The sequence below is a fragment of the Amblyomma mixtum genome, chromosome 1, assembly GCF_055824585.1.
Source record: "Amblyomma mixtum isolate Tamu chromosome 1, ASM5582458v1, whole genome shotgun sequence".
In the NCBI taxonomy this organism is placed as follows: Eukaryota; Metazoa; Arthropoda; class Arachnida; order Ixodida; family Ixodidae; genus Amblyomma; species Amblyomma mixtum.
In genome coordinates, this window is record NC_143012.1 from 98,619,558 (window position 1) to 98,691,646 (window position 72,089).

The 72,089-nt window shown below is 46.6% G+C and overlaps 1 protein-coding gene and 2 pseudogenes across 1 annotated transcript; all 3 read left to right on the top strand.

Annotated features, from left to right (window-relative positions):
- Positions 1-8,541: 8,541 nt before the first annotated feature.
- LOC149367299 (uncharacterized) lies at positions 8,542-51,060 on the top strand. The gene is made up of 12 exons (XM_089554967.1): positions 8,542-8,885; positions 13,433-14,169; positions 16,046-16,234; positions 18,902-18,963; positions 19,214-19,267; positions 20,694-20,792; positions 24,244-24,309; positions 25,671-25,740; positions 32,025-32,143; positions 37,581-37,676; positions 48,847-48,957; positions 50,888-51,060. The coding sequence occupies exons 2-12, from the start codon at positions 13,884-13,886 to the stop codon at positions 50,933-50,935; spliced, it is 1,200 nt and encodes a 399-aa protein (XP_089411093.1). The 5' UTR covers positions 8,542-8,885; positions 13,433-13,883; the 3' UTR covers positions 50,936-51,060.
- Positions 51,061-59,856: 8,796 nt separating this feature from the next.
- Positions 59,857-61,039, top strand: LOC149367300 (uncharacterized; annotated as a pseudogene).
- Positions 61,040-71,001: 9,962 nt separating this feature from the next.
- The window catches only part of LOC149367301 (uncharacterized), a 3,606-nt pseudogene continuing 2,518 nt past the window's right edge, over positions 71,002-72,089 (top strand).

The following is a 72,089-nucleotide window of genomic DNA, read 5'->3' on the forward strand; positions in this document are numbered from 1 at the left end:
ATCTGTCTCTCATATCTCGGTGGACACCTAAACCTCGCCGTAACGGGAAGGGAGGAAGATGGGAGTGAACGAAGACACCGTATCCACTAGACGCACCTTTGTTCATTCTAAACCATCGACTGGCATATGGCGGAGTGGTAGCGTGCTCGACTCGCACTCCGGAGACCGTGGTTCGATTCCCAAGCTCGGCCAATTTCTTACTCGGTTTTATTTATTTATCTGGTCTGACTAGAAAGGTTAATTAGGCTAATTGGGTAATTAAGCAATGAACTAAACTCATTCCCACTTACTTGGAGCATCACTATATACGATCCCTTTAATTGGTTGCATGGTTAGTAGCCGAAGTACAATTGGCCCCGTTTGAAATTCGCGCACTGTGACGTCACGACCGTTTCGAACAATTGAAAAGCGGGACATTTCTGTCGACAGCTCCTGCTTACAACGATGAGGCATTAAAGGCTTCCGCCTTAAAAATCAAAAGCGAAAGACTGGTGCCCCGGTTATGGCCAGTGAACGCGCTGAAAAAGGCACTAACAACGACGAATCCAGTCCGAAGCGAGGTGTCCTTCTTCAAAGGGTGCCGCCGCGGGTATGCGACTTCCTACTCGCCGTCCGATGAGAATCGGCGGAATTTTTTCCGCCGGCAGAAATAGGTCCTGGACGAATCGGGCTTTATTGTTACTCTCCTATGGGGCAAAAATGTGGAGGCTAACGAAAAGGGTCCAGCTTGAGTTAAAGGGCAACTGACCAGGGTCAGGACATTTTAGAAAAACAAGCCCACTGCATAGATGAGGCATCGAAGACAACCTCTGCAAAATACTAGAGCCATGCGCACCCCGAAAAGCTGTAAAAATTGAAGTCAAAGCCCGTTCCTTCCACAAGCAAACGTCCTTGTCCTCTACTCTGGATCGTTTGACCTAATAGGGAACGCTTTCGCTAAGGCATTCCATTGGTGCGTATTTCTGACTGACGGGCGAAGGGTGGGCGTAGCCGGGGCGTCGCGTCGTCTGCTCGTCAGTGCCTTCCGTTTTGGCACACGCCTACAAGCCCGCATGAAGGGGGAAAAAAACTGAGGAGCGAGCGTCCGGCGACAGCCTTGAACCCTGGATCATAAAAAGGAAAAAAATAGTAAAACGGAGAGAGTGCTCACCAAGTATTTTCTTAAATCGCATTCTACTACAGTACATTTGCGAATTAACAACACTGCACCGATATGCATCATGTCAGCAGGGCACAGGACATTACATGCTGCTTTCTTCGAGGCCCAACTATAAGGGCAAAGAGCATATGAGACGACAGGTGCAGCGCCTAGCTGTCTTGTCATTTCTTATGGGTTCTCCCTTAGTTCGCTGCAGTGCAGGCCGTGAATAAATCATTAACGACAACTTTTGGGACGCGCACCACAACCGTATGGCCGTTGCTATATTCGGTATTCGGGAAACAGCATATCCACAAACGGGAGCAACACTAAGGAAAGCCGGGAGGCCATTTTGACTTTCACTTCTACGGCTGGCTGCAAATGCGATGACAACAGGCACTCCGGAACAGGGTTCCAGCAAAGGTGGTCACCCTCCCCGTAGAGTTAAAGGGGCTCTGAATGGACTCCCAATAAAGTTGCGGTATGCCTAGAATGTTAAAGGACGCCGCTTCACAAATATCCTCCAGCACGAATTTTGTTAATGCGTTTTGTGGAAGCTGAGTTATCTGCCGTCAAAATTTGAATTTACGCGTCGTCGCGCCTGTCTCTCTCCTCTCGTCATTTTTTCCACGCTGACATGTCGGCGCCTCCGCCGGCGTCACTCACTCGGTTCCTCCGCCGTGCGAGAGGGGGGGGGGGGGGGGGTGAGGGGGCGGAGCTTGCGGCCGCGGCCATGGGAGCTGCGCACGTCAGAAAGAGGCGTCACGGCGAACCAATGGCAGGCTTTCGCTACTGACGTAACGAGCGGGTCATGACGCGTTGCGCGCGGATTCAGGCGAAAGCTCGGCACTGTAGGTCGCTGTGAGGCGCAGTAGCGCGAATTTTAAAAATTATATTGTACATGATCGGTTCGCTTTTGAGGCCCAGTACGCGGCATGTTACACTCGGTGGCCTGTACTCTGCATAATGCAAGCGAATAAACATAAAGGTTATGCGAAATGTATTCACCTATTTTTATTGCCACAAAACTCGACGCACATTCGGAAGGTCGGCGCGGCGCGGAAGCAAACTCGCCAGTGCGCGCCGTACAGAATCCCAGAACAGTGGGGAAAGAAACCCAGGAAGGCGCCTATAATATAGCCCTGTGTGTGTAGCTGCCCTCTCCCCTTCGCTCGCCGACGCGGCGCCAAAGGAACATGTCCGCGCACGCCGTCGAACAATCGAGAAGGTTGGAGTAAGCGCGTAGCCTTGAACGTGTGATGCCCTCTCCAAGTGGAGAGGGCATCCCACCTCGTCACACCTCGTCTTTGAGAACCAGGCATTGGTGCAGCAAGTCGAGCCTATATACATCTATTTCTCCAACCACGACGCTTCCTTCATGACAATCAAGAACTGTTAGCGGAGTGTTTCTTGAGGAAGGAATATGTGTGAAAAATAAGTTCTCTGTAATGCATGTCTTGCTCGAATTCTTTGCCTCAATCTATCGAAAAGCTGAAACAGCTGATGAGCTGCGCTCAGATTTCGCATTAGGAAGTAACGTAATCGTCGGCAATTTTATGTGTGAGGACATAATTGCAAACTTCGTGTAGCATGAAGGCGTTGCATTGCGCGCGTTGTAACAATGATATCGGGAAATCCTTCGCAACGAATGCACGTCAGCTCGTGAAGGCTCGTAACATTTGTGTATTATATTCATTTTTGTCGTCTTTCACTGTTTAACAAAGCAGTGCAAAATATTTTCGGTTTCCTGAGCACCGTTAACTGGCTCTAAACAAATGCGTACGATACGCACGTGCACGTTTTAGAGCGGTGTCTGCATGCATGTACTCAACACGTGAACAAACTGCGCTGCCGCAGAAGCTCTAAACCTTGCCGTTTTAGATAACAATAAAAAAACATTCAGCAAAGCCTTTAACGGAAGCAAAGACAAGTATTCAGGCGATCTATATATATTCGTTGGTTCGAAGAGGCGGCGCTCAGCGTTTCTCCACAACATGAAGCCCGATCACGTTTTCACGCCTCAAGTGGTTAAATTAGGGTTCTCAGAGTTCCTTTGAAGCTTTCATCAAACCCTATCGACTTCCCATTCCTTTACAACCGTATCAGCCGAAACACTGGCTGTCGGAACCGAACCATCAAGGCTGGTTCACATGCAAAGGACAGAGCGATTGAGCGGCGCGCCGCAGCGAAAATTTCCAACTTGTTGGAACCTCGCCTCTCGCCGCCGCGACGACTCAAAACAGGCTTTCGTGCCGCGGCGGCAGGATTCGCTAGCGTTTTCGCTGCCATGTGAAACAGGCTTCAGACGTAGCAGCCGTCGAGGCAGGAGCCGAGCAGCCAGGAGGCGTTCAATGGCGGCGTGATCACGTGATCAAAAAATTACCGACGATTACGTTACTTCCTAATGCAAAATTTGAGCGCAGCAAATAAGCTGTTTCACCTTTTCGATAGATTGAGGCAAAGAAATCGAGCAACACATGTATGCGCTATCACAGAGTTTTTTTTTTTATTTTTCACACGTATTCCTTTAACAAAGATTCCACTAACAGTTCTTGACAGTCATGAAGGAAGCTTTGTGGTCGGAGAAATAGACTGATATATGTTCGACTTGGTACACCAATGCTTGATTCTCAAAACGAGATCTATACAAGTGCCTCGCGAGGTTGTCACAGCCGTGGGACGCGTTACGAGCGAGAGGAACGGGATGTTCTCCCGCATAAGTGTTAGGAAATTGCTGTTTGTCTTTATGTCAACATTAAAGTCCCCCACTACTAACATCGGTGGGGATCGATGGACGGTTAATGCGAGTTGCAGGAAGTGCACGACGTCTTTCGTGAGTGCGGTAGGGGCGAAGTAGGCAGCTACTACCAGCAAGCCGTTGGGCAACTTCACTTTGGCGACTAAAGTGGTGCAAGGCGAAAGCCTTAGTACAGCATTCTGTCACGAATGTGGTTGTGAATGATGAATCAAGTGCTGCCAGCGAATGACGCGTCCATTGGCTGTCTGCGTGTGTTACTGATGTGTGGTTAACATGTTAAGCTTCGCCTGTAAGAGTGGAACGCGACAGCGTCTTGCAACGCTGCCAGGGAGTCCACAGAACGCCATCGTCAATAGACCTCTCCTCGGGTACGTCACGCGAGAGCGAGTGACGTCACAGCGATGACGTTTCCGGCTAACGCCGGGAACCCGATGGGCAAAACAGCCCTCCGTTTGCGTGCGATCCCGTATAGTTTTGCTGGGCGAGCAAGGAAGCTATCGCAGTGCGGGCGCCGGAACCCGTGCCTCGACCCTGTCTCGTGATGCCTGCGAGCTGCTGTGCCGTGGGATGCACTAACCGTGCCAAGAAAGGCGTCCGCTTTTTTCGTTTTCCGCGGGACGAGAATCTCCCGAAGGTGCACGCAATGCGTCGAGATAAATGGAAGCCAAGACCGGCAGATAGGATATGCGGAGCGCACTTCATCTCTGGTGGGAAGCATTCCTTTCTTTCACTTGCTGATTTTGAAGAGCTAGCGAGGTGAATGGCACTGTGACCTTTTTTTCTGGTCTTATCCGCCAACGCAGGCGCCCCGTCCTCGTTACCGGACCACCCGGACCGGGTGCCCAGCGTTTTCTCATTCAAGAGAAATCCCAGCGCAGATATGAAGAAGTGTGGTCGTTTGAGCGGACAATGAAGCATAAACGCCGTTCAAGTACAAAAGTCCTTCATTACGAAGGCTCTCCGTCGTTGCTTGTGCACGCGTGTTTATAATACAGGCGCTAGTTGGATGCGTTTACGCTTGCGCTTGTGGCCCGTGCAGAGCACCGTGTTGTATTTATGGTAATTTTGTCCACATAAAGTAAGCAAATGACATTTGATGTACCAGTATGCGCTGCGTCCTTAACAGAAGTGGATTTATTTGTCACTCACGGAGGATGCGGTGTGGCTGGCGGTCATGCTCGCACCACGGATGCAATAAGCTTTCTGCCAAAAAATTAAGGGCTAGTATGATTTTCCCTATAAATTTCCCTATAAAGTCGGCTGCCAAAACTTGGCGCACGTGCCTTTCCGCTGCAAGAACGTACGCCTTCAGCGAACGGTACCACTTCATGCTCTCAGTAGTGTAAGGGCCGGGCGTCTGAACGAGACAAACGTATATGTCGCCAAAACGCACGTTTGGCCACAATTTCGGGTCGTTTCTCCAGTCCTTCGAAACGAAGGGGTCAGGGTACTGTTTCCCGTCGACTTTCAACTTTTCAACATATCGCTGCCGGGCGATTTCAGGCAGTGATTTCGCGTACTCTGACAGCTCCATCGCTTCCTAGGCACGTACGAGAGCGTTGGATGCCAGCCGAAGAGGGAGCGTTTTGCCCATCGCCGCTAGGAAGGAGAGCGCTGCAGTCGCTGCACGTGCGTTCCGTGACGTCACGTTGTTTACTCGAGGGAGAGGTCTATTCGGCTGTACGCCTTGCTGGACGGTAAATTTATTTTTTGAGGAAAGGAAATGTATCTCTCTCGCATATCTGGGTGGACACCTGCACCTCGCCGTAACGGAAAGGGGGAAGATGGGAGTGAACGAAGACGCCGTATTAGCTAGACGCGCCTTTGTTCATTCGAAACCATTCAGCTGGCATTACGGAGTGGCTAGCGTGCTCGTATCGCACTCCGGAGACCCTGGTTCGATTCCCCAACTCGACCAATTTCGTTCTCGGTTTTATTGATTTATGCGGTCTAACTAGAAAGGTTAATTAGGCTATTTCATATTTATATTATTGTATTTCTATCCATCGTGTTTTGTCATTAACCTGTCAATTGTTGGAACTGTCTAGGATGTTCGACACAACGTATATGAAACGAGCAACGTCTTACTGAGTGGGGAAGTGCGTGGTGGTGGAGGGACGCGGCTTCGTACTTATCTGTTTTTTTTTCAGCAGCGCGTCCTTCCGCGGACGCTGTTGTCGCTGCGGCGCGCGTCTTTCTTTTCTTTTCTTCTGACCTCTTCATTCTCCTCTATATTAATTAGGCTAATTGATTAATTAAGCAATTAACTAAACTAAGTCCAACTTAGTTGCAACATCACTATACGATCCCTTTGATTGGTTGCATGGTTACTAGCCAAAGTACAATTGGCCCCATTTGAAATTCGCGCACTGTGACGTCACGAGCATTTCGACCAATTGAAAAGCGTGACATTGGGGGCGGAGCTGGTTACGAGGCCGACGCCGACGCGAAACCCAGGAACGGACGCCAAAGAGCTGCGCTCTAAAATGGCAGCCCCATGATGCAGCTTTGTAAATCGTCGGAGGGCGTTGGCCGTTCAAGCTTCAGAGAAGCGCGCCCGCATGACTCCGGGACAACACCATGCACTCTCCCAGCCACGGACCAGCGAGGCAGCGTGTGCCAGCCTAGGACTGTCGCAGTGCCCGGTGAATAAATTTTGTTTTGTTTGTCTCTCTCTTGTGTTAGCACACTTTAGGTGCAATATTTCTCTTGTAGTTTCTCTCGAGTGTTACTTTGCCTGTGTTGCATTGTATTGCATTGTATACATCACTTTGTATGTGCTCGCAAATCCTCTGTATCGTCTCTCTGCTGTATAAAGTTTGTTTTGGTAGTGAACATTTGACTCCTACCCATTGTCTGGCTTGCGACCGGCAAAAGCTGGGCACCAAACGACCAAAAACCTCTTGTCACTTGTTAGCTAGGTCTCTGGCTGATCTCGCCACACTGAGTCGAGGTGTCCGATCGAGTCCGCTGCATCCACGCGCGCTCTGAGGGTGTCTAGGAGTGCACGCATAATTGCGCGAAAAGGTGACATTAACAGATCGTTTTCTGTTCTGCAAATAACTGCAAATACATGACACTATCTAAATCAAATAATAATTTAGTTATAACGTTATCGGACAACATTGAACGCTTGAGAAAAGTCTAAGAACACCCAATCTATCCGACTGATTTCATTAATTGCGTTAGCGATGTAATGAGTAATTTCGGCAAGCTGCGTTACAGTTGCAAGGGCGCTGTCCTGAAACCGTGTTATTTTTCAGAGATAAGGTTATAATTTTATAAATATGAGAGGAATGCTTCAAGTGTAATGTGTTCCATTGCTTTGCAGTTCATGCTTGTTAACGATATTGGTTGACAGTTATTGAATTCAGTTTTAGAACCCGATTTTGGCACAGCGACATTCATCTAGTATTACGAGTGTTGCGACTTTAAAAGGCAGGTGTGCCACCTAGGTCGCGTGGCCTTGCCGCGTCATCACAGCCTGTATGCCCATCGGATAGCGAGCGAACTGCCCACTGTGGCAGTTAAATTAACGTCCCCGGAAAAAAGGCTCTGAAAAAAAGGTCCCCTGAGGAAGCACCGCCTAGGAAAAAATGTCCCCAAGTGAAGAAAAAAAATTTCTTCCGGAACACTGTACAGAAAACTGCCCTCTTTATTAGACTCTTCTTTAGATTTGAGAATAGATATAAGCATGAAGCATTTTGTAGTACCAGACCTCGCCATGGTCATGCAGTCCAGATTATGCAAAGGAAAAGCACTTCTGCAGGTGACTTCGCAGAAGCGCCGAAAGATCCAAAGACGCACTTGCTCTGGACCACTTCCGTTTCGCCGCCATTATTGTTCTTCATGGACGCCCCGTATCTGTTCGTTGTTTAGTCGCTTCCATGCCAATATATGTAATCATTGTAGCTTGCAATGTTACAGCTTGCCAAGAAGAAACGCAGTCCAAGCCTTGATATCGCGGTGGAATGTGACGACAGTAAATGAAACGAGTTGCTGGGTGAAAACCAATACGATATAGATGTATTTAGTTGGTGTATCGAGATGTCCTCATCACGTGTTTTGTTGCAAACCATCCAAGCGTTGAGCGATCAACCACTGCCACACTTGCGTTGCTCTGATCATACCGTTGCGTTTACGGGTCGGTGACTCGTTCCACCGGCAAACAATTCGTGTCCGCCTCATGCGAGCCGTACTAGCATGCGAGTTGCATGCATGTACACATGTGAGGCGGCCGGATGCTCAGATTACGCCGGCTTACGATACTTTTGATGTCACCCATTTGGGGACATTTTTTCCTACTTCACAAATCGGGACGTCTTTTCCGGGAATGTATGCTCCGGGGACATTTTTTCCGGGGACGTATCTTCCGGGGAGGTATCTTCCGGGGACGTTTTTCCTGGGGACATTTTTCCCGGCTCCGCCCAGGAATCTATGAATGTTAAATGAAGAGTGACCTTCTGCATATATGGGAATTACCCCATTAATCATATCCTTAAGGCTGATGTTAAGTGTCCTCTCCAATCTTTCTTTTATTTTCATTTATTTATTATTTCCTTCACTGAGGCTTCACAACGTCTGGGCATATTGTACGATATGTCCACCCGAACGATATAAAGGGTGTGACCATAAAATTCATTCCAGTCCAATCCAGCATGACCGTATTGGAAGTAAATGCGCGCGGAGCAGCGCTGAAAGCACGTTGGGCGCACACTGAAGCCTTGAAGAAGAAGTTCGACGTCAAGCTTCCCCGTCGATTTCCTCGTCGGAATTCAAATCACCCGCTCCAAGTGAAAGCCACCACGTGATCCATGCGCCCGTGCAGCCAGCGGAAACGGCGCGACGGCGGGGTGGTCGTTGCCGTGTTTGGTGTCGCATGTGGTGTTGCAAGCTGATGCAGGTAGCGTTGACAGTACACCTGGAAAGCATTACTGCAGACTGAATGGGAAAAAGGCACCACGCTGCAGGTTGACGAGCACAGAAGCGGTATGTACAGCCAGTCCGGAGCCTTCGGCTTTTGCGGCATTTCTTTGCTTGCGTTTAAACATGCGAGGTTGACTGCTTGTCTCGCAGGTCCCAAAGCATACCCGAGCTTATCATACGACAAAATGGCTTACATGCTTGCATGTTTACGTTGTCGCCTAGCTTAAATTCGCTTGGCTCATCGTGCTGTCGTTAGATGTTTTCGTTCATTCGCACCGACGCGGTTGGCACACATCACGCAACCGACCCGAACTTTCTCACAGGCCTAACGTGTGCAGCGCGAAAACGAAACCAAAACAACGGATGCTGGTGTTTTACGAAATCGCCCGACTAGCGTGATTGGTTGTTTTTTCTTACCCTTAACGTTTTACATGTCCGTAATTACTCCTCAGTATGCTGCCTAGCCTTTTTAATCATTTCAGAAAGGGACGGTTCTTCGCAAGCTTGTTTAAGTGCAAAAGTTCCGATGTTTCATTTCATCACCGCGCTGCGCGCAGTCGCGGCTGAAGATAAATGCAGAGGAAAACATTTGCTGTTTCTTTTCCAGTGTCAAGGATTTTTTCTTTAACCCATAGCACTGAGCCGGACGCCTGCTATATTTTTCTTAGAAACCGAAACCGAAAACGCGTATGGTTGTAAAATGTCTGAATAATTTAGTACGGACAGTCTGTCTGCACGTATATATGTGCTGTTTGCTGAAAAAGTGTCTACTTGTCCACGGCATATGAAAGAAGCTTTTTCACGAAAAATCATTAGAATAATAACAGTCAGTAGGCAGTTATAATACAGCTGTTGAATTTACAAGACGTTAGACGCACAAATGAATGTGTGCTTATAATGCACTGCATGTGAAAGTAGTTGTCGTGGACAAGGAAGTAGATCTTTTTACTCTACGTGAGGGCAGGCTTTTGTTGACAGGGTGCATGAGAATTCTACATGGAGCATAAACAACTTATTCATTGGCACTTAAGGGCGGCTTGATAGTGTCAGTGAGTAATTAGTGCCACTTGCTGGTGATTTTTCTGGAAAACTGATTGAAACGTGTGAAGCATGGCTGAGAATTTGAAAATCTTAAGCCATATCACCAAGAAATGGAATACGTCATGAAGCCTCAAAATGAAATGTGCCATGCTCTGTGTATTCATCATTGGGAAGTGAACCAGTAAACTCTGTTGTCCACTGCAGTGACTTCCATCAAATGTGTGCTACCACGCAATCTCATAGTGTGCTGTAATCCATTGGATAATTTTCAATGACAAACACACATTTCTAGCAACATTTATTGCAAGTGTCGTTTGGAATCTAGTGGAAAAAAAAAATGGCCGTTGATATCAATTGAAGAAGTGGGTTGGAAAACTGCAATAAAAGCATGTACTCTTTCGCACATAACTCAGGGATTTTGAAGTTTACTCTTTAATCAGAACATCAATTGCTGTTCCTGTGTAACTATGCCCATCATACAATTACATGGCATGTTTGAGGCATAGCTGCTTGTTTGCCAACAGAGCATCAAAGACTGGACTGAACGGAGTCATTGGTAAGCGTGTGCCTGTGTGTCCATTCAGTGTAGTCTTTGATGATCCACAGTGAATATGTACCAGTTCGCCCAAATTTCAGCATTACTCAGTGAAAGGTATACCGTGACACATTCAAGTACTGGATGTCAAGAGACTTTGTAGAAACATTTTGTGACGTCACAGGAGTGTGTACTTGCATTTTAGATCTTTTTCCAGAGAACACTTGCATGTGTTAGAACTGTAACATGGCCTTTCCTTATGAAATGGCATATTTGGTCAGCCAGAGCCATATATAAAGGTAATATAAGACTCTGATGTGAACAGAGGGACGTGTAAAAGATATGAACAGTTTATGTACTAAAACAATGGCTGTGCTCTATATGTTAAAACATTTCATATACCTTTTTATCATTCAGCCTAATCTTTAAGTTTTAAATATTTTAAGTTCAATTTTTGCGGTTATAATGTAGATGCTAAAGTTAGTCTCCTCTGTATAGCCCTGGGATCTAGTATGTGATGCTTACGAGCCCGTGAGGGCCATTCAGAATTGCCTTGTGTTTTTTCCAAGTTTCATCACAGTTCCTTTTAAGTGTTTTACTGCTGCAAACACCCTCCCACTGTGTGGGATATTTTTGCACATTTCCAGCATTTTTCACGGTTCATGAAGTTCAGAACGGAAGACATAGGTTTCTTGTCACTTGTATTTATATAGTACTGTTCTTTTCGGTGATATTACAATTTATATGCCAATTTTTTGTGCTAATAATCACCATGACAAACTGGCAATTTGAACCAGGTGTTTTTGTGGCTGGAGGACTTAGCCAGGCTACTTCGAGTTCAGCAACTGATCTGCGTGTACAACTCTGGGCTGTTGCCAGGGCCTTTTTAATTGCACGCTGTGCATTGCTAAAATTGTTGCTTTGCTCAGTGTTTAGCCACCATTTGTGACCTGGCTCAGAACCCACTCGTCTATGTAGGAGTTGGCAGCATTCACCTCTGGATGGCCAGACTGTCATACATAGTACTCGAAATCATTGGTGTTGGCATTTTGAGTTTCCCTTTTTGTGTAAAAATGTTGGTACTCTGAATTCCTTGAAGTACACTCCATACTCCTTGCACCCTCATCTTGTAAGCTCCCTTTAACTGTGGGAGTGTATGAGGAAGAATGGGCTGCTAGAATTTAGGCGTTTATTTTCACGGATTCATTAGTCACTGCGAGAATGTCTATATGAACTTGCAAGCTTCTTCTTGGCCCAGTGTCAGACTAGATTTCCTTTTGCATCGAGCTGTGCACTTTGCAGCCCTCAGGCTTTTGCATTTGTTTTGCTCTTTCATTATGTGTTTTCAAGCAACATTCTTTTTATGCTTGTACTGCAGCACGATGATGTTGGCTCACGGAGAAAGTGCAAACAACTTCTTCACAGACCTATACTGGCACTGTTCACCATTATGAAAGGATAATTGCAAGTTTGAGTGTGCCGAATGATTAGGCAGGCTTTTGTAAACGATACTCGAGAATAGACCATATCACACTATCAGTCAGCTGATAGAGAAATGCGCAGAATATAATCAGCCCCTATATATAGCCTTCATTGATTACGAGAAAGCATTCGACTCGGTGGAAACCTCAGCTGTCATGCAGGCATTGCGGAATCAGGGTGTGGATGAGTGTTATGTGAAAATACTGGAAGATATCTATAACGACTACACAGCTACCATAGTCATTTATAAAGTCAGGTATAAAATTCCAGTAAGGAAGGGTGTCAGGCAGTTAGACATGATCTTGCCAATGCTATTTACCTCTTATTTTAAGGAGGTGTTCCGAGGACTGGATTGGGAGCAGTTGGGGATAAGAGTTAATGGAGAATACGTAACTAATCTGCGATTCGCTGATGACATTCCCTTGCTAAGTCACTCGGGAAATGAGCTGCAGAGCATGATCAATGAGCTAGACAGGCAGAGCAGAATGGTGGGTCTAAAAATTGACGTGCAGAAAACCAAAGTAATGTTCAACAGTCTCGCAAGGGAGCAGCAGTTGACTATTAGTAGCAAGGTGCTGGATGTGGTAAGGGAATATGTCTACTTAGGGCAGGTAGTGACTGCTGATCCGGATAATGAGAGGAAAATAACTAGAAGAATAAGAATGATGTGGACCACATATGGCAGGTTCTCTCAGACCATGAATGGCAGTTTACCAATATCCCTCAAAAGAAAAGTATACAACAGCTGCATCTTACCGGTACTCACCTATGGGGCAGAAACGTGGAGGCTAACAAAGAGGGTTCAGCTTAAGTTAAGAACAACGCAGCGAGCTATGGAAAGAAATATTATAGGTGCAACGTTAAGAGATCAGAAGTTGGCAGAGTGGGTGAGGGAACAAATGTTGATTATTGACATCCTTGCCGAAATCAAGAGGAAGAAATGGTCTTGGGCAGGGCATGTAATGCGAAGGCAAGATAACCGCTGGTCCTGAAGGGTAATGAAGTGCGTTCGAAGATAAGGCAAACATAGCGTGGTGCGGCAGAAAGTTAGGTGGGTAGTTGAGGTTAAGAAGTTTTCGGAGATAGGGTAGCCACAGCTGCCAAAGGACAGGGTTAGTTGGAGAGACATGGGAGAAGCCTTTGCCCTGCAGTGGGCGTAGTCAGGCTGATGACAATGATGACTGTGTGTTGACATGCGTACACTTATTTCTTGTGAGAACCAGAAGCACATTGCCATTTGAGAGGACACTAACATCGGAGCCAGTTGCCTCTACAACATCCTTTGTTTCACATGGTGCTGTCACTTCCTCTGTTCGCAGTGCCTCATGTGAGTTGCCTGCAGGGCAGTTGAGGCATGCAGTTTGGAGGTAAAGTAAAATAGGAACGATAAAGTAAAAACAGAAGTAAAAACGCAAGCCAAAGTGGTCACAAATATGTAATTCGGTGGGGACACTTCTATGCGGCGTTGTTTATCTGCTGACTTGAGTGCTGCACATTGCCGCAGACAGCGTTGCCTAACACTTTGTTCTTCATTGTTTTTTTTTACTTGCAGTGCTTTCGCTGGTGGCACCGACTTGAACTATATCGGCAACGCAGACATCACTAACTGGGGCTTGACTACAAGTGAAAGAGAGATCGATCCGGATTCCACCCAGCGTGTTAATTCTTATCAGGAAGATAAGGGCGTGGATCAGGAGCTCTGGTAGTGAAACCGAGAAAGCCCGCGCTTGGCTTGGAGATTGAAGAACGGACGGCTGTGAGAGCACATTGTCAAACCGCAGTGAAAAGAAACAAAGGGAAAAAAGTAAATAAATCAATAAATCTAAGAGGAGGCATATCATTGTCTTCGCCTGCCCTTGGTTTATTGCTTGATCTGGTTGGTGCATAATACAGGTGCATCACCGGAGAGGAGATAGAGCTGCGATTAGGTGAGAGGGTGCAAGTGTTAGCTGTGTAGCTTGTGTCTGCACCGAGGGCTGCAGAAGTAGCTGGGTTCATCACCCATGCGGTTATTAGGGCGCCTACTAAGACCGCCGCTAGTAGTACAAAGATTAGAGCGGTCGCAGAAGTCATTCCCAGCGCCACTCAGAGCTTATGTTGCGAAAATGGCGGCGGCGTCAGCGGTGCAGCAGGATGCAGGAATCGTGGTGCCCAAGCAGGAGATGGAGGCCTTCATCGTACGCTGCATGTGCAAGGTGGGCACGGACCAGGTTCACGCTGAATCTCTGGCCGAGGTCCTCGTTGCTGGCGACTACCGGGGCCACTTCAGCCACGGACTGAACCGACTGCGTAAGGCACGCTTCACTCCTTCGTTTTGTGTATTAATGCAGGGCCAGGTGTAACGTGTTGTAGGATTGAAGACGATCCAGCATATCTTTGATGGCCGACTACTGAAAGCTGTACAGTTAAACATGGATATAACGAAGTTGAAAGAAGTCAGGGATTTTTCGTTACACCCAGGCTTTCGTTACATGCCGTTTTCGCGAGAAGACTCAAAGGGCAATGCAAAATGGAAACCAAAATAAGAAATAAATGTAGGTGAAATAATCTTGAAGATGTTTACAGAAAACCCCATTATTCGATGTCTGATAGCGCGACTGCTAGAGCAGCCACTGCCTCCTCCGCAGCGGCACGCGAGCAACCGTGGGGCGGCGAAAGCGATAGCAACGGAGATGCGCTGATGGTCGCTCGTTGTGATTGTTGACGCTCCTCTCATGTCAGTTCATGCTTTACTTTTCAGCCAAATTTCGCAACTCAGCACAAGCTAACAGACAGTCTGCCTAGCGAGTTCGTTACGTCAAGGTCAACCGCCGCTAGGTGTTCGTTACATGGAGGTCTCAAATACACGCACTTCCAAGGAGGCGGCATTGGGGAATTGAAAAACTTTGTTATATCGAGGAATTCGCTATATGGTGGTTCGTTACATGCAGGTTTAGCTGTTGTTTGTATGCTTCGAAAATATTGCTTGATATTCAGCAGTATCAAGCAATATTTGAATATCAGCAATTTCCTTACATTTGCAGAACTGAGGGTTTGTGTGTTGCTCAGTGCAGGTGGGTATACACTGTGGGTTAGGTAATGCTACTTTGCTTATTTGCTCAAAATGCTATGGACATTTGGCTTCTTGAGGTTATTTGAGGCTCACCTGTGATAGTTGTACTCCAGAACCCCCATGCGGATATTGATCTGCCAATTGTTACAATCACTGGTGTCGGTGCTGACTGTACGTGTGTGATTGCTCTTTTCTGACCTGCTCATGGCAGAATAATATGCAAATTACTATTAATGAGAACTTCTTTTTAAGGATTCAGCATGTTGGGAATTTATTTCTTGAATGTGAGGGGTGTTAAATGTATTACTCAATTTCTTCCAGTCAAGGATGTACAGAGGGAGGGTGCAAATGGCAATCAGACTGTGTTCATTTGTCACCATGATCAGAGGACAGCATGATTTGGACTGTGATATCCTGTCAGCATCGCTAAGCTTTGGCTACACTCATATAATGCAAGCTACACATTTCGGGCACCCTAGACACAGCCAAAGAATGTAAGCTTACTCCTGCTGCTTGTGATAACTGCTGGTTTGCGGTAAATTGTTTTTTGAGGAAAGGAAATGGTGCAGTATCTGTCTCACATATATCGGCGGACACCTGAACCGCGCCGTAAGGGAAGGGAGGAAGGTGGGAGTGAAAGAAGAAAAAGAGAAAGGGGTTTAACGTGCACTGACATCGCACAACACACGGGGCCTTTTGCATTTCGCCTCCATCGAAATGCGGCCGCCGCGGTTGGGTTCGAACTCGGATATTCCGGCTCGGTAGACCAGCACTTTAACCACTGAGCCACTGCGGCAGGTTGCTAGTTTGCAGTAAATAGGGTCTGTGGTAACTGGCAGTTCTCACTTTGATTAGGCTATAATTAGCACTGGTGGTTTTGCTGGAAATCAGAATGGATTGGCTTATAGTGAAGCTTTGCAAGGAGACCTGAATTTTTTTTTTGTTCCCATGGCTTTTTTTTTTGTTTAGCATATGTTGAATTAGACCTGTTTTTTTTTCATGAATTATCTGGTGTAAAGCAGATAACAGTTTGCAGCCTTACGTTGTCTGCACTGCTGTGTTTTGTTTGTAAAGCACTTCAGTCTGCTGTCTTAATTTTCTCCTTCTCAACAGAAATGTACGTGACAGACATTCAGAAGGGAGTCTGCGAACCGTCTGGTTCGCCCGTGATTGTCAACGAGCTGGCCGCCACCGCCCTGGTTGACGGCCGGAATGTTCTCGGTCCTGTCGTGGGCAAGTTCTGCATGGAGCTGGCCATGCACAAGGCACAGCAAGCAGGCATCGGATGGGTTGTGGCACGAGGTGACGAGCTCTGGTCTTACTTTTCATGCAGTCTGTGGTATTTTTATTTATTTATTTATTTATACATATTGCGGTCTTTGTTCAAGACCTTAGCAGGGTGGGTACATGTACATAATTTCACATACACAAAGGCAAAACAATATCAATACATTGTCTCAGGCACTCTTCAAAAGATTTTAATGATTTCTGCGTGACTGTGTCGTTAGTGAGATTATTCCAATCAGTTATAGTTCATGGGAAGTAAGAGTACTTAAAAGAATGAATTCTTGAGTTTCGGGGCAATATAGTTCTGTCATGTCGTTGTCTTGTTTTATAACCTGTCGAAAAAGTAAAGATAAGATACCAGGGGTGTTAATATTGTAATGTCTTGCTAGTAACTGAAAAAAGAATTTTAACCTACATATGCGATGTCTCTCACTTATTGACGGGAAACCACATTGTCGAACCAATTCAGTGATAGAAACATGACCATATATTTTGTTTCATTTTGTTCCAATTATGTTCCATGGCAGCTTTTACAGTCATGGATTGCGTGCATTCTGGTTATGGACGTATTGCTGAAGTCCGCTTGTGCTAGTGGACAGTTTCATAGAGCAATGTGGAATTTCACTCTCAATCTGTGACAGTTGCATTTCATGACAGGTTCATCGGTCATGGAATTTGCTATGCTTTTGATGGTATCCACAATGTCAGATTGGAATAACACCTACGGGCTTGCAATCTTTTTTATGCTTGGTTCATCACATTGCATGGGAATAACAAGGGTGTGCAGTCTATCCTTTCCAGTGCTTGAGCTTGCCTCTTTGCAAAGTCTGGCCTCCTTGTCTGGACTAAACGTTAGTGTGAAAACATGCAAGACAGGCTAAAACAAAAGAAAAATGCACATCCTAAGTGGAATGGACACGAAAAGTGCGTGAAAAAGAAAAAAAAACATTTGAAATAACTTGGCATTTCAAGAAACATTGCAGGCAGTACCGTTTCGAAACATACTGTGCATTAGGTTTTGGTTGCGTGAATATATTCATACATTTTCGATAATGTCTTCTAGCATCATATTGTCATGTGATGGCGACAACACCTTGGATGGCAGTCGATCAGACTAACGTGGCACTGAAACCAATTCTTTATTCGGTGGTCTCGCACCTACAAAGAACTGAGCAACTTGGCAGTGGCGATAGAAACAAACATGCTTGGTGGCTGGTGAAGAACAAAATTGCTACTACTGTCAGCCATGCTCCATTTAAAGCTGATGAAGAACTTTCGAGATAAGGCACAGTATCAGCCTACAACAATCTTGAGCAGCATAGAACTAATTGTATGCAGCTACAAACAATCCACATAAATCTGATAGCATCTCTCTTTAGAAACAAAGTGATAAAGCTGTGTGCTGGCGGCAGAGCAGAACAGTGGGGCTAAAAATTAACATGAAGAAAACCAAAGCAAACGGTGGTTCTAAGAATTAACATGCAGAAAGCCAAAGCAATGTTCAGCAGCCTAGCAAGGGAACAGCAGTTTACAATTGGTAGCAAGGTGTTGGAAGTGGTAAGGGAATACGTCTACTTAGGGCAGGTAGTGACCGCAGATCCGGATCATGAGAGGGAAATAACTAGAAGAATAAGAATGGGATGGAGCGCATATGGCAGGTTCTCTCAGATCATGAATGGTAGCTTACCAATATCCCTGTAGAGAAAAGTATACAAAGGTGTATCATACCGGTACTATCCAATGTTTAACCCTTTTAGTAGAGTAGCAAGCTGGGCTAGTTGGTGGATGGTCATCTTGAAAATGGAGCTACTGCACTAAAAAACATGGACAACAGAAGCAGGAGATGTGCTTCTGCAGACAGGGGAAGAGGTTGTGCATCCTGTTCATTTCTGCTTCTGTTGTCCATCTTTTCATTGCAGTAACCCCGTTTTCAAGATGACTTTACCCTTTCCCCGCTTTCCTGCTTCTCCGCCCCACTACAAATGTCCTGATGCCTGCCATCCTTGGGTGGAACAGAGTACATGCATCTGTGTCCTGTGAGTGTTCTGTTTTGTGTGCCATGTTCTGATGTCCGACTCTACAGCTCTTAGAAACAAGCTCTAGGTAAACAAAAATAGTGCTGCAGTAAAAGGTGTGAAGCTCTACCGGGGAATATCTTTACAGTTTTATCGTTCGTAAAGCTCTGGACACTGTTATCAGCAGAGAAATAAAAAGAAACAGAACTTAAAAATTTGGTGCTCCTAATCGTTTGTTGTAATTACCTTGCGTACATCACTTTTGTGAGCCCTAGAGTTATGCGTTCATTTTAGGCTTAGCATGGTGTTATCAAGGTTCTCCTCTCTATAACTGGAACTAATTGGACTTAACATGCCGGCACACTGGCCATGGCAGCTGCATTTCTATGACCGAAACAGAGTGAAGAAGCGTCTCTTCTGCTGAGATTTGAGTGCACATCGTAAGGCCCCACATGTTTGAAATAAATCTATAGCTTTCCACTTTGGTGAGCTTCAAGCCCATGCTGAATATAGCTTTGGCACACAAAAAGTCATTCAACATCTATCATTATTGATATTAGCTCTGCCAGTTTTGTATGTTATTTGTTACAGGGTCTGGCCACAGAACAGAGGAATATTGTCCTTTGTTGCGACGTTTTCTTGCAAAAATTCTCTTAAATACCTGCAGGTTCAAATCATTATGGCATTGCTGGCTTCTACAGTATGATGGCAGCTTCAAGAGGCATGTTGGTGAGGAACGTTTCCATCTTTTGTCCTCTTGCTCTGCTTTAGATGACCCTTGCCTCTTGCTTTGATTATTACCTTTTTATTCAAGTTTCTGTTGCAGCAAATGGCAGTCTTTCTTTATTCCTTCCATAGTGATAGTTGGTGTGTGTGAATGATTGCAGCGGTCATCCATGTCATAGTTTCAGTTCCACACAGCTGCCGTGATGTTATGGCCAAGTCGTATGACTCCATCTGCACAATGTCTCTGTTTCAGGGCATGTCTTACACGAATGCATCTCCACTAGTGGCTCCATCTGGTGGAAAAAAGGTTGGATCCTTGGTCATTCATTCAGCATGATGCCTGCCATTTTCTCTTTTTATCGCCGTTTTATTGCCATTTTATTATCTGTTATCTGCATTTGACTCTGGCGGCTGGCTTCACCATTGTATTGATGTGGGTTTATTGCTTTGAGCAGAGCAGGCACCATTATGCTATCTTGGGGGGCAGGGTGGGGTGTATGTCTTATAGTCATTGGTCATTTTTGGTCATTGGTCATTGTTATTTTTGGCCAGCAGGGAGTACGAGTGGGTGGCTGAACACATAGGCGTCAGTATGCAGTTTATATTGTGCATTGTGACCTTTGTAGAGTTTGTGGGGTTTTATAGGGGAGATAAATACGTTCTCCCCGCTTAAGCGCGGCTGACACAGTTCAAAACCGTGTGGACACCACCCCGAGATCGTGTACGCTACCGAGCGCACGCCGACCACAGCGGGTCTTGCTCTGAGGGAACAAAGGAACGACACACTGGCTGACACAAACAGGCATTTATTGTTGCAACAACAATAATGCCAGCTAGCAACAAAATACGCTGAGGAATCGAGGACGTCTGACTCACCAGCACGGTTACGAGCGAACGTTCGCCCACGCTAGGGCAAGGGAAAACTCCAAGGCCGGACGGGATGGGCTTGGCGGGAGCATGTTCCGACCAGGAGGCGCCCGCCGATGAAGAGCGAAGCCGCATGCGACACATCCGTGCGCTTTCCCGATCCCGAGCAGAAGAGAACCAGTCTCTCCCCCGCACGTGCGCAGCAAAACTCCATCCGTGGCGCTGGTGTCGCTGCGACGCGAGCGCCCTCTCCTGTTAGTTAAAGTAAGACAACTAAGGAGGGTGCGTTGCGAGGGAGCTAACCACAGTTGGGGGTGCATTGCAGGAAAGCGAACCACAGGGGACGAGCGCGTCCCCACAAGTTTTTTAGGACGTGTTCGCAAAATATATGTGTAATTTGGTCCCCTTTCTTAAGCCTCAATTTAAAGAAAGTGTGGTAATTGCGTGAGTAATTATGTTTGACGAATGAGCCGAAGCTGTTGTTAATGTGCACAAATTTTTTTGAGGACAGCTGTCATTGCAAGTAAAGGGAATCTTTGTTTACCATCACTAACATGCTGCCTTGATGTCTGAACCTGAAAATATGAAAATATTCATTTGAGAATGTTTAGTTGAATGTGTAAGCTACCAACTATAAAGTAACATACTATGTTAATATGTAAAGGAAAGCACAGAGTGATTGTAAATGAATGAATTTTGAAAACGTTCATATTTTACAAAGTAGGTGCTTTTAAAAACAAAACATTTAGTGCTCAGATGTAGGAGGCAGTCTGGTGGCAGCACCAAAGAAACATTCAGTTCCTTTGTGAATTGTTGGAAGGCATTTGTCACGCAATTGAAGGATTGTGTGCTCCTCCTGTTCGCAGAAATTCCTGGGGACAAACCCAATCAGTGTGGCTGCTCCTGGAAAGGACGGCGACTCGTTTGTCCTTGACATGGCAACATCTGCCGTGGAACTTGGAAAGGCAAGTAAAATGTTCGCTTATATGTGCTATTCAAGCCTGACACGTTGAGTGTATTATTATCAAAACATGAATATGCGTTGAGGAAAAAACTACACAAAGGTGTCCCAGAGAAAAATCTGGGCTGGGATCTCTTGTCAACAGTGTATGAATTGTGGGTACTGAGAAACAAAAGTAGTAGTTGTGAATGTCATATATCTGGCACCTAGTTATTAGATGAGCACATGTTCATTATACGTACAGCCTAGTTAGTGTACAGTAGGTACAGTAGACTCCCTGACGAACTTGAAGGGACTGGCAAATTTGTTTGTCTTATCAGAAGTTCATTTTAACAGAAGTGCCCTTAAAAGAGATATATGAACATGGTAAATGTGTCATATATATATATAGGTAGATAGGTAGATAGCACAAAAAAGAAACTTACTTGGTTGCTAGAGGTAAAATGTGAAATTGAGAAACGCTTCATTTAGGTAAACATCTATTACGAGTCTATGTTTTGGACAGAGCCTTGAAAAAGGATAGGCTCTGTCCAAAACGTTGACTCTCAAGAAATGTTTACCTAAATGAAGCGTTTCTCAATTTTGCATATATATATATATATATATATATATATATATATATATATATATATATATAATTACATGAAAACAATAAATAAAATGGGTTTTCGGAGAGTATGATTGTTAATAAACATTTTGCACTGTGCATGAAGTGAGATGGAGGCTGAGAGCATGAAACAAGCCCACAGTATCCGACTTGAAAAAAGCTTCTGGAGTAAAGAAAGCTGGTTGAGTTGGTTATGAACTGCCATATTGAAAAACGGCGCAAAAGATGATGAACGAGAAAAGGTGAGACGAACACGGCGCTGCGTTTGAAAATAGCATTGGTCTAGTTTCCTCTCTTTTCCCTGTACCCCAAGGTGGCTGCTGTTTGTTCGTGTGTTTTTTCTTGCTTTCCATCCTGCTCCAAGTGCTTCAAAAGTGCCCAGCGGGGTAGCCGTGTTCCTCTCTCTTGTCTGGCGCCTAACTCAACACAGTTGTTACCACCTCTATGAGCAGGTGCTCCACGTCCGTCTGCCGCAGTCAGTGCGTGCCGCACAGCACCGATATCTGGGCATCTCTGCACCGCAGTAACGCATGTCGAGACGCCTCGCGCCAGTTGAAAATGCGGCCACGGAGTTCTGAAAACCGAAGTCAGTGAGCTGGTGCACTTTGCGCACATGCGCCTTTTAGTCTGTGGGAGGTAACGTGTGGCACGTGATGCACTCACAATGCCAAGATGTGGCAACTTTACACACAGACAAGAGAGCTTTCCCACAAAAAGCACGCTCCCGCACCGGCAGTTTTGTGCGAAGCTGCACGGAAGCCATCTTGTGAGGGTTCTCTCTCTCTAGCAGGAGCGTTTTGCGTATTTTTTTCTTTCTTATTGTCGGTGCTGCACGGGCGCCTCATGAGTGCTGTTACGCGGGGTCGCCGTGGTTCGTGGCCGCTGCGAAAGTTCGTCTTAGCAGGACCAACCATATAGTCTCACATTGTTCATCTTATCCAAGAATTTCTCTTAACCAAGTTTATCGTAACGGCAGTTGGCTGTAATTTGTACTTCTGTGAGCCATCATTGTGTTTTTAGGCAATGTATATAAGAACTATGCCATAGCAGAACTGCGTGCAGATTACTGAGCGTACTTCATTTGCTGCAACCATTCTGAGTCCTGATAATAGCATGCATTGTATGGTTTGTTTACCAACATAATTTTCTTTTTTTGCATGGTAGACTTTGTTTGACTGCTGAAAATGGGCTTCAGCTGCGTGAAACTCAATTTTAAGCTCTTTGGGGCTACGATAGGGATCATCGTATCTTCTGTGTGGCACAAAAACTGAAGCACAGTGTCTTGATGTCGAGAAGCTTTTGCACTCCATCTTTTTGTTTTCTTTTCTTAAATCTGGATTGTTTTTCTGGCCTGATTACTATCCTGGGCACACATTGAGAGCCTTAGGGCGTGTTTGCTGTTTGGCCGAGATAGAATAGTGCCTCTCATGGTGGCAAGTTGTGTCCCTGTCGAGGGAAGTTTCCTGACCAGTTGAAAGTTAGTCGGGTACAGCTCACGAACCCGCACGCCAACCACAGGTATCAACCTATTGTCACCCCGCCGCGGTGGCTCAGTGGTTACGGCGCTCGGCTGCTGACCCGAAAGACGCGGGTTCGAACCCGGCCGCAGCGGTCAAATTTCTTTCGAGGCGATCGCCCGTGTGACGTGCGATGTCAGTGCACGTTAAAGAACCCCAGGTGGTTGAAATTTCCGGAGCCCTCCACTACGGCGTCCTATATAGCATGGGTCGCTTTGGGACGTTAAACCCCAATAAACCAAACCAAACCAACCTATTTCCATGATGCTGTGGTTCACCATCTTCCACATGCTAGCAGCTGAGGCAGCTGGTACGAGACATTTGACCGTGACGTCATACAAGTATAGGCTGAAGGGTCATCCTTCGCGATGCATCGGTCGGGAGCCTTATTGTTGAGCTGTGTCTGACTGCATCAACCCAGCAAAACCTTGACAGAGGTGTGAGCAAGGCTATTTGCCGTTCAGTCGGGGTACACGAGCTGCTCTCGGGGCCTGCGAAAGGGCAACACAGGAGTGTTCCAGAGTGATGGAACACGACTAATGTGTACAGGTGCATTTCTGCCGAGCCTCTTTCGAGCTGAGCATGCAGTGCTGGCAGACAAGAGACGAAGGAAGGCCGAGACACACAGGGCGCTGAACTAACAACTTTAATATCAAAGGAGGGTAATCTGCACATTTTTTTACAGTACCCAAGAAGGCAGTGATTGTAGGGCACATTCGCAAATCAAGGCAAGAAGCAATAAAACCAGAAGAAACGGGGGAAGCGTGCAGGCGCATATTGAACCCACACTACAGAGAAGCAGAAAAATGAGACTCCAGTGCCTTATGTTTTTGTGTTTACCTTGTTGTAACACCTGTGTGGAAGGAAGTGCTTTGTAGTGTCTCAAGATTAGCCACACAACGTAGACTTCCACTCGTAGCTTGTAGCTACGAGTGGAAGTAGCTTTGTGACTTTCGCAACTCTTCCATGTTGAGCTATTGCAACTGCTGATGCAATAGTAGGTGAGGGAAGAAACGCGGGTTAATGACATCCTAGTGGAAATCAGTAGGAAGAAATGGGCTTGGGCAGGGCATGCAATGCGTAGGCAAGATAACCACTGGTCCTTGTTAGGGTAATGGAGTGGATTCCAAGAGAAGGCAAGCGTAGCAGGGGACGGCAGGAAGTTGGGTGGACAGACGAGGTTAAGAAGTTTGCGGGGATACGGTGGCCACAACTGGCGAAGGACAGGGTTAATTGGAGAGAGACATGGGAGAGGCCTTTGCCCTGGAGTGGGCATAATCGGGCTGATGATGATGATGATGATGACGAGCTGCTGATGCTTCTTGCTGCAGGTTGAGCTTCAGCACCGGAAGGGGGAGCAGATTCCCTCTGGCTGGGCAATCAACGGTAGTGGGGAGGTGAGTTCATGGTCTAGCCTCAAGCAAAGGCCGACTTTGCTTTGGTAGGAGGTTTAAGTTACTCAGTGAAAATGCAGTCGCTGATCGATATTTCGAGTGACCAAAATTGGGTATCCTTACTGTTTGGACAGTTTTTTGAAACTCTATAATGTCATGAAGTTAGCAGCAGGATTTGCTTTTTAAAAAACTTAATTATCCGAGATTTTTTCTCAGTCCCCTTCAAGTGCGAAAAACTGGTAACCAAAACACAGTTGGTGTAATCTAATTGTTATAGAACATGGAACCTTCAGCCTGCTGGTAAACGAAGTTAAGTATATAGACCACAAGGCTGGCCCTTTGAGCTAAGTGATATTTTTCTGTAGTGTGTATATGTTCAGAAGGATTCTGACTTGCTGAATCCTAAGAGATCATGGAAGCTTTGCTGATCATTTGCATTATCCTTTAAACGAGGTCCAGGAACTGGTTCGTTAAGAGGGGACGGGGGTCTTAAAACTGACCTTTTTATTTGTGGCTAGAATCTCATGAAATTTTGCACACAGATGAATTTTTTCTTCTGATTTCCAAAATGTAGTCATAATTGAGCTGGTGGTCCTAGATCAAAAGTTATCCGAAATTCTAGAGTGTAATTAGGTAATTTCTTATGCAGCTTTAATGAACTTTCTCATTGCATTTTGTTGCTTTCAATTACATGAATTGATAGCCAGAGAATTCCCATACCTGATGACATTCTTACTTTTTTTGTTTAGGCCATGTATAAATAGCAATTTACAATTAACTTAACGAGTTGCAGCGTCAAATACTGCGACCTTTTACTCTCGACGTAGTATATCAGGATGACATGTCTTTAGAGAAAAACGAAGAATGTCACCGGGTATGGGAACTCTCTGGCTATCAATTCATGTAAATAAACACAACAAAATGCAATGAGAAAGTCCATTAAAGCTGTGTAAGAAATTACCTAATTACATTCTGGGCTTTGTAAGATCTAAGACCACCAGCTCAATTATGATTACCTATTTGGAATCAAGATAAAAACACATCTGTGTGCAAAATGTCATGAGATTCCAGCCATAGATAAAAAAGTTAGTTTTAAGACCCTCGTCCCCCCCCTTAACTCTCTTTAGCCTCGCTCATTGTCTGTTCAGGTTCGAGAAGTAAACTTGTTTACCAAATCACAGTGTGTCTCATTGAGAAATATTACAGAAACTTTGAAAATGTGATTGCAGTGAAATATAAGTCAGTTGAAGCTCTTGTCTGGTCTTATCTAGGCTTTTTTCTTGTTAAGCATGGCAGGCAAAACTGTTGAAGGAGGCTGGGGTATTGCTGGAAGGGTGCATCATGCTTTGCTCTTACTCCTGCAGGTGACCAACAAGCCTGAAGAAGTCCTCAGTGATGGTGCCTTACTGCCACTGGGTGGAATGATGGAGACGAGTGAGTTGATGTGTTCACGTGGCCTGGCGATGATGTTCCTAGGGAAAGAGAGGATCGAACAGTGTACTATACTTCTTGCAGTGGCATATTATGTGCAGCTGACTGGAGTAGTGCTGTTGTTTCGCCGTCCTCGGCATCATCCGAATTGATTTCATTGCAGGACAAAGGCCTTAATGACCAATGACCTTAAATTACCACTGTCTTGCAAATTATGTCACTTGTTCATGCAATAGGGTGCTAATGTTGTTGCCAAGTTGAGATATAATAAGTTTACGTTGCCTTGGGGCAGAATTCCACTCAGAGTGCGAGTGAACATCAAATTTTATTTGCTGCCACGGTGGCTCAGTGGCTATGGTGCTCGGCTGCCGGCCCGAAAGACGCGCGGGTTCGATCCCGGCCGCGGCGGCTGAATTTCTTGGGTGGAGAAATTCTAGAGGCCCGTGTGCTGTGCGATGTCAGTGCATGTTAAAGGGGCCCAGAAACACAATCTTAATTAACTGTTTTGCCTGTTGATTGCATACAGTGAGTTATAATGGTGCTATTAGCGTCGGTAATACCGCGTATATTCCGTTTTTTAATATCTTAATGTCCTCCCAAAAACAACTTCATGGCTCTGATGGTGTCCCCACACAGTGGCGGGTTTTTAGCAGCGAATATGACATCACCTGGCGTGAGCTTGATGATCGGACAAACAGTAAATATACTGTAAATTGTGTGAATAAATAGAGGCACATTTTGTCACCTGTCTGCGTTTCGTATTAGATCAACGAACACAACTTGTTCATCTTAGATAAAAGCCCTGAAAAGCAAGTAGAATAAAAATACACCACCAGGGGCTCTGGCATGGAAACAACGCTGCCAGTCTCAGCAAGAACGAGTTACAGAGAGCAGGCAACCATGGAGTGCAAACTTCCGCGACGTGCTCTGGCTGGCTGTTTTGATTGGTAATTGCGCCAGGTGCCGTCATTGGGAGAGCGAAATAGGAGTGGGAAGCCCCGCCAAAATCGAGTTGAGGGCAGCGTTTTGTTTGCTTGTATTTTGAAATTTCTTCACTGAATAACTCCCGTTCCTGTGCATCGATTCCTGTAATTCTTTTTAAGTCAGCATCTGTGTGACATAAAGAACCCACCTGAAGTATAGCCGGTATCCCCCCAAGCAGTGTTTCGCAGCCCCTTTAAGGAACCCCAGGTGGTCGGAATTTCCGGAGCCCTCCACTACGACGTCTCTCATAGCCTTAGTCGCTTTGGGACGTTAAACCCCATAAACCAACCAACCAATCAAATTTTATTTTCCGTGCATACCTCAGCATTGCGAGGTGCAGTAAGTTTTCCCAGCATTTTTTACAGTTGTGAAATGTTTGCCCCCTGCTCTGGTGCAGGCTTTTTAAACAGCAGCTGTAAAGAATCGTTTTGTTTAACCCAACACCCAAAGACTGTAGAGCAGAGTGTTCATTATTACACTGTCGTCTGAACAACAACAACTTGCAGAAATCCCAACACTGTATGAATGAAATTACAGCTTTTGCCGGTGCTTAAATAAAGCAAATGGAAGTGATGCATAGTCGTGGTAAGTTACCAAGGCGATCACTAGAAAACGGTATACTGTAAACTCCAGAGGTGTGGCACATCCTCTGTCGCATGGCTATTTTTTTTTAAATTTATTGTGGACAGATGTTTGAGAATCGTCTCTGAAATTGTTTGGGGCATAAAAAAAAGGTTTCGAAATGAACCTGTGCATGTCAGTTCGACGTAAATGATTCAGCAAGGGCAGGCAGGGCAGCCCCTGTTGCAGTCACGAATGCTATGCCAGAGTAGAGAGTTTCAGTTTTGACCCTTTAGTGGATGTGGAAGGGCAAGAGGGTCCGTGTTCGCATCTTTTCAATTTCGTGTACAACTGAAATTCGGTAATGCTTGTACTACCTTCGAAAAGCCTTGTAGCTTTCAGTGGTACTTCCATCTGCGTGAATACATGTCTCCTTGTTTCGGTTTGTTGTCAGTTAGATCACATAGTTGCAGTGCATATTTCACAAAAAATTTGTTCGACAGGGCCTAAATTGTGAGCACTGTCAGCAAGATTTCAAACTTCCCTAAGTTATGAGAACTTCACTTTACCCGAAGGCAGCAGTGTTGCACAAGACAAGACCCACAGCTGATTGTTGCGTGCTTGTACAGGTGCCATCAAAAGTGAATGGAAGGCAATATTAATGAAAAAAATCATTGCCCCCCCAATTCATGGATCCCTGAATACATAAGTGCAGCCTAATTGTGATTTTGCGAATTGCACTGTGCCCCAACAGACATAGACCATTATGCTTTAGATTTTAAAAAATTAAATTGTTTCGACAAAGTCGCCTTCCATTTACTTTTGACGCCGAGTGTACATATTGCCACGCTGGTTTGTCCATGCATGCAGCCTGGTATTACCTGATATTGCAGATGCTATTACCTTCACTGTCACCATCAGCTGAGCCAGCTGCATAACCTCTCGCAGTGAGCTGCAACAAATTGTTTTCGTCCAGCTGTGACCACCCTGTCCTTGTAGCATTGGCTAAGATACAGGGGTGTTGTGTTGCGATCATGGTTGAAAAGTAAGAACTTGTGTATGGATGTTAGCTTAGTTGTTTGTGATGCCATCCTTAAAGCAAAATTATGAATTGTGGGCTTTAACATCTCGAAGCGACTCATGGGCTATGAGGGACACCAGCTCTGGATTACCACCTAGGATTCGACCACCTGGGATCGTTTAATGTGCACTGACGTTGTGCAGCACATGGGCACTTCTCCATTTGGTCTTCATTGAAATATGCCCACCACGGCCGAGATCAAACCGGCGACAGTGGAACCTGCAGCCGAATGCCAGAGCCACTGATCCACCGCGGCGGGTGACTAATGATAAATGAATGATGATGTTGTCAGTGTTCAGTGAAAGCGTGCACCATCTGCCGTGCTTACAAATTGTACTCTCAAACCTAACTATATCGAACTTGGTTGGATCGAATTATCCTTTATATGAAATAATTTCTGAGCACCGTAAAACTGCAATGTGAATGTATAGGAAAATGTATGTCTGTATAGTACAAAATTTGCCGTATTTACTTGGATCTAGGCTAGCCTCAATTCCAGGCCAACCTCTGAAATTCAGAAGGTCAGAAAATAAAAAAAGCTTACCTCGAATGTGAGGCGAATGAAAAAAGGCATTGACTGGGACTAGAACGTGCATCTTATTACGCTTGCGACGCTCGTCGTAGCACGTCTAATGCTCATTCATCATCGTCTTCATTGACATTGCCATCCTCTTTGTCACTGGCTTCTTCCCAGAGCGCATTGTCCTCGTTTCGTCCAGCACGTTCGAGGTGCCGCACTTTCGAAAGCTCTGCACAATCAGCTCGGGCGCAATTTCTTCCCATGCTGTGGCGGCCCAGTTCTCCATTTGGCTAAGTGAAGCACGCTTGATGCACCCGGTCGGTGTGAGTTGATGGTCTTGCTGCATCAGCTATTTGTTGTAATGCTTCCGCAGCCTGTCCTTAAACGGCTTGTTGATAGCAGCGTTGAGCGATTGCAGCTGGCTCGTCATACCTCTGGTATTACCGCAATGTCCGTGCCGCCTTCCAAAGCACAGACTTCATGGCATCTGTCAAGTGGCCGCGGTAGGAGTCAAGAACCACGAGTGACTCCTTGAACAACAGGGCCCTGGCATGGCATTGCCAAACGGTCTTCACCCAATGTCTGACAAAGGTACCTCTCATCCATCCATTCTCATGAGCGCACACAAAGACGTTTTTAGGGAAAATTTCTGCAGCTGGAAGTGTCTTTCACTTAGAAAAGATGCAAGGCGGCAGTTTTCACCCATCGGCCGTGCAACATAACAAAACGGTAGTATGTTGCTTCTCATGCCCAGCAGTTCTTACTTTCAACTGTTTTGCACCCTTCTCATTGACTGTGTACCTCGGGCATGCTGAAATACACAGGGGCCTGATCGGCGTTCCCAATTTGGCCCAGTCTGTACTCCTTGTCCAGCCGCTTCTTGATAACGAAGCGCTGGAATGTGACCAGCTTCTCCTCAAAGTCAGGGGTTAGGTTTTGGCACACGTAAGTCCGCCTTCGCAGGCTGAGCCCAAAACGCTTCATGGAGAGAGTGACCCAGCCACTGCTGGCCTTAAATTGGGTCCGAGCAATGCCTCTAACATTTACAATCTCCCTCGCTTTCGCCTGTATTATCTTCGTCATCATGAGCATTGCACTTTCCTCTTATTCAAAGTCGGTGACATCCTTCTCCACATCATGGTGTCGCCCACTCTTGGGTACAGTGAAGGTTATTCGCTTTGCAGCGCAGTTGAAAAAGCTTGTTCCGCTGCTTCCACCAGTGGCTCATGTTCTTCTCGTCCATGCCAAAGTCATGCTGAGCTTGTAGGTTTGAAGTTCTCTCCGGCTCCAAAACTACCTTCCGCTTAAAAGCCGTGGTGTAATGACATCACTTGGTGGGCGCCATTGTGCTGCGAACACCGGGCACTTCTCGAGGTCACAAGGTGACGGAACACAAGCAAGCACGGAACGACGAGACCTTTGTTCACAATGTGTTCACAGCAAGTAAAATGGAGCCTGCAAGCTGCAAGTCTGTGGCCGCGAGGTGGCATTACATGTCTAGAGGTTGCGGGCAAACTGCATCCTTGAATCTAAGTCGACCCCCAACTTTCATAAACGCATTTTAAAAAAAAAGTACTGGCCTAGATTCAAGTAAATATGGTAGCCATCACTTCTGATACACTGAACTTTTGGCAACACCAGTTGACTCGAGAAGCTGGCTTTCCATCAGCACATCTCTGGAGGTTATCTTTCCCACTGCTAAGTAGTGCACTCAGAGCAATGGTGATGCTAGTTTTCCATGACGTAGGTGGTGGGCGCGTGCCCATATAGTAACCAGAATAAGCATCTTTAGTGCATTATGCCTGTTGTAACCGCACTGTCACGCAGTTCGCACATCTGGTGTGTTGCGTTGCCATCGGCAACTTTGCATGGTTTTCGTTGCCTCTTTGTGTGTGCAATGGCAGCTGCAAAACGGCAGAACCTCCTGTTTTCCATGAAACTGGAAATTATCAAGCGAGTTGAACAAGGTGAGAAGAAATCGAATAGTTGCATCGTACAACATTTCGAGAAGCACACTGAGCATCATTTTCAAGAACAAGGCTGACTTTCGGGCTAAAACGAAGCAGACACCCAGCAGAAAAAGCAGTTCTGCGTTGCTTGCAGAATGCGCTTTAAGTTCCAGTGACCGACAGGTCCAGTTGAGGGGCGTGGATGACCTGCAAACATTTTGCCGAGGAGCTGAAATCTTGGAACAACAACCTGGAGAGCCAAGATCGCAACATCTGCCTCATTGTAGACAAGGGCTGTGCCCACCACTGCAGGGCTAGTTTCAGCAGCATTGCACTTCATTTCCTGTCGCCAAACACTACATTAATGCTTCAACCATTGGACCTGGGAATAATCCACACGGCGAAGGTTGGCTGTAGTAAACGTCTAATTGTATGGCTCCTGCAGAACCTGAGGATTTGAAGAAACTCAAATATCGACCTCTTAGGCACCCTGTCTGTGCTAAGTGGGTAGGGGAATGATGTCAAAAATGAAACTATGCAGAACTGCTTCTGAAGTTCTGGTCTCCACTTTCCTAGAGAAGAAGGTGCAACTTCTTTGTTGTGTGAGCTCGATGAAGCCGTTGTGGGGCTTGAAGATTTGTGGAACCAGTTGTCTGAATTTCTTGGTGCTATTTGGGATGGGTCAGCCGTGGGTTACTTGGTCTCTGAAGATGACGATGTTGAGACTGCAGGAGAGCTCATGGACAAATACATCATTGCTGACTTCACAGATAATCAGGACAGGATAATCAGGATTCGCATGCAAATTGTGACGAGGACTTGAGAGAATCTGAGCCCACGTGCTTCATGCGCTCAGCATGGTTCGTCGCTTTGTGTATCGATGCAAGGCTGTGGTCTCAACTGTTGCATCGAAAAATGTGTTCTATCTGAGGCAATGAAAATGAAGCATAAAAAATTCATGCCTATTTTGCTCGGTAATCTGTGCGCAATAAGTGGCTATCATAGAAATACATTTTTTTCCATCTCAATGAGTCTGTGTGTTGTTAAATTTACTGTTATTTTGTTAAATAATTACACATTACGTCGAACTCATAGGCGTTTTTTTGCGAGTTCAATATAGGGGGGTTTGAATGTACTAATTTTATTGTCTCATTGGCCATCATCACTTTGTGTTTATTATGACGCGTTACAGGTGGCTACAAGGGCTATGGTCTGGCCATGATGGTTGATCTGTTTTGTGGAGTGCTCAGTGGCGCCCAGTATGGCACCAACATTCGATCCTGGCTGAATGTGACAGACCCAGCAGATCTGGTTGGTATTGATTCTGCATTTTTTTATGAAGGTTCAACTAAAGGTCCTGTGCCACTGGTATGTTCGGATACAACTCGAGAATGAAGCGGCAAATGGCCCTCAAAGAAGCCCCTCCAGCCAATGGCGTCGACCGATTCTCCCCCTTGACCGATCCCTTCGGGCATGCTAACATGTAGTTTCAGGGGGTGGCAGATTAATGGAGAACGACAACGGCTTAATCGGATTAACTGCAGCGCCATGAAAATTGGTCAACGCAGTTGTCTGAAGGGCCTTCTTTGGGGGGCATCTGCTGCTTCGTTCTTTAGTTGTATCTGACTATAGACTTGCGTCAAAATGCTTGAACTGGCCAGATTTTGCAATGAGGTTATTAACGATGCATTATAAATTTGAAATCAGCGTCTGTGCTCCGAGTATAGTGTTAAAGGGAACCAATTTTTCACTCCTGAGGTGCATTGTACAGTGACTAACAGCCATTGTAAGTTGAGAGGGGCATTTGTCTTTTAGCTGAAGACTTCAACAATGCATAACAAAAGAAAAGCAAATTCTCATCCCCACCCTGCATGACCTTGTCGCCATGCAGTCTGATTAATGAGTGTGTTGTAGGTTGCTTTAGTGAGGTTGTGGTTGTAGGGTTGTGGGTCCTGACTGTGTGTCAGATAAGAGGCTTTGAAACTGGACTGATGACTGGTCATGGGCCTTGCCCGAGCTCCTTTAGTAAGGCCTTGGAAATGAGACATTGTGCTACAGTCGGGTACAACTTAAGTCTGCAGTGAAGCTCCGCCCACATTAAGTCTCCACGCACAGAATTCCTCCATGACGAAAAAGTAGTCCGCTGCTTAAACGTTTCTTGTTACGTAAACAAGAAAAGAATTATGAGCTCTGGAATTTTGATACATAGATTGTTTGATATAGTCAAACATTAAAAAGCTGATTTCATTTACAGTTGCGATCGGCCAGCAGAGTAATACAGGACGCCACGGACCATGACCCAGTGTTAGCAACTGCTGTTTCTTTAAGTTGTATCCTACTATAGCCTGTTAACGGCTTGGTTGTGCCAGTTCTGAGACCTTTCTTCTGAGGACCTTTCTGCATACTGTTGTGAGTGTGGCTCACCTCTTGTGCTTCAGAGCTAATGGAGGATAGGCTGTCTTAGTGGGAGAAATAAAGCATTACCTGCCCTCTTTTGTGGCTTGGTTCCATTCATGCTTCAAGGCACAAGACAGGATCCGAGAGTTGTTCAGCCATGCAAAACACAGCAGTGGAAAAAGTCTTCTACCCTCGCTTTATTCCTCAATCTGCTACAGTCATAGAGTTTCTTACTATTACCTAGAGGGAAAGCTGGCGGCGCTGCACTTCAGCCACCATGGACGCCCAAAGCATCATGGGGCGGTGAGCTACTTGTTGCGGCACAGTCGTAGTTTTTTGGGAACATAAAGTGGCACTACTAAGACGTTTCATTCCGAAAACGCTATTCGTGTGTGCGCAGACGACTTTCGCGCGAACGCAGTGGGCAAAACCCATAGTAGTGAAAACGCGACGACACACGACGCCAATAAAAGGTTTCACTTTTCCGAAATGCCATTAAAAAACCTCTTATAGTAATTAAGCAACAGCATCTTTTTTGAAAACATATTTACTTTTAAAAGTGCGCCTGCTATTTACGAAATATTAGTTTTTATAGTGTTCACTACTTGGCCAATAGGAGAGCGAGTCGTCTCTTATTTTGGACAAACTTTGCACTTAAATGCTTTTCTGCTCGTTTGTTGCAATCATTAGACAAGATATTGAATGTTAGGACGTTTGTAGTTATCAAACAGCTTTATTTTTCTATTATTTTTTGGCCAAAAGTTGCAGTTCCGCAACAAGTAGCTCACCGCCCCATGATGCTTTGAGCGCCCATGGTGGCTGAAGTGGTCTCGAGGGGTCGCCATGCAAACTCCCATAGACGGGCTGCCAGCTTTCCCTCTAGGTAATAGTAAGAAACTCTATGGCTACAGTTGAACCCAGATATATACTCATCATCATCAGCCTGATTACGCCCACTGCAGAGCAAAGGCCTCTCCCATGCCTCTCCAATTAACCCTGTCCTTCGCCTCTTGCGGCCACCGTATCCCCACAAACTTCTTAATCTCACCCGCCCACCCAACTTTCTGCCGCTCCCTGCTACGCTTGCCCTTTCTTGGAATCCACTCCGTTACCCTTGAGGACCAGCGGTTATCTTGCCTTCGCATTACATGCCCTGCCCTAACATATTAAGGCGAAAGCCTTTAATGCCTCATACTGTGGTTAGCAGCCATGTCGGCAGCCACGTCAGCAGATGTGTCCACAGCCCTGTCAGCAGCCTCCACAGCTGTGTCCATGTCCATGTCAGTGTTTTGACAGTGTCCACTGAGATATGTGAAACAGTTACTACGTAACTTCCTTTCCTCAAATACAATTTTCAGTTTCTCCATTACAGCCCCTCTTCTTTCATTCCCACTTCCTCCCTTCCTGTACGGTGCGGCTCAGGTGTCCACCGAGATGACAGAGAATTACAGCGCCATTTCCTTTCCTCAAAAAGCGTTGCGTTCAAAGGGCAAGGCATTGCGAACAGGTGGTGGTGTTCCGTACAGCAGCGTACAACAGCGTACAACACGCTGTCACAACATGCTGTCATGTTCCACTCCTAAAGGCGAAGCTTAAGCGTCATCAATTACCAGTCAATTAGTACTTAATTATTAATTAGTAAATTGTCATTCATCATCATTTATGTATGACGTCATCCAGTGGTGATGTCACCAGTGTCACATAGGCAAAGTGGTGCAAAAAACGCTTTCACATCTGTGCACTTTAGACAGTCAAAGTGCCCCCTGAATTTTTTTCTTCCTCTTCACCAGATATATTAAACCCTGATATATCTAATTGTCTAAATTGAAATCACAATGTCTTCTTGAATATAGCATCGAAAAATGCAGCAGTATTGTCTACATTTATGAAACTCTCGTCAAGTGGAACATTCAATATTTCGAACAGGCAATCCATGCCACTGCAAGTGGTGCTCTTTGATCATTTCAAATGCATGGAGAAGAACCAGTTGTGCGGCCTTGGTTACCTGTTAGCTGTGCTGACACTGTGAAATGCATGACGAGGCGTATTTGGGGTGTGCCTGAGGATGGCCTTCGGTTTCTTGTACTTAATTTCCAGGGCACATTGCTGTCATGTGGCAAAGCCAACCTTAACAAAACCTAGCAGCAGTCCTAGCCTGGTGTACTTTGCTCACTTTGCTGCCAAAGGTATTCTGCAAAACAGCTTTACTGTTATTTGTGCACGGTCACCTTTTTGGATGGATAACGCCGTTGCAGCATCTTTGCCACATTTTCTATTGATACGTGTGTATTTTTTCATGGGCATCAAACTTGTTGTGCAGTCTGTGGAGTTGAGATATGCCACATATGAGTCATTCTGGGTTGTGTTCCCAGTGGGACTACGAACTGGAGTTGAGCACTCCTGTATTTTCCTAAGAACTATTCTAATCATTTAGACGTGGCTTTTTCACCGTTTGTTTTTTCTTCTGTGTTCATAGCAAGAACTCCCAGCACACATTTACACTGTTGGAGCAATGTAGTGTGCCATAATCACTCAACTTTGTGAGAGGATGCGGTGCTTTTTTCATCTACCTTGCCAGCAGAGGTGGCAAGTGCATCAGCACTGTTGATGACACCTTTTGAGAATAGTTTGATAAGCATGCTTGTCGCATAGTTCTGGTGTCTTCACTCCTGCTTCTTGATCTAAGAGACCCTTGTTTGACACGTGTCTTCACAGAAAGTGTTTATTTGACTTGTGCAAACTGTTTTGTGGCACATGAAGGCCTAGACGGAAGCACGGTGCAGTATGTGGATACACGTTTCTTTGCCCTGCTTTGCAGATGCTTTGTATCTGCCTTTTGTTGCATTAGCAACACTACGCCAGGTTTTTGCCTCGTCGCGTAGCCGGTGGCCGGTAGGCACGAATGGCCTTGAACAGCCGTTGCCTAGCAACTGTTTGAGCCGAGCTCCGGCAGGTGGCGTTGCCGTCGTTGGCACCGCGCGCATAGTCGCTCGCTTCCGCCAGATGCGTGCTCTCCGCCGAGGTAGAAGGTAAGAAGGTGGCTCTTCGCGGGGGTATATGTGCGCTTCGCCTCGGTGGAATCTTGTCTAAGGAGAAGCAACGGCGACAAGACCAAGCCAGAAAAAGACAACGCGCTCGAGGGACAGCAGAAGAAGGCGCTGCACGACTCGAAACGCGTCGCAGCTGACGCAACTGACCAGGCTTAGCCTGAGCTAAAGCGTGCCTGATTTCTTCACATTTTGTGGCACCCTCTGGGGAGTTGTGGAAATTCTTCTGCTGCGGGTTGAGAACAAACGCACGTGGGAGACGCAGGCACAGTCTGGTTCCGCGAAGGAGCCAGCTGCACGTGTGGAGTAGCAGGTGCGTGCTTGACAGCTGCCGCCACCTGTTGCATGCACCTGTCACTAACATGAGCTGCGCATGCACGGTAGGAGCTGGTGGTTTTTTCTCAACCAGTGTAGCTGGAGGAGAAGAGGCGAGCATGCGCAGAGCAGCCTTGTGAAAAAGGTGGATTAGGCAGGGCAGGCGTTTTGGATTATGAAATACAGTCAAGCCCACTTATAACAATATTCAAGTGCCATGGAAATACCATTGTTATAACCAATAATTGTTATAACAGGGTTGTACCGAAAAAAAGAAAAGACGACATACTTCATAGCATTTATTGACAGTAAATACCTGGAGGGGTTTGATTGTTCTAATGCCTGTAAAAGCTCGTTAATTCAAACTTCAGGGAACCGGAACAATGTTCATTGTTCACCGATGACCAAAGCACCGCCATCACTGCGCCACCGGGAGCTTTGCGCACCTCCATGTCACAGGAATCAAGCCGGCTTTTTGAAGCTACTCTTATGGGAAATTCAAGAAGCATGCAGAACCAAGGGTGCGGTGACAGCTGACAAGAGAAAGGCTGCGCTGGCTGCATGCACGCGCGCTGCACCGACTGATTGGGGATACGCATGGCGTGCATAGCCAATGCAGCAATGCAGCAGCTCTCATGACACGATGACGCCTGCCTCTTTTGCTTTCGTGGCGTTGCTGCGCCAGCTTAGTCCGTTGGTCGGCCCCACACATGCACGCTTTTGTGTTGTAAGCATGGTTTTGCTGGTGTGGTTGTAGCATTTCCTTCTTTCTTTTTCTATAATGGTTGACACTCAATTAGCAGATTTAATTGTTATAACCAATAATGTGCCTTGACAGCATTGCTATAAGCAGTTTATTTTACCATAGAGCACATGGCAAAGCTGATGGTGCCATGACCGACCATTGTTATATCCGATATATTGTTATAACCAGTATTGTTATAAGTGGACTTGACTGTAGTATGCAACAAATTATCCTACTTTTTCAGGGCCAGTGCTTTGTTGCAATCAACCCGGCTGCATTTGCTCCTGGCTTTGAAGACAGAATGCAGGACCTCATGAACATGGCACGATCTCAGGAGCCTGTGAGTGGTGTGGCGTGCAGTTGCAGATTGAAGTAAAAACCATTGAGCTTCAGTAAAGTTAAAAAAAAGCACTTGTACTAAGCTTAGTGGCTTAGAAGCACTTGTACTAAGCTTAGTGGCTTGGCCATTTAGTCCTGCATTTAGCCGTGCAGTGTGCACGTCAGCCATTGCCTCCCACCTGCTCTCTCCCTCTTTTCCTTCTCGCACTTGTCTTCTTCCTCCTCTCCCCTAAACATGGAGAGGTCGATTTCCCCGTCTCCACTCTGCCATCTGCCAACCTGGCACGGATCGCAGGTGGCAGGAATTTAATAAAATAAATTTAACTGAAGTGAAAATTAATGCACACAGTAATTAAAGTCTTACGGGTGGCGCTGTAGATTCTATGATAGAATGCAGGCTAACATGGCTAAACCAAAGCTATAGCAGCTTTCGCTGTAAAGTGGGAGTGGTACTATACAAGGAAATGTGCTTATTAGAAAGAATGCATGAAATTCATTCCTGTTGAACAAATTGGAAGAAAATTTCTCAGCTGTTAGCAGCTCTAAGGAATGAAGAAAGGCAGCCAGTTGTGTGCATTGCAATAGTTGGTAGCAACTGGAGCTTGCCAAAAAGGGAGTCAACTGTTTTGCCTCCTATGTGAATTAACCAATAGAATGTAACCAGCCCCCATATATGGCCTTCATTGATTACGAGAAAGCATTTGACTCATTTGAAACCTCAGCTGTCATGCAGGCATTGCGGAATCCGGAGGGTGTGGAAGAGCGTTATGTGAAATGTAAATGGCCGCACAGCCACCATAGTCATCCCAGTCAGCAAAGAAATTCGAATAAGGATGGGTATCAGGCAGGGAGACACGATCTCGCCAATGCTATTCACCGCCTGTTTACAGGAGGTGTTCCGAGGCCTGGATTAGGATCAATCAGTTAGACAGGCAGAGCTGGTGGGCCTAAAAATGAATATGTAGAAAACCAGAGTAAAGTTCAACACTCTCGGAAGGGAACAACGGTTTACAATCGGTAAGGAGGTGCTGGAAATGGTAAGGGAATTACTTGCACTTAGGGCAGGTAGTGACCGCAGATCCGGATCATGAGGGGGAAATGACTGGAAGAATAAGAATGGGGTGGAGCGCATTGGGCAGGTTATCTGGGATCATGAATGGCAGCTTACCAATATCCCCCAAGGGAAAAGTATACAACAGTTGTATTTTACGGGTATTTACCTGTGGGGCAGAAATGTAATGAAAAGGGTTCAAGTTAAGGGGAATGCAGCGAGCTGTGGAAAGGAAAATGATTGGTGTAACGATAAGATAGAGGAGGAGGGTGGGTCAGGGAACAAATGCGGGTTAATTGAAATCAAGGGGAAGAAGTGGGCTTGGGCAGGGCATGTAATGAGAAGACAAGATAACCGTAACAGAGTGGATTCCAGGAGAAGGCAAGCGTAGCGGGGGGCGGCAGAAAGTTACGTGGGTGGACGAGATTAAGAAGTTTGCAGAGATAGGGTGGCCACAGCTGGAACTGGACAGGGTCAATTGATTAGTTAATTTATTTATTTTTATTTATTTATTTGTACCTCACAGGCCCTGAGGAGCATTGGGTGAGGGGGAATATCAAAAAACAATTATGCAGAAATAATAAACCATAACATATAAGAGATATATTATATATGATACTCTAGCGTGCAACGCGAGATAGAACACCAGAGCAGAGACGAAAAACTGCGGCGGTCTCTCACTGGTCCGAGCGCGCGAGCGAGAGACAGACAACTTCTTCCTCTACTAGTGCATGCACTACTACTGTTTCTTCGAAGGCATGTATCTATATAATATGGAAAAGGCCTTTGTCCTGTAGTGGGTGTAGTCAGGATGATGATGATGATGCCAAAGTGGCCTGCCACTTCATGTGAAAGGACTCTGAATGAACAGAGAGTGGCTGTCATGTTCAGTTTGTGCTTTGAAGTTAAGATAATCTATTACTGTCACTGTTTACTTCTATATCAGAGACAGTAAATGTTGCTCTGCCTATATAATAGCTCTGCCTATATAGTATTTGTATATTAGACTTCCTGCAGGCATTGCTGTCAGATGGCACAGCTTCATCTTGGAGGATGGCAGAATCTTGGATTGCCTGCTTTTTGACACAAACCTTGTGATAGTCCTGTGCACAGTTGTGCACTAGTCTCTTGTACTCTTGTAAGAGGGTGGTGGGGGGGGGGTGACATTCGTGGCAGTACCTCTTAAAGTCTTCTGGATAGTAGCAGGGAACAACAGGGAACAAGATTTGTGCCCCCCCCCCCCCCCTCATGCCATTTGGATGCCTTGCCCCCCTCTGTGCACGCCTATGATCCTGTACATGTTTATCTGGAGTTAGGACCCTAACTGTCGGCCGTGGGAAATTCCTAATCTGCGAGAAGCATGAAAGAAACATGCATGCCTTGATTGCTGCTGAGGTCCATCTTCTAATATTCAAGGTGGCTGTTGTAACTCAGTGTCAAGTAATGTTTCCTGTTATCTTGACTCAAAGAATGCCGCTTATTTGATACAAGGTATCCATAACGACTGCAGTGGAAGAGAGTGTCAGGGTAACTTCTTTCGTTCCAGCCCAGAAAGACATCGAAATCTTCACCTTGTTTGTCTTACTTAGAAAGAAATGGTGCAAGCTCTCTGCCACTGGATTTCAGTTCTCGAGCAGTTTACGGGTACACTTGCCACTGAGCAGCTAGGACTGGTGATTCTGTCCAGCCACACTTGCGAACACCAACCTTTTTTGTCTGGTAGAAACCTTACCTGCAGCGGAGCCTCCATCAGCTGTGGTTGTCCTTAATGGCTTAGGACTTCATTGCAATCACAATAACATCTTTTTTTTTTTCAAATTTTGCTGAGGCCTCGAACTCCTCCTCGTGTTGTATTCATGCAAATATGGTAAATTAGTCATTTTCCCATCATTCTGTCACTCCTACCGGTGTCCGTAATAACAACAGTATCGATAAAATGAGAATCTGGCTGCCAACACAAAATTCCATGAAAAATGCTTAAATGTGTGATTTTTCACGGAATCACGGGACACTAGGGGCCTTAATCTGGAGTAGCCTTCCTGGTAGACTGCTAGGCTAAACTCTTCAGTGTTCATTAAGGAGTACCTCCTCCTGTTTTAGCATCTTGACAGTGAAAGTGCTCAAAAAGACAAGGACGACAGAAAAGGAGAGACATACAAAGTGCTTTGTATGTCTCTCCTTTTCTGTCGTCCTTGTCTTTTTGAGCGCTTTCACTGTCAGAATGGAAAACCAACTCGCCCACTCACTTCCATTTTTCTTTTTTAGCAGCAGGCTAATCATAGTTGCTGGTTTTTCATAATTGCTTTTCAGTGTTAACTGGCTGACTGTATGACAAAAATTAAATGTTCCAACCATTGCCTCTTTTTCCATTAAATCTAATGCATCTCCTGGTTATGCAGTGTCACATAAAACACATGTGTCAAAAACAGTGCTTTTTTAGACAGAATGACTAATGGCTCACTGATCTGTTCACATTCACATTCATTTTTCACATTCATTTATTCCACATTTATCCTGGTACAGAAAAAATGTGAGGGCAAGGACTAAAAGCTGCTAGTTAAGCAGCTTGACTAAGGCCCTTGCCCCCTTTGATGGCAGCGTACAGGGGTTTAAAATCACACAAAAAATTACACACAATGATTAGATTAGTTTCTGCAGAAATTCTTGCACTACAGCACAAAATACGATCAAATAATATTTTACGCGCGTGCACCAGAAAGCATTATACCGAGTCAACACACACACACACACACATATATATATATATATATATATATAACTCTATACACAAAAATTTATACATGTACATACTTCAAAAATGAAATCTGAAATACAGACAAATGTATTTATGCAGAAATGTTTCTCTAATTACAACATGGAAATGCCAGTCCTTAATCTATTGCTTCATGCAGTTAAATTCCTAAAATATTTAACGAGTGCGGGTCTTGACGATGTTCTTATGTCCATGTCTGTGTCTTGAAGTGTGTTTAATAATACTGGCAAGCGATGTTCCAATCTATTAAAACCGTTATTTGTGCGCGAAAAGGGGACTAGCCAAATGTTTCTGTGTCTTATGTTGTAAGGAACATCCAAAGATTGTCTAAGATTGCACAGCGAGAGAAAGCATGTATTGGATTTTGCCAACGAGATTTTATACTTCATACTTAAGTTTAAATTGTACAGATGTACAGCAGGGACTATATTATATGTTGAGAAAAGCTCTGTTGTATGGCCATCATACGGTAAGCCTGCAATGTGACGGATTGCTTTCTTCTGCATTAAAAATAGCCGGTGTATGTTCGCCTTTGATGTCGTTGCCCAAACAAGGCTACAGTAATTGATGTGTGGGGTAAATAAGGCATTATATAACATTAGCTTTATCTTAGGTGGAACAATGTAACGAAGTCTGCACAGAACACCACAGGCCTTGGCCAAGTTGCGAAGCACATTTGTTACATGTGCATCCCAATTTAGATGTTCATTAAATACTACACCTAAGGTTTGCCAGTCTGCGGTGGATCTAGTGATATAAGTCCCCAAAGTGTTGCTTTCCACCTCTTTCAAACTGAGCTGCATTGTTTCGCTCACCTCAGTCAGAGATAAAGCCACTGCAGTGGATCAGTGGTTATGGTCCTAGGCTGCTTACCCAAAAGGCACTGATTCGGTCCTGGCTCCGGTGGTCACATTTCAGTGGAGGTGAAATGCAGAGGCCCGTGTACTGTGCACGTCAAAGATCCCCAGGTGGTTGAAATTCCCGGAGCCCTCCACTACGGCGTCCCTCATAGCCTGAGCTGGTTTGGGACGTTAAATTCCATTAAACTTAAAACTGATCAGCCAGAGATGTCAGTGCTGAGAAAAATAAGACCGATGTACTGTACTTAGGCAGTGACATGAAACTTCATGAGTTCAAAATTTGTGTTTCTTTTGGCGTTGGCCTCGGAGCTGTCTTGGCCTTTTATTGAAACAGTGTACTCGTCACACCTTGAAGCGGACACTGATTGGTGCATACTTTGCTATCTAGTTTAACATTTGCAAAGGGGAAATCTTTGGTGAAACGAAACAAGGAAAACTATGCGTCATGATTTCCAGACAGTCTTGAATTTTATGAGTACAGTGGGCATTTTAGTAATGATACCATCAATGCAGCAATAAAAAAGAAGGGATGTTACTTGATGGTCTTTGTTGTATGTTTCATCACATTTCTGTATTCCAACTCCTCATTTTCGCCTTGCATGGTGGACAAAAGTGGTAATTATGGGTCTGATAGCAGTTGCAAAGCATAACTAGCTTGACTCTAATAGTCAAATTCTATATTAATATGCGTTATAGGTTAAGTATGTACCTTTGTGTACACACAAGCACCCACACATATGTGCATGCAAACGCACATCGTACACACACGTAAGGGCTGCACTTGTTTATGGACCACTTGCCGCAACTTGGCACCCAACAATATATATATATATATATATATATATATATATATATATATATATATATATATATATATATATATATATATATGCTTTTATTAGTCTCCTATTGGTGAAAAATACAAAAAAAAAGAGCATGCCCTATGCTGCTTGGTTTCTTTGGCTGTTGGTTTCGTTCACACACTTATATATATATATATATATTATAAAGAAGCAAAGAGCTGTACATTTTCCTCATGTGACTTTGTGCCACGGGCAGCTACCAACATTACAATAAACTAACCTCACAGTAAAATGAAGGTACGCTTGATTTCCATGGCGTTTTCAGCACGGAAGTGAGCTGAAGAGCAGATGAGGCGAGTGCTGCCATACATACGATGGCAGGCCTTGCATGTGAAGTGCTGTGTAGAGTAAGTGGTCTCTGCCGTAATTCTCATCTGGAATAAGTTAAGGGAGGTGACGTCTGCCAATGAAGGGCTGTACCAGTCTTGTTTCATTGCGGGCAGTTCCTACCGGTCTTATCATCCAGACTTTCAGTGCGTTATTTGTATGAATTATCCACCAGGCCCACGCTAAGTTGTCATAATATTGTAACGCGGCGGCCAGCCGAAGAATGAGGCGTGGTGGACGATGGCTATGAGATGATTTAATGGCCGCTGGCCTAGCGCGGGCGCTCTGTCCCGCGCCACTGCAAGCTTCGTCTTCGTCACACTACCCGGGGCCTCCGAGAGATCGTCCCGATCGGTGACGAACAGACGGCGAAATCGCGATGGTCTTGAGTGAGGGATCGAACAATATGTAGAAGATGATGCAGTGCTGGCCGCCACGATGAGAAAGATGAGAGAATGAGTTCCGGTCCACGAAGCATCCGCGCCGTAGGGTGCCAGGAGCTGACGGCCGGGGTCTCTGGACGCACCGAACGGCGGGGGCAGGGGGGGCGGTGTCTTTACGTTTGGGTCTTGGGTCGGTGGGGTCTTCGATCGGTGGGGTCTTGGGTCGGTGGGGTCTTGGGTCCGTCGGGTCTTGGGTCCGTCGTGTCTTGGGTCCGTCGGGTCTTGGGTCGTCGTCGCATGGGTGGTCGCACGAACGGGACATGCATAACCTGGGTGCCACTTTATTCGGAAGATTTCAGTGGAAAAATGTCACTTTTCTGTAAGCCACATTTTAACAAGATCTCGAAAAGAAAGCATGGCCTGTAAATGAGTGTGCTACTAGTCATTTGTGCATTTCTTATGGGAACTGGGCACAAAATATTCTGCGAGACCATTGAAGGTGGTAGCGCAATGCTGCAATGTCGCATAAGTTATCTGTGTAGATGACATGGTACTGCATTTTTCACTGTTAACCCTTTCAGGCACTTTTTACACAATTGTGTACACAGCAAACTCGCAGCTTTTTCTGAGAGATTGGTGCACCTAGCAGTGATTTCATTGTTCCACTCGAACTGAGCAGCCTTCTTGTCACAAATAAGTTGGTTTTTTGTGCCAGGTAGCAAACGCAGTAAATAATATTTCACTCAACAGTGAGCTAGGTAGCACTTTGTCCACCATTTTTGTGCAGACAGATTTTGTTGCCAGTGAAAACATTGTTTTTGCTCAGTTTCGGGTGTAATATGTCTCTTCGAAATGCAAAATGATTCCACGATTCCTAGGGTGCTTACCTGACACATGAGAACATTTCGATGTTACTATTCCAAACAAATCTGATACAGTCGAACCTCGTTATAACGAACACGGATACAACGAATTATCGGATATAACGAAGTGAAAGAAAAGTTTGGTTGGACATCCTTTATTTCTAAGGGAGTTCTATCTGTATAACGAAACGAAAAATTCAAAATTTGACACTGTATCGGTTATAACGAAGCAGTTTTTGTATTCACGGGGCTCAAAATGCGCAAACAAGAAGGAAAAAATCTCAAAACACGCTAAATTTTGATCTTTTGAAGCGCGCGCACCTAAAATGTGTTTGAATCACCCGCGCTTCCGCACGCGGCGCCATCTAGGGAGAGCGAATGAATCTAGCATCAACGGCTGCCTAGCACGTGACTGGCACGTGATCGAACCGACGCCCGCTCCGCTCCCCCGCTACAGTGAACTAGAATAGGGGTAGTGTGCTCACTGGCCAGGCTGGAGTGAAGCAACCGGTGTCGCAAAACGGCAGCGGCGCCGTGGCGGCGCTGCTGTCGTGTTCACTGTAGGAAGGCCGGGGGGAACAGGTCCAAGCGTATGCGGGATGAAAGGCCGCGTTATTGCCACAAGATCGTGCTTGCACGGAGTAAACTAGCTTGCATCATGTGTTTTGCTCAACATTAGCAGATGAAGGTTTAATGAAATCCTCATCCGCGAGAAGGCAGGGCGGGTCTAGCGCGTGGAGCGCAGCGGCCGCCACTGAGATTCTGAGAGCTAATCGGCTGAAATTGCGAACACGACGCTCAGTGTCGTCCTACCAGCGCGACTTTAAGCAAATGCTTTGAGCACACCAGTTCGGCTACGGCGTGTCGCATTATTCCCAATATTAGAGACAAAGATCGTTTCAGATCATTGCCAATGAATGCTGTGAAATTCTACACATGCTCGCAAATCCAACCCTGGCGTTCCACTACCTTGCAGTTAATTTCGCGACTCGTTCATGCTTTTCGATTTGCCCGTTCCCACCCATTCCTTTGATATAGGTACGAATTGCGTACAAAAGACACACACAGGAAGAAACACGAGGGAGACTGAAAGAGCGCACCTGTGCGAAGGAGACCTGTGTGTGTCTTTTGTGCGCAATTCGTACCTACAACAGTATGCACCGACTCGCCCAACAAGGAGTTCTTAACATTCCTTTGAATTTGCGTGCAGTAACTCCTCTGCCATAGCATCAGCCCGTGGGCTAATTTTCAGCAGATTTGAAATGAAACTACACAAAGCGTCAACTTCAAATTGGGCAAAGACAAATTTATTTACATTGTTTGCGATAAGCACAGAGGGAAAGCAACTGTGGCAGTGCTTCAGCTGCGGCTCAACTTCAAGTGCTTGGCCCGTTCACGTCTGCCAGGCCTCTCAGTATTCACTCCTTTCACAAAAAGTGAAGCCTGGCTACGATGTAAAATTTTACAATTTCCTTCGAAAGATCTTCTGCGTGCGGCAACCGACCTCTTTACACAATCTTGCCCTGACCACGTGCAGCAAATCAAAGATGCTAGTCTGAATGGAGTTGGCTTTGGCTGAAGCATTCGGTAGAAAGGTTCTCAAGCTTCAGCACAAAATCATACAGCTGTGTGAAAGGGTAAATAAGTCCTCCCCTGTCGCATTATCTTGTGTACCTTGCCAGCTGAAAACTGTGATCAGTGGCTGGCATAGTTAGGAGGCTAATGCAGCTTTCACGCTTTGCCTTATTTTCATGCTACATAGCCTGCAATATGAAAGACAGTTGTGAGTCACTCTTGACTATGCGCTGACTATGATTACGGCGCGCTCCTGCCTGATCAACTGACAACTTCACTGTAGTTCTGGCATGCGACGTTCATGTATCTCGGCAGAGTCTTTAGCCCCCACATCAAGCAAGGAGGCAACAGAGAATCTTCACAGTTTCCCTGAGAAATGCATTTCACCAAGCCATAAAATGAAAGGCAGTTTACTATGTTTAAAAACTTACTGCCGGATGATAGTCTTATGTGGCCGCTAAGGTCCTCCAGTGGGTCTTGACATAGCTTAGATGTCATCAAGTACTTATAATTCAGCTTTTCTGTGAGGTAAGACAGCAATTCTAGAGTGCTTGCGTAGCCGGTATTGCAACCCGGCGCGAAGCAATGGTACTGCCGGCGACCGGGCATTTTTTTTCCCTATTCTGAACACTCTCGCGATTTATCCAGGATGCTGTATCCTTGCCTTGCAAGTTCGTGGGACACGAAATAATGTTCTAAGCACGCCAGTGAATCCGCCAAATCAAGCACCAACTGAGCACAGCACACAACGACGACCAAAACAACGCCAAACAGCCAATACGCGAGACCGCGCCTACTTGTGCCGCGCCGACTACAGTGTTCGGAACAGCGGCGGCACCTAGCGGACAAGCGGGAAACTAAAAAATGTCGACACCAGTGGCTTCACCTCGGCCTATGGAGGCGCGGCACAGTGAGCACACTACCCAATATTCTAGTTCACTGTACCCCGGCCACCCCCGTCGTCGCAATTTCCGACCCGCGCCCCGTGCGCGCTATCTCTGCAGTTCAATCTGTAGACGCCGTAGCGGAACGCATCTTAACAAACAGCAGTTTCGCTTGAAACGAAGATAAAGATATTCAGGGCAGTTGACAGCGGGCGCATGGAAAAGTCATTGCCGCGGACTTCGGTGTTGCGCCTAGCACTCTTATCTATCCAGATAAGATGGTTGTCCTGAGCGCAAGGCAGATTTCAAACGCCCACTCTGCAGGCGCTGTGAAGAATGACAGCAAGACAGGAAGTTGAAGATGCCTTGTTTGCATGGTTCAAGGACGTTATAGCACGTAACCTGCCTGTGTCTGGTGCCGTCCTTCAAATGAAGGTGAGAAGTCTCACTTCCCTCTGAGGCCACAATGACTTTCATGCAAGCAGTGGCTGGCTGCAGCGATTTAATGACCGCCATCGGATTGTTTGCCACGTCTTGTCTGGTGAAGAAGCAGCCGTTGGCGCAGAGAACTGCGAGAAGTAGGCAGAAAGCTTCCGCATGCAACTGGGAGGCAAGCGGACAATTTTGGCGAGACGACATGGCGTCAGCTGGCGGTTCCGAACGTTACGTTTGAGGAATTCATCTGTGCAGATGACAACTTGGCTGTGGCGCCCGAACTGACCGACCAAGAAATTGCTGATCAGGTGGTTTCCGCAAATGATGCTAGAAACAGCGATGCATGTGAAGATGGCGAAGTGCGAGCTCTCAGCAGCACCGAGGCCGCTGACATGGCCAGGAAGTTCAGGGGGTACTTCGGGAACCTACCTGTGGCCAAATAAGCTGACATCGGGAAAGCGCTGCTCTGTGTTGATTTCGTCGAGAAATATAACCTGTCAAACAGTGTGAAGTGCCGCCAAACGAAGATTACGTCGTTTTTTAAATAAATTAGTTTTTGCACCTGGCCAGCAGCCCGATTTGTGAGTTTTCCTCTTGCTTTCCAGTACGAAATGCAAGGCGAGGTTTCATATGCTTATACCACGCGTTAAATTCAAAAATAGTGCATTTTTTCAACCCTGTGCTGTCCATCTTAAAGTACTCTTTACCTGGGTTTATTAGCGACCTTTTCTGTGGGAATTTCAGTGCATACTTTTATAACGAATATTGGATATATCGAACGAATTTCCGCGCAAAATGCGACTTCGTTATAACGAGGTTGGACTGTACTTTGTACGGAATTCTGCACATCGTTGTGAAAACTTACGTGCTGGTCTTTCACGCTCAAAAACTAACAAACTCCCTTTCTTGAGGCCTGAATGTACTACTTAGGTGAAAAAAATAACTGATTTCAATGAAACAAAAAATGGCACCTGAAAGGGTTAATATTGAAAAGGAGAAAGAGTACTACCGTGCAGCATAATATTGCACTCTAACTTGTTGCATATGCAGAGTTCTATCCATTTTGTGATGTTGAAATTATTCATGTGTCATAAAGAATTCAGAGGTGGTAATGCTTAAACCCTGTGTGTACTCACGCTCTGTATCCCTGCTTGCAGGCAAGTCCAGGTGTTCCAGTCCAGGTGCCAGGCGATCCAGAGAGGCGGCACATGGCCAGATGTGATGCCGAAGGCGGAATCCGCTATCACTTCAACCAAATGCAGTTTGCGGTATGTGACGCAATGAGCAGCATCCCCGTGGCTGTTTGATATGGCATAATACGGTTGACGTTTCATCTAGTATGCCGTAAATTTAAGGCTGCATTTTGTGGCAGAACTCGCACTTGCAGTAAAGAGGCCTTACAGCTCAAATTAGGCATGTGTGTTCTTTTGGCTGCAAAGAGTGTTGTCGTAGCATTGATATTGTAGCGACAGCTATACTAGGCTAGCACAAGCGCATTTCGTGGTGCCCGGTACAGGCCGCTACTGCTCATGCGCCATTACCATGGCAACTAGTACCATGGCAACCATGACGCCACTCGGGCTGTCAATCATAGAAAAGAAAATTGGGGTCTAGGTGGGAATCGAACCCGGGCCGCCGGCGTGCGAGATGGGGGCGCTGCCAATCTGTCACGACACTTCGACATTTGAACCTGAATAAAGGCGTGTCTAGTGAATGCACAGTTCTTAAAAACATATCTTCGAGATATGTATTAAGGCATACATGAGTAATTAAGAGCATGTTAATTACAGATGTCGCAATCAAGCGAGTACCAAATTTCCTCTGCTTACGGTAAATTTCCTCCGTGCTTGGCGTGTCGTAGAAGCACCATCATGCGGCACCCACTGAAAACCTCTCGCAATGTACAGCGCTGGCTCAGCAGATGGTGCAGGTGGCGGACCGTGGGCAGCTTCCACGCCGCATGAAAACAATCGGAGAAAGGCTAAGTGGGCGGCCGAGGCGCCCGAAGAAAGAGAGGAACGTCTCACAAAGAGACGCCTCCAAGGTGCTGAATGACAACGAAGGCATGTTGTGTCGCTACCGGAATGTCAGTAGACGAAACTGCTTTCGCTACGTATATCCGGGCCTAGCTGAGCTAAGCCGCGGCCAATTTTTGGGGATTTTGGGTATTTGAATTGGTGTGAGAAGCCAGTACACTTGAGAAAATTATTACACACCTGTTATTCCCCTAGATGTTTTGTTTCGATTTCTTGCACTGTGACATCATAGGTCAGTACACAGATCTATTGTGCTCAGAGGAATTACGCTTTCACTGCTCCATCATTCGTTGCAAGTGCGCGGTATACGGAAGATGACAGAACAGTGTAGTCTTTCTCAATGCACGGAAACCGAAACTGCAGGAAAACAGTGTAGTACAATAAATTTTCTAAACCACATTGAGACGTCTTACCCAGTTCAGTTGTTCTTAAGAACTTGTGTTCCATTACTGCTATGACAAAACCAGAAAATTCAATGTCTATGCTTCCTTAATTGTGTGTAGACACCAAATGTCGGGTACATTTTCTTTGCAATGATGTGCAAGGCATCGTTTTACTGGATCACTGCAAGGTATTTGGCTACAACTGCTGAAGTGTTTATAATTAGATTTCTTCTCTCCTCTGTTTTGGCTTCAACAGCCGAGCAATGGCTCTGATGTGTTAGGTAAGGTGAGGCATGAACAAAACTGCAATACAATCACTACCTCTTCGCTTGAGATTTCAGCTCTAGAAGCAGGCTTGCTTTAGCGCTGTAGTGAATTGAAACGACGGAGCAGCAGTTTTTTTGATGCCTCGTGACCTACATGCCTGCACTAACCCTTGATGTCCTAGTCATCGCTCGGCCGTTGAAACCGGAACAGGTGAGAGAAGAAATTCGATTACACATTATTATTGATTGCAGGGAAATGCCACATGGTGATCCGTGTATACTAATGTCTTATGGATCACTGAAAAGAAGAAAATATGTGACCAAATATTTGGTGTTTATACTAGTTTAAAATCTGCTGAGCGTGGGCTAGGAGGGCAGGTTCAAGTACCAACGGTAATACATGACGTCGTTATGGTGACAGTTACTGTATCCTACCTAACATACCCATCAGCTATGCAGTGTACATTTTCCTTCTTTAGCCATGTGGAATTGAAATTTTCTGCTTTCTTCCAGGATGACATTGCCAAAAAGCTTGGCGTCGAACCACCTAAAAGGAAGTGACGATATGAGCCATTTCGGCACCACGAGAAGAATTGTGAATAATGGTATTTTATGGTCTGCAAAAAGTAAAATGAAATAAAAACAAGGAAATGAAATAAATGTCTTGAAGAATTTTGTTTACGTCATTATGTGGTAGGCAGAAAGGCTTGCCTCACTGTTCTTGAGCCTTTAAAAGTAACAGACGCAAATTGAACACAAATAAAACCTAAAGGGGCCGACCAGTGACCAAAATGTGTCGTGAGATAACGATAGAAATGGAAAGGTCACACCTCATGTAAGTATTGAGCACAGTAGTATTGAAGAAACGTGCATTAATAGTTTTAATGTGGCATTGCAAATTGCATCAACAAACTGAAGGGCCACCTTGCAGAGAAACCCTGCCATTATCAGTGTATCCTACGTGACGACATCTCAGTAAAATATTGCTAATTTGTTTTAAGTGCACTCATTCAGGAGTGTTCGTCATAGTTTGTTCTAGTTAACGCTCTCTCCAGGGCACCCTTCGATGAAATGCAATGCTCCCTTCGCATCGCCAGTGATGTGTTTTTAGATTTCGTCACCAGATGGTGCCACAGTGTTTTGCACAACTTGGATGCAGCGGGACCATGCTTTCGTTGAGGAGACATACAGGCGCGGAGAGAAGTAAACTGAATCCCCGCACAATAAAAAACTGCGTGTCAGTGCCGCCTGGCCGAGCAGGGCAAAAGCTAAAATTCGCCATGCACATGTGCAGGCCCCAACCGGCACGATCCTCTCATTGCTCCGCTTGCGTCGCATTTTGCCGGTGTCTGCCGTGCTGGTGATGGTAATGATCGGATGGCTTTTGATGATTTGTAACAGAAACACCCAAGCCAAGTTTAGTTTTCAAAAAACTGCACGGTTTTGACTTGCGACATTTCCTTTGCATATCATATATGGTACATCGTGCAGCTACGGGTAATTTTTGTTTGCAAGAAGAAAAGGACAGGATATGAAGATAATGAAGCCACAGGTTGGAAAATTAGCAGGAAGGAACTGAAATAACAATTTATTGCAAAAATATGAAGTACCTTAAAAAATTGATGCCAGGGGCTCTTGCAGTGTGATGACGTCACTCATTTGCACGACTAGGAAGTGTAGCTCTCCTAGTGAAACAATCCAAAGCAGTTTCGCTCTCCCTTGAAGCAAAGGGCAGCACTGCACTTTTTGCTAGATGCATTTGTGAGGTGGATGCAAGTGTGCACACTTGTAGAGCCAAAGTGGCCCATTTTATCCAGGCAAACATCGGTAGTTGGCAGCGGCGCCCTCTGCTGTGCTTGGTTGCGTGACTCCATTTCAGAACTGGGCCGCCCTGCGCACCTCGGCCTGTGGTTTTCCTGCTCTGAGATGAAGCCTCTAAGTGGTGCCGCCTCTAAGTGGCCCTCTTTCATGGAGGAAAAAAAAAAACTGAGGGAGCGTCCGGCAACAGCCTTGAGGCCTAGTGTTAACAAGTAAAGATATAGTAAAAAAAAAAGTTTGTCCCACTCGTGATCACGCCACGTGATAGCGTGCGGTAAAATCTAGCTTCACTGCGCGCGCACATGCGCGGATTAGCGTGGCAAATCAACCTCTTTGCTGTAGACGCCCCACGCCACAAACAGCGCATACGCGCGCACTAAATCATACCAGAACCAAAACAAAGGTTTGTTTTGGTTAATTGGAGTTCATCGTCCCAATGCAACTCAGGCTATGAGAGACGCCGTAGTGAAGAGCTCCGGAAATTTCGGCCACCTGGGGTTCTTTAACGTGCACTGACATCGCACAGTACACGGGCCTCTAGAATTTCTCCTCCATAGAAATTCGACCGCCGCGACCGGGATCGGACCCGCGTCTTTTGGCTGAGCAGCTGAGCACCATAACCGCTGAGCCACCGCGACGGCTAAAAAAGGACTGACTGGGAGAGCGAGAAACTGAAGGAAAAAACGGCTTCATAAACACTCTGCTTGCGAACGCTGGCCGCTCCCTCCTTAGTTTTTTTCTTCCATGTCCTCTTTCCCTCTAGTTGCTCCTCTTTACCTCTGCCGATTGCGACCTCGCATCTGACAATTGAATCTCATAATTTACCGTAAACCACAGTAAACCACATTTAATTCACAATTCATTTCATCCACACTTCATTCAAAATTTTGTCAGAATTAATCGAATATTCACACTTCGTTAATTTAATTCGGAAATCATTTAGTTAGCACTTTGTTCACAATTAAGTCGTAATTGATTTACTCTAAGTCACTTTTAATGCATTCCAATTAAGTTACATCATACCCACATTAATCCACCTTAATTTATAATTAATTCATCTTAATTCGCTGTAATGCACCTTAATTCATCTTCATTTACTACTGGCGTTTCTATAATTTGTTATTATTGATTACATTTCGATTAACTCCAAAGCCCCCATCGTTTCACCTCGGTATTCATTTCGTACGTTCAAATTTCGCGCCGCTCGTCGGCTCCGCCCAGTTTTCCGATCACGGGGGAAGACACGTGGTACGACACTTCCCGCGATTCAAATTTCGCGGCAGTCGCGCTCCGACCGCGCCTACCTTTGGTCGCTTTTATTGGCTCTAATTAACTAATGATCCGATTGACATCAAATTTTTTTTCCCGGCATCCTGACATCACCCCCCTTCGGTTACAACCACTTTTTAGACGATATCTCTTTGTAGTTCCCCGTAACTGCTGCCGACACGTTTTGCGGGCAAGAAATCGTCGACATAGCCAAGAAAGGCAAGCATCCAGCACCTCTGAGAGCAGCCACTATGCTTGTGACGCTGGATCGCGCTGCAAAAAGCGCTAGGAGCGGGTTTTAAGCTGAGCAACTAGACCAGGTTCCAGTGCAAGAGAAATGTGCTTCAGGACAGGCGAACAGGGCGCATTCATTTCCGCTGCATCGTGCCCTCGTAGGAGCAAGCTTGAAAATCAGCGGTAACTCTATTAAACGAACCCGAATCTGCGGCGGTAGGCCGAGCGTTTTGAGCACATTTGGTCGATTGCGAGACACAAATTAGTCCCAATTGAAGGCACGAAAAGTTTGAAGAACGAGGGCTCTGTGGTGGAAATGCGTCTAAAGCTTCCTCAGTTGAAGCGCCATAATGGTAATGTCGCCCCCGCGGGCTCTGTTGTTACGTTTCGGGCGGTTCGACGAACGACGAGCAAGCGGCGACACCGAAGGTTGTCTGGAACGCCTTTATTCACACTTGGCAGACGGGCAGGAAAGAGCGGCGCAGCGCTCTGCCGTGGCGTTTATATAGCATCCCCAGAACGCCGGCGCGCGTCCCACTCGGCTCGCCTAGAACGCCGGCACGCGTCCCACACGGCTGATCCAAAACGCCGGCGCGCGTCTCACTCCGCTGGCCCAGAACGCCGGCGCGCGTCTCACTCGGCGCACCCAGAACGTAGCAACTCCTCCCCCTTTTAGGAGTGCACCACATAAACTGAACAAGTTCTTCGCTGTTATGCCAATAGCTGTGAAGAGCTCCCCCACAGTCGCAAGTCGACAATAATGTAGTTCGTGAGAACAACACGCACCGCTGCTCCTTATAACAGTCATGACGACCAGTTCGGCGCTGTTGAAATCCTGCTTCCGAGATCTGGTGCGGCGGAGTCCACAGACGAAAGCACCAGCACAGCACAGCAGCACACCGTTCCGAGGTCTGGCTGGAGGAGGGGGTTGTAGCACGAGGATGAAATCACCCACACATGACTGTGACGGCCTCCGTGCCGTTGAAGAGATGTGGACCGCAGTGGCCAGGCATCAAGGGCTGCCCCGACGGTGCCTTTTTGAACCTCTGGCCGAAGCCACCGGCGTCCCATTCTTGAAAGAGGCTGATGGCTGGGTAGGTGGGGAAACAAACAACAACCAAGCCCCACAGAAGCCACCGAGGCGCCCAAGATGTCAATTCTGTTCACGGAAAATGCCTTTGTTTGCCTCATTATACTGCCCAAAAGTCTTCCTAAATGCAACCAGATTTTTGCCCTTAAAGGAAAAGATTAGTAGCGAACATTTGAAAAGAGGAATAAGCATGAATGACTGTCTGATGAGACTATGCACAGTGATGCAGATGAGCCAAAAGAAACAAGAACTATAGATGACGTACTTATTCGTGCGCCCGACTTAAGAAATCTGTGTTCGCATGAAGTTTACCTCTCTTATGCTTTACCACAAAAGCATATTCCTGGATAGTTAAACTCCACCGGAGCAATCTGCCGTTCTTTTGAGACAGTTGCTGGAGCCATGTCAACGGTCGATGATCAGTAATTAGAATAAATTCAGAGCCCAAAAGGTAACAGCGAAGTTTCTCGACAGCCCATACCAGGCAAGCGCATTCTTTTTCAATTGTGCTGTAAGCTTGTTCCCTCAAAGTAAGCTTCCTGCTGACAAACAAAATCGGGTGTTCTTCCCCTTTGTCGTTTTCTTGGCTTAGTACCACGCCCATACCTCTTTCGCTAGCGTCACACTGCACCAGGAAAGGCCTCGCGTAGTCTGGGGTGGCCAGCACAGGCTGAGTTGTCAATGCCAGCTTCGGGGACTCAAACGCTTGATGCTTACGATCGTCCCATACAATGTTATTGGGCTCCTTTTTCTTGAGGGCATCCGTAAGTGGACTCGCCTTTTCCGAGAACCTGGGAATATACTGATGGTAGTAATTCACCAGGCCGATGAAAGACATCACCACCAGCACCATCGGCACCAGGGTAAGGGGTGCTTTTCGTCGCTCGTTCGGACGTCCCGTTTTCTGACACGTATCACGCGAACGAACGAACTTCTCAAAAAACGAGAAATTCGGTGTTACATTTTTTCTCAGGCTATCTCGACATTTTTCTAGCGTTGGGTCCGTGGCCTGTTCTCTGATAAGTGTGGCCTTATCAACATCTACCAGAGCACGGAAGTTCGCGCTTTCAGGCGAAACCGGCGTGGTTACGTCTGCTTCTTCGAGCGTATCCTCCGGCATCCCTTCTGCCGTTTCGTTATCTGACTTATCAGCTTCTGCCCTCGTCGCGAGCGTTTGCGGCTCAGAGGCGTTCGCTGACGTCATGGAGCGAGTGACTACTAGAACGGGATTCATTTCAAGCGAGACGCCCGAGTCATCGAGCTGCCTTGCCGCTCTGTTCGAAAGAATGTACGGGCAGTTTGGCAATACTCCGTCGAACACTGCTGCCTCCGTGTCTACTACACCGAAAGGCCCGTCTAGTGTTTGGCTACTGGCAAGCTGGTTGTACGATCTTCCAGGGCCTGTCGAACCCACACGCAGTCGCCTGTGAAATCGTCTTGCTTCACTAACGAGGAACGAACCAGGTCGTGTGTGGCTCCTGTGTCTCTTAAAGCCTTGCAAGACTGACCATTTACTTCTATGTCGTACAAGTATGGCCTAAGCAGGTCTTGTGCCTTATCCATGCACAAGTTAACCGGTGACGCTTTAGGCACACGACAGCCTGAAGCCACATGACCCGGCTGGTGACATTTGTAGCAAAGAATAGGCTTTCTTGCTTCAAACGACTTTGTTTTTAGCTTTTGCTTTTCTGGATCCAACGCTTCCTTTGAAGGTGGAACATGCGTCGAACGCTCTGCGTTTTTAGACAACGCACGAACCGTTCCTCGCTCGTGGCTTCGGACAAAGCTAGGCTTTTCTTTATTAAATGTTTTCTCGTGTCTGGAGCAATACAGGTCTGCGTAATCTGCCGCCACTTGTACGGTTTTTACATCTGGCCTGTCCTGAATCCAATCCTTCAGGGTTGAAGGAATAGAACAGAAAAACTGCTCAAGTGCAATCTGCGCTAGCACCTTTTCGCGGTCCTCATAAGAGTCTACACCACGGAGCCAACTCTCTAGAAAGCCCATTAACTTGTAAGCGAACTCGGCATAGCTTTCTTCAGGCTGTTTCCTTGCCTCTCGAAACTTCATTCGAAAAACCTCAGGGGACAACCTGAACTTCTTCAGTAGGCAGGTTTTTACGGACCATCCGCCTCTTTGCAATCTAACCTTTCCAAAACGTCAGCCACTTCCGCTGGCAGCAAGCTCAGAAGCCTTTGTGGCCAGCTCGACTCCACGAAGCCCCCTTTTCTGCACACCCGCTCAAAATTTACTAGGTAGAGACCTATGTCTCCCCCGACGCAAAAGGGCTGCAAGAGACTTCGCATGTCTAATTTTGTCGATATATCGACCGCCATGGCTTCCTCGTCCTTCTTAACCTTTTGCTTAAGCATTTCTAGCTCAAGTTCTTCTTTCTTTCGTTTCCTCTGCACCTCGGTCCAAGATTCTAAAATTTCATCGGCGTCCGCGCCACACTTTTCGATGGCCGAGATGATCTCGGGCTTTCTCATGGCTTTCGCCACCTTTACGCCCAGCTCTTCGGCTAAGAGCATTAATTCGGGCTTAACAATCGCACCGAGATCCATCTTGCTACGACCGAAAACTTTACGAGGAAAAAAATCTGGCTGCTTTCTACCCACTGCCCTTTCTAGTCAGTGACAGTCTATTTTCACCTTTCAAGCTACCTGGTGAACAAAAGAGACCTCCCAGGCACTCACCGACAACCGCCGCGGAACCCGGAGTCGTTGATCCCCACCGCTGCCGCCAGCTGTTACGTTTCGGGCGGATCGACGAACGACGAGCAAGCGGCGACACCGAAGGTTGTCTGGAACGCCTTTATTCCAACTTGGCAGACGGGCAGGAAAGAGCGGCGGAGCGCTCTGCCGTGGCGTTTATATAGCATCCCCAGAACGCCGGCACGCGTCCCACACGGCTGATCCAAAACGCCGGCGCGCGTCTCACTCGGCTAGCCCAGAACGCCGGAGCGCGTCTCACTCGGCTCGCCCAGAACGTAACACTGTGGCATCTGTGGCGCATTCCGAAATGCCCGCTGGCTACAAAGGGCGCAACCATCCGACCTTAATCATCATTAGCGCGACACTAACGTCGGCACATTGCGAGCCAAGAGGAGCAGTGGGAGGGGTGCGCTTATTCAGTTTCTTAGTTGTAAAAATAGTAGAAGATCTTTATTCGGTCATAATTTGCAGGCCGAGCATGCCGACCGCCTGGGCGACCAGAAGTCGCTGTTCTTCCTTCCCTTCAGCGCCAAGCTAGTCGAGCCAGGTGGTGATGGATAGAGAGGGTGGGGGATAGGAACCCGACTGCTGAGCAGCCGGGAAATAGAAGAGGCAGTGGGCCAGGTCCGCATAGATACAGAGGCAGCTGGGACAGGAAGGGTCCGATCGATAGCGATAGAGAAAGAGGCGGGATGGGGTGATGACTGCATTCATTGGATGCGCTGAAGAGGGCGAGCCTCCGGCACCGTGAGTGATGGATGAGGGGAAGGGTAAAGGCGTTTGTCGACGCGGAGCTCGAGGTAGACTTCTTTTATGGTGCGGCGAAGGGTGAGTCTTCCACCGTCCTCAGGGGGCTTGGGCCAGGGGATCAACGGTGCCCGGAAAAGTGCGTCGCGGTCGAGCTGATGGGCCAGCTCATTGCCGTCAATCCCTGAATGCCCAGGGACCCAGCGGAGGAAAACGATGGAAGACTGCAGTGCGGAGACCGCTCGTTCGACCTCCTGTTGGAGAGCAGGGGTGAGGGTGAGTTTCTGTATGTGGTATATACAGTCTAGCCCGGTTAAAACGAAGTCGGCGGGAATATCCGCTATATCCGCTATTTCGTAATATGCGGACTACGAAAAAAAAATGCAAACATCGGCACTCTTCACGCCCTGTACTCACCTCGCTCTATGTATCAGGTGCTGCTCGGATTACTTGCGGTCACGGCGAACCTCGTCGCGGCTGCGCCTGTCGGACGTCAAGCCATGGCAGAAGCTGGATCGCTTATCGCGGAATTCATTCCGTCATCCTTCTCAGCAATGCATCGTTCCGGACAATCTGCCTCTGATCACCGATGGATACGTGGCAAAGCATCGCGGAACGCTTCCGCTCCCGCCCCACTGCAGCCATAAAAGCGGCTCGTCTTGCCAGCAACAACTGGGACACGGCACTCTTCACGGCCTGTACTCACCTCGCTCTATGTATCAGGTGCTGCTCGGATTCCTTGCGGTCACGGCGAACCTCGTCGCGGCTGCGCCTGTCTGGGACGTCAAGCCATGGCAGAAGCTGGATCGCTTATCGCGGAATTCATTCCGTCATCCTTCTCAGCAATGCATCGTTCCGGACAATCTGCCTCTGATCACCGATGGATACGTGGCAAAGCATCGCGGAACGCTTCCGCTCCCGCCCTACTGCAGCCATAAAAGCGGCTCGTCTTGCCAGCAACAACTGGGACACGGCACTCTTCACGGCCTGTACTCACCTCGCTCTATGTATCAGGTGCTGCTCGGATTCCTTGCGGTCACGGCGAACCTCGTCGCGGCTGCGCCTGTCTGGGACGTCAAGCCATGGCAGAAGCTGGATCGCTTATCGCGGAATTCATTCCGTCATCCTTCTCAGCAATGCATCGTTCCGGACAATCTGCCTCTGATCACCGATGGATACGTGGCAAAGCATCGCGGAACGCTTCCGCTCCCGCCCTACTGCAGCCATAAAAGCGGCTCGTCTTGCCAGCAACAACTGGGACACGGCACTCTTCACGGCCTGTACTCACCTCGCTCTATGTATCAGGTGCTGCTCGGATTCCTTGCGGTCACGGCGAACCTCGTCGCGGCTGCGCCTGTCTGGGACGTCAAGCCATGGCAGAAGCTGGATCGCTTATCGCGGAATTCATTCCGTCATCCTTCTCAGCAATGCATCGTTCCGGACAATCTGCCTCTGATCACCGATGGATACGTGGCAAAGCATCGCGGAACGCTTCCGCTCCCGCCCTACTGCAGCCATAAAAGCGGCTCGTCTTGCCAGCAACAACTGGGACACGGCACTCTTCACGGCCTGTACTCACCTCGCTCTATGTGTCAGGTGCTGCTCGGATTCCTTGCGGTCACGGCGAACCTCGTCGCGGCTGCGCCTGTCTGGGACGTCAAGCCATGGCAGAAGCTGGATCGCTTATCGCGGAATTCATTCCGTCATCCTTCTCAGCAATGCATCGTTCCGGACAATCTGCCTCTGATCACCGATGGATACGTGGCAAAGCATCGCGGAACGCTTCCGCTCCCGCCCTACTGCAGCCATAAAAGCGGCTCGTCTTGCCAGCAACAAATGGGACACGGCACTCTTCACGGCCTGTACTCACCTCGCTCTATGTATCAGGTTGGTTACATGAAATCTTCGCTTTGTTACCGGTCGAATAACGTTTTACTTGTAAGAGTGTCGTGTCCCCTGAACAAGCATTTATTGTGCCACTGGGTTATTTGCTCTGGTGCTCGTATATTGTCTGGGCTGGAATGCTTGGTTTTTGACTCATATCTCTTTTTGTGCGAGCTGTTGCTTCTGTGTGGGGATGTGGAGCTAAACCCCGGTCCCATGACAAAAGCCAAAGCGGAACAGCTTGAGCAGATCGCACAGGTACTCACTCAGCTTAAAGCAGACCAGGCAACCGTTCTGACAAAGCTAACAACCATCGAAATTAACCAATTAGAACTCGAAAAGAAGATTGACAGCGTGATTGCGAAGTCTACTGCAATTGAGAACCGTATTACGCTAGTCGAAGAATCAGAACGGAAGCTTGAAGCTAGACTGGACGATCTCGAAAACAGGAGCCGGAGACTAAATCTGGTTTTTTTTTTGGAATCAGCGACAACGAGCCGAAGGAAACGTGGCAAAGATCCGAAGAACTAGTCAAAGGCGTCTGCCAAGACAACCTAGAACTTGATAACATACCTATCGAAAGGGCGCACCGGGTGGGAGCATACCGGGAGGGGAAAAACCGGCCGATCATAGCGAACTTTGCAAGCTGGAAAGCACGGGATAGTGTACTACAAAATGCGCGCAAATTTAAAGGCACCGCTTTTAGTGTCTCGGAAGACTTTAGTCGCGCTGTCCAGGGAAAAAGGGCGTCTTCTCTGGAACTATACAAAAGAAAAACGAGATAGAAAGGAAATCCGTGTACAACTAAAATATGATAAGGCAGTTATAAATGGCGACACATATATATGGGACTTCGACACGAGGCAACCTGCTTTATTGAGAGCGCGTGCGCATTCAAACGGGGAATGACATGCAGATAACACACATCAAAACCACATCATTGACGTGGCTGAACCGAAAGAATTTTCGGTTCTCTTGGTAAACTGTAGAAGCATCAAAAATAAGACGGACGCTTTTTCCTCTATAGTAGCAACAGTGCAGCCGCACGTTGTACTAGGCACCGAGTCCTGGTTAGAAAATAATATTATGAATAGCGAAGTATTCCCACCGGGGTTTACTGTCTACCGTAAAGATAGACATCGGCATGGCGGAGGCGTCTTTATTTTAATATCAAACGACCTGCCTAGCGAGGAACTTCAATTTCACAGTGCTGCGGAATCCGTTTGGTGTCGAGTGAGCCTGCCAAAGGGAAATAGATTAGTATTTGGATCCTTCTACCGTCCACCCGATAATAATGAAACTCCAATTCATAATCTTGCTGACATTTTATCAGTGCTATCTGATACCGTTTTTCTGGGCGGCGATTTTAATCTCCCGGAGATAACATGGACTTCCAAAGGTGCAATAACTAATAAAGCACGAATTAATACAACTTTTCGTGACCTGATTACATTGAATAATTTAACCCAATATGTTTTAGTTCCTACTAGACAACAGGCTACATTAGATCTAGTACTCTGTAACGACCCCAACGTTGTGACCAATTTGTCTACGCAACCTGGCCTCAGTGATCATGATGCGGTGATAACGAACTTAAACATTTCAGTTGTACCGACTCGTCTGCAACCCCCACGGCAGGTATTTATATACGAGAAAGGTAATTTTGACGCCATCCAGGGAGAATTAGTGTCGTACTTGCCAATCTTTCAGCGTCTCTCAGAAAGTAGCGACGCTGAGCATTTATGGTCCGCGTTTCGCGTGAGAGTATTGGAACTCCTAGAGAAATATGTCCCTAAAAAATTCCTGCGGCTAAGGAAAAAACATAAACCATGGTTTAATTGGGATGTACGTAGGTTAATACGGAAAGCTAGAAGTGCGTACAAAAAGTGCTCTAAATGTAATACTTCCCTCAGCCGCCAACATTTAAAGGATTTAGTAGAACGTTAAGTTGGGCGAGTTGGTATAGGTTCATGGTTGAAAAACAGCGCACAAAAGACTAGACACAAGAGTAAAGGCGACGACAGGACAAGCGCTGAACTCACAACTAAGGCTTTATTTCGAAAACCTGGGTATATAAGGAAGGCATAATCATGAAAACAAAATTGAACAAACAAAACTATGACAAAGATAAAACTATCGTGCGCCCGAAGCCCGGAAACCGCCAAGAAAAGTGATCTCGTTATCACTTAAAGCAACCGAAGGTTTGCTAACGCAGCCCCGTTGCTCCGTTGCGATGAAGTATGCTTCTGCTACTTCCCGCGTGGTTTGATCTCTGTGAGAATACAACACCATTGCTTGACTTAACAAAGCAGTGCACTTTTTTTTCTTCTTTTTCATCACTGCGCACCCCTTACAATGGGTAACAAGATAAGATTGGTCATTGCCTTTTTCTAAATTGTTGTTGTGTTCTTGCAAACGCTTGTTCAAGCAACGGCCGGTCTGTCCGATGTAGCGTGCTCCGCAGGAAAGGGGAAAGCTGTAGACGACACACGTGCGGCAGTTGACAAACGGATCCGTGTGCGCGACACCGCAACCTTTTTCTCTTTTTTAACAACGTGCTTAAGCTGGGTCCTAAGCATGCCTTTGAGCCTAAGCTAGACGGGCCGGGAAAGCTAGCTATGTCAAGGTCCATCGCAAGGAAAGCAGAAGAAAGTGAAAGGGCTCGATGCATCACCGAATGTCTTGAAGTTTTAGAGCGCACAAAGGGGAATACCATTAAGCCAAGTCCGATCAACGCGATAGCAAATTGGATGCACTCCAAGGACCTGAGGGTCATCCTTTCAGACAAAGAAGGATACTTCGCCATTCTTTCTGAAGCTCAGTTCCAGGAAAAAGCATTGGCAGCTGTTACGAAAAACTTTGATGTAGCTCCATTGAAAGAAGCGAGGGTAAAGAAGGAAGCTGTTGATCTTCTCAAGGAACTTGGCCTTGAGCGGTTATGCACACAGGTCAACAAATGCAAGAAACTGCATTTGGAAGTATTTTTCACCGCAAAAACACATAAGGCGGACGTCCCGTTTAGGGCTATCGTGTCAGAGAGGGACACTTGGCAGCACCAGGTGTCAGTTTTCCGGCAAAGACACCTTTCCTCTCTGCACTTTTGTGACCCTTTAAAGATCGCCAACTCAGATGCTTTAGTAACCTTCCTAAAAGACCACAACCCCCGCAACAGTGTTGCCTTCAGCATCGACGTCAGCGACCTTTACTACAGCCTTCCTCACGACACCCTGCTTAAGCGGGTGAAGATGTTCATCACAGAAGAGAATGACGAGATGGTTTTCTGCACCAACACAGGACTGAGCGTTGAAAGTTTCCTTGAGCTTTTGCGGTTTTACCTACGTTCCACCTTCGTAGGCTGGGAGGGCAAGCTCTACTCCCCGAAAGCTGGAGTATGCATTGGGTCCAGCGTTGCTCCCGTGTTGAGTGAAATTTTCCTGATGTATGTGGACAGGGACCTTGAAAAGAACTTGACAGGACTGCATCACACCACCCTTAAGTATGTGGACGATTATCTGGTTTTCACTGAACGCGACCGCTTCGATGCGAGTGTGGTTGACATCGTCAAAGTGTTTAAAGAATGCGGGTCTGGACTGCTGTTCACTTTCGAGTTGCCCGTAAGCGATGAACTACAGTATTTAGATTTGCAACTGCGGTTCGCCCGTGAGCATGTCTGCTGGAAATACAACCCAAGGTCTGTAAAGCCGTTGCTGAGTTCTCAATCGGGGCACTCAAAATTGGTGAAAAATTGCATCGTAAGTTCTTGCCTGAGGTTTGCATTGATGAAATCCTGCCACCACTGTGTTGCTGACAGTTTCCGATCACAACTCACGAGGGTAAGGAATGCCGGCTACCAAGATGCAATGGTGAACGAGGCTTGCTCAAGATTAGTTAAGTGTTTCAAGCGACAGATGGCCCTGAATGCACCACTCAACAGTCCAGAAAAAGAAAAGAAAAGCACCTCAGTTGTGCCATATTTGCACCAAGTCTCCCACGGACTGAAAAATGTAGGAAGAAGGTTCAACGTTGATGCTTTGCTGTCTGCTCCTGTCAAGCTTAAACAAGTGTGTGCTGCAATAGAAAGGAAGAAAGTGTCGAAAAAGAAAAAAAGGTTGCGGTGTCGCGCACACGGATCCGTTTGTCAACTGCCGCACGTGTGTCGTCTACAGCTTTCCCCTTTCCTGCGGAGCACGCTACATCGGACAGACCGGCCGTTGCTTGAACAAGCGTTTGCAAGAACACAACAACAATTTAGAAAAAGGCAATGACCAATCTTATCTTGTTACCCATTGTAAGGGGTGCGCAGTGATGAAAAAGAAGAAAAAAAAAGTGCACTGCTTTGTTAAGTCAAGCAATGGTGTTGTATTCTCACAGAGATCAAACCACGCGGGAAGTAGCAGAAGCATACTTCATCGCAACGGAGCAACGGGGCTGCGTTAGCAAACCTTCGGTTGCTTTAAGTGATAACGAGATCACTTTTCTTGGCGGTTTCCGGGCTTCGGGCGCACGATAGTTTTATCTTTGTCATAGTTTTGTTTGTTCAATTTTGTTTTCATGATTATGCCTTCCTTATATACCCAGGTTTTCGAAATAAAGCCTTAGTTGTGAGTTCAGCGCTTGTCCTGTCGTCGCCTTTACTCTTGTGTCTAGTCTTTTGTGCGCTGTTTTTCAACCATGATTTAAAGGATGCAAACAGGATGGTAAAACCAGGTATCAAGAATGCGAAGCGCTTATTTTTTGCCCGGTTAAACACAGATCTGAAACAAAACCCCAAAGCCTTCTGGAAATATGTAAAGACAAGTAGAACCGATGACACTTCCATTCCCGCACTAATATCGAATGATACCACTATAAAGACAGACGCTGAAAAGGTTGAAATGTTTAATCAGTACTTTAAATCGGTGTTTTGTGAGGGACTGATGCCTGCCACAGCCGCATCACTTCCTCCTAACTGTGCCTCTGATCACTGCATGCCTGAAATAAACATTGATGTACATGGTATTGACTGTATTTTACAAGAACTGGACCCCTCTAAATCTAATGGTCCTGATAGAATCCCACCCTACATTCTAAAGAAATGTCACGGCATAATTTCACAGTATCTCTGTATCATATTTAGAGCCTCGCTCGAAACCGGGTTGGTTCCACAGGACTGGAAAGTCGCGGCTGTCAATCCGATCTTCAAATCTGGAGACAAGAAACTGGTGGAAAATTATAGGCCTATATCTTTGACTTCAGTTTCCTGTAAAAGTTTTGAGCATATATTGTACAGTCAGTTATTTAAATACCTCGAATCCATTAACTTTTTTACTGCTTCACAGCATGGTTTTCGTAATGGGCACTCATGCAACACACAATTAGTCGAATTTCAGCACTTTGTAGGTAACTCCCTCGACAAGAATAAACATGTAGACGCATTATTCCTAGATTTCCAGAAAGCGTTTGACACAGTTTCGCACCCCTTGTTAAGTATCAAGTTAAACTCTTTGAACATACATAATAAAACCCATAACTGGATATGTAATTACTTACACAATCGTAAACAGTGTGTTGTTCTGAATGGCTGTAGCTCATCATATACACCCGTATCTTCAGGAGTGCCCCAGGGCAGTGTCCTGGGGCCACTCTTATTCCGGATATATATACGAGGGGGTACCCAAAAGAAACCGGACTTATTTTTGTATGAACTTATTTGTTCACATTTTCAGCACAGACCTTGAATATCCTTCAAAGTACTCTCCACTTACAATGATACGTTTGTGGAATCTTTCATTTTATTTCTCAAAACATTGTTTAAATTCATCTTTTGTGATGCTTGACAGTCCCTCCGTCGTTTTTTTCTTCACCTCAGCAACATCAGCGAAACGCTTTCCATTCACCTGTCTTTTCATTCTACGAAATAAAGAAAGTAGCACGTGGCAAGGTCGGGTGAGTATGAGGGTTGAGGAACAGAGGTCCAGCCATTTTTGGTCCGAATTTGTCGTAGAGACAGGGCTGTGTGAGCAGGGGCATTGCCATGGTGGAAAAACCAGTCACCCGTCTGCCACAAATCAGGCCGCTTCCACCAAACACTGTTGCCCAATCTTTTCAAAACATCCAAGCAGAAAGCCTGGTTAACTGTCTGACCCTGCGGAACAAATTCTGAATGGACGACTGCTCTCAAGTCGAAAAAACAAATCAGCATTGTTTTGAGGTTTGGTTTCACCTGACGAGCTTTCTTGAGGCGAGGTGAATTTCGAGTTTTCCATTGGCATGACTGTTGCTTTGATTCAGAATTTAATTCAGGAGCCCTTGAGTTGTCCCCAAAGCACCGTCCTTGTACGTCTTTCTGAATATCTCAAGAGTTTCCGTTCCACTTTTTCCGAGAAAAAAATCAGAATTTCACCGGAGCACGCTGTTCACGAAAATCAGCCATTGCAAAAACGACGCTCACACAAAACAGTCGTCACTCTAAAACTCTTCCTAAACTAGTCTGACCTCCTTCAGCGACGGCACTCGGCTTACTGACTCTGGAATGTTCGTTATATGTGCTACTAGCGGCAAAACGCGGTACCACAGAAGCTGTGCCGATTCAAAAAATTAGTCCGGTTTCTTTTGGGTACCCCCTCGTAAATGACATTGTAGATGGCATACAGTCTTCCATAAAACTATTTGCGGATGACTGCGTTGTTTACAGGGAAATAAATTCACCATCAGATGTATCTATCCTGCAGAGCGACCTTGGTAAAGTAGTAAACTGGTGTCAGCGTTGGCAAATGAATCTGAATATTAGAAAATGTAATCACGTTCATTTTTCAAATAAAAAGTTCGAACTTCCTACACAATACATTGTTGAAACATAACCATAAAAAGCGTCTCAGAGTGCAAGTACCTTGGTGTTTATTTTATGCAGACTCTTAAATGGAACACACACATACAGCAGTCAATATCTAAGGCAAGTAAAATGTTGTACTTTATTCGTAGAAATTTCAAATCAGCATCAAAAGATGTTAAAGAAACACGTTATTTCTTGCACGTCAGGTCTATCCTCGATTATGCCTCCATTATTTGGGACCCATATCAGGCATACTTTATTGAAGCAATAGAAAAACTCCAAAATCAGGCTGCACGCTTCGTATCCAATAATTATAACCCCTTCCAAAGTATCACTGAGATAAAATCACTGCTGGGCTGGGAACCGTTAAACATCAGAAGAAAAAATTTGAGACTTAAATTCTTCCACCGCATCTTCTATAATCAAACAGGAATTGATAGCCGTAACTACCTTTCGGAACCAACTTACGTCTCGACTCGGCACGACCACTCCAAGAAGGTGCGCGAATACAATACTAACACAAACAGTTTTTCTAAATCATTCTTTCCACAAACTGTGAAAGACTGGAACTTGCTGCCGGAAGAGTGTGTTTCAGTCTTTGATAATCGCGATTTTTACTGTCGACTGTATTCCTGACAATCTAATCCTTTCCCACTATTGTTCAAGATTTCTGTTACCTTTAATAATATTCACTTATTGTTTTTTTTTTACTTTGATGTTAACTTCGCTTAATGTTCTTGTTGCTTTTTGTGTGAAAATGAATATGTTGTTTTGAAACTGTCTCCCCTGCGATAATGCCTTCGAGGCGACGCAGGTATTCTGTAAATAAATAATTACCGATTTATTGCCGCTTGAAGAAGTCGTCCAGTGTCCCCTGAACACGTTTCGCGAGTGCGGACTTCAGGATTGCGGCTTCCATACCATCCAACTGCGAACCAAAGATCTGGTCGAACTCCGGACTCCCGAGGTACAGGGTCCGTCAAAAGTTCCCAGGCCACATGGTCCGCTTTTCATGGGTATATCCTGGCACTTTCGATAGAGCTATCGAGGTTCTCAGATGGTAGAACGATCCTTCTTCCATTCTCTACAGATATTTTGAGCTTCGAGGGTATCTCAACAGCCCGACTATGCTGCTCAAAAGCAAACCCTGCGGCCTTGGAACTTTTGACGGACCCTGTACATACGTAGCGTGTCAACAGCTGCGATGGCCGCTGCGGAGGTGACCGGTTTAGGGGAACAACTAGCATCGTCGCATTCGCTGTCGGAGGCGCTCTCCGCCAAGGTCTCTTCCATGACACTCCCGGAAACTTCTTCAGTCGTCAAGTCCTCGGTGGCAACAAGGTCTTCGTCGGCGAAAACGAAGTCCATGTGGCTTAGACCCGCAGGCACAAGGTTCAAGTCGCTAGCGGAATCCCAAAGCTGCTCCAAGCAGCCGTCGCGGCGCAGCATCAGCGGTTTCAGCGATGTCAATGAGCATGACGCTCGATGACGCTCTCTGAGACGTCATCGAAAAAAAAATCGTCTCTGTTCTTTTTTACATTTTTCCCCTGCGCGGCGTGCTCTACCGCTCTACGCCGTGACGCCTTTCAAGGACGACGCAACACGAGACCGGCGTGCCATGCGATGCAGTGAAGCAACCTTTGGCTCCGCAGGAGAGCAGACGACGCCACGAAAGGACGCCGTCAGCCGAATTTTGCTCTTATTTTCGCGGAAAAAATCGCCTCAAGAACGCAAAAATATGTTGATTGGCACATTATTTTTCGGTTGGTAGCAAATCTCTTCGTTATATCCGCTGACGAGCTCTTATTTACTTCGTTAAAACCGGACCCAAAATGTATTGAAAGTGCAAAAATGGGAATGGGAAATTGAAATCCCTTCGTTATAACCGCTATTTCGCTATAAGTGGCTTCGTTATAAACGGGCTAGACTGTATCGGCTTGTGAGTCTGAATAGAATGCGTACTCTTGGAGAGAGAGAAGGAGGGCAAATGACTGGAGAGCACGCGCAATGGCGGGGACCTCGAGGGACAGTGCGCCTGGAGTGTGTAGATACGGCCCGCTGGTGTGGGTTTCAGGAGCGGGGAGGTGGGGATGGTACAGGGCGTAGCCGCAGGAACCTCGAGGAGCCACGAAGGAGGCATCCGTGCAGGCTACACCCTGGGTATCAAAGAGACGGGAATGCCGCATGACCGCACGGCCGCATGACGACGGCCGGCGTGCAGGACGGGGGACATGTTGGTCGGTGAGGGGGGGGGGGGGGGAGATTGGGACCGAAGTGGGAATAGGAGAGGTAAACGGGGAGACTGGAATGGCCGACATACCCGCTGACACTGGCGGGTAAGGGAAAGCCGGGCAAGCTATGAGTCACGATGGAGAGTGAGAAGAGAACGGAGAGGATGGAAGAGGCCTGTGGCAAAGAGCTTAGCGCTAGAGGTAGTGATGGGGAGGTTGAGAGCTGCCTTGTAGAGGCCCACAAGGGCAGTCTCGAGAGCGTTGAGTCTGAGTGAAGGAAGCGTATTGTGCAAAGTACAAGCCCTTGTTGAGGGCCAGCGCGTGGGCAACTCGGCACGCATGAGCCTCGTGGAGAGCTAAGCGTCGGGTGACCACGCGCCGCAGGAGGTGAGTTGCCGAGTGACAGGCGCTGACAGCGTGGTGTAGAGCTTGCACTTTCTTGGCCGCATGCGAAGGGAAGCCAAGAATTTTGCACTGCGTGGCGACAGGAATGGGAGAGCCAGAAAGATGGACAGAGGCGAAGTGGTAGTGTGAGCGCTGGTAGGAGGAATGGTTGAGAAGGAGAAGCTCGGATTTCTCAGGAGCAGGAGAGAGGCCAGCGGTGGTGAGAAAGGAGTCGATGAGATCTAGGTCACGTTGCAGGGTGTCCTGTACGTGACCGGGGGAGCCAGACGGACACCAGAGAGTCTCAAGGGTCTTACCAACTCACGACGTCAGGGAGATTGGGCGGAGGTTAGAGAGAGAGGGAGGTTTGCCCAGCTTTGGAATCATAGAAATAAGGGAGGATGTCCAGGAGCTCGGCAAGCAGCCGCTCTCCCAGGCCTCATTGTAGGTTTGAAGGAGGAATTCTTTGGCGCAGTCAGGAAGGTTACGAAGTGTGGTTATGTAATGGCATCCTCACCGGGAGCCGAGCGTTTAGCATTAGCAGCCAGAGCAGATTCGAGCTCCCAGAGAGTGAAAGCATTGGTCCAGATCGGGGTTAGGTCCACCTGAGTACACCGGGTAGGAGGGTGCCAGAGGGGGCGGGAGGTAGAGAGAGGCGAGTTGATCAAAAACTTCGGAGGGAGTCCCCTGAGTGAGGGCTTTAGCTAGAGTGGGAGCAAGGGCAGGCTTAGTGCCAAGGAGGGATTTGAAGAGAGACCATGCGGATCGCGAGTGCAATGCAGAGTCAAGGCCATCACGAAGAGCACTCCAACGAGAGTGCTCGAGGGAGGCGCAGTGGGCGACGATCTCGGCCCGCAGAGCAGTGATCCGGGAGGAAAGTTGGGCATTGTGGGGTTGGGAGCGAAAGGAACGTTGAAGACGTTTACGGCGGCGCCATAAACAGAGATGGTGAGGGTCTGGGTCTGGGATTGGTTGACGAGAGCGACGGCTACTGGACGCGAGCACTGCAGAGACGCGCGACGTCCAGTCGTCGTAGGATTGAAAGGAGTCGGAGGTGAGATTAGTGCGAAAGGCGTGCCAGTCAGTGTGAATAACCGGATGACATCGAGGGATGTGGGAAAGAGAGGTGGTAATATGGATGAGAAAGTGGTCACTGAGAAGAGTTTCTGCTGTCATTTGCCAGTGAAAGGAAAGTGAACCCCGAGATAAAGTGAGGTCGGGCGTCATGGGGCGCTGTGAGGCAGTGCCGGCTAGGGTGCCTCGATGCGCGCGCCCTCTCCGCCGCTCCGTGCAGGGTGGGGACATCTTTTGAAAGGGTCAGTGCCGCCGCCGCGGAGGAGGGCAGCCATATTTGAGCCCACTGCTCGCTTCCACACGGGCCGGTTGCACGTGCGGGGTCCCGCGTCCGCCCGGTCGCAGATTTCTTCGGCTGCAAAACTGTCAAGATGCCTGGCTGTTGCGTGCCACTGTGCTCAAACCACTCAAGAAATGGCTGGAGGATGTTTTCATTCCCAAGAGACCCTAAAAGAAGGCTCCTCTGGACGGTGAAGATAAAGCGGGACAAATGGCAGCCTGCAAACTCTTCGCGCATATGCAGTGTAAGTACAGTGATTATTTGAACGCTTGAGAATTTTTGTAGTTATGCCTGTCGCTGCAGGTTTGCATTTAATATGTGCGCTAGAAGTTGTGTTAGTGTTCCTGGAAAGGCTGTAACTCCGCACGCTGCGTGACTGCATCTTTTATGAAACATATATAAGGCGAAATGATACAGCAGGTGAGTGGCAGAGAATCATTTTCATATATAACTCGCAGGTGTGGACATGCATTTTGTATTTCTGTGCAAAGGCTAATAACCACAACTGACAGTAATATTAGTTATATACAGTCGCGCCCGGCATATTTATGCAATAACAGATTGCTTGCTTGTAATGGGTTAGCTTAGAGCCGAGTGGTTCTTGATTAATTTTTCAAATGGTCCTAAAAGCAAACGCATCAAGTGACACGAGTCAGAAACTTTGACAGTAGTTTTTTAGAGTTTTTATTTGTTCCAAAGCTGTGTGACGAAGCCCGGAATTAGTTACTTTCGGTAAAACTCCCGTGAATGTGCTTCTAGCTATCCGGCATTTCTAACGTTGGCGCAGTTATTGTGCTGTGCCGGCTATTTCTCGTATGCACAACCATTATTAGTCTGACTTTTAGGATTTGATAAATGCAGCTGCCGAGTGTGCGCGACTGCTTAACATCGCTGAAGCAGTGCCATAGCTTGTGTATCATTGAAAGGGGGGATTTCTTTCTGTTTGTACTACATACTGGACGCCTGAATTATTTTTTATGCAGGCCCATTTCGAAGACAACTGCTAGGAGAATCACCGCGCGGATGGAAGGAAGCTGCTAAAGGCAAACGCTGTTCCAGCCATCTTTTCGTTCAGACGTAAGCTGCACTATATTTTCATTATTGATGGCAAATATGATGTGCATCACTGTTGTGACTCATGAGTTATAATAATAGCGCTTAAAAACTGGACTTCTAAGT

What these genes read in the sequence shown, in the direction of transcription:
- LOC149367299 (XM_089554967.1), top strand. Translation starts at nt 13,884, where the DNA reads ATGCGGTTATTAGGGCGCCTACTAAGACCGCCGCTAGTAGTACAAAGA. An exon ending in CTCCATCTGGTGGAAAAAAG is followed by an intron (nt 19,268 to 20,693) that starts GTTGGATCCTTG and finishes TCCTGTTCGCAG; the next exon opens with AAATTCCTGGGGACAAACCC. An exon ending in CTGCCGTGGAACTTGGAAAG is followed by an intron (nt 20,793 to 24,243) that starts GCAAGTAAAATG and finishes TTCTTGCTGCAG; the next exon opens with GTTGAGCTTCAGCACCGGAA.